Here is a 72,089-nt window from a genome sequence, read left to right as displayed (position 1 = left end):
GGTACCATTCTCTGAACAGAGGAGAGAACTTCCCCTATGAATATGGCCTTGTTTAAGTAAAATCAGAGTTGGTGAACTCAAGAGGGTCTCATACCCTTAGCAGCTCATGACAAGAGCCTCAGGTGATTACTGACATCATAAACAAGAGTGTCAGTTGTTAAATCAGCAACAGGAGTCACTGTGCACCTGCTCCCCATGTAGGACTTCTGTCCTTAATGTGTTGTACTATGTGAATTAATGGTAAAACTACTACTCAAACAGTACTCTATACTTTGTGTGTCTTTGTGGATGCAGTCTGTTGAAATCGTCACATAATATATACTGAGTTGATCCTCTGTATATAAAGATAATTAAAAATGAATCTTAATGAAGAATGAGATGGGAGAGGGAGAGGGAGTAGGAGATGGGATGATTGTGATTGGGAGGAGGTTATGGGGGGAAAAGCCACTATAATCCAGAAGTTTTACTTTGGAAATTTATATTTATTAAATAAAAGTTGAAAAAAATAAATATCCATTATTCTTTCTAGTAATTTATATTTTCACTCATGTTAATGATGGAAGTTATCTTCCTTTGTTTCTAAAGATTTATTGTTTCTTATTCCTTTTTTAAAAGATTTCTTTATTTATTTGAAAGGCAGAGTTACATGTAGAGAGAAAAGAGACAGAGATTTTCCGTTCACTGGTTCACTCCCCAGGTGGCTGTAATGGCCAGAGCTCAGTTGGTCTGAAGCCAGGAGCCAGAAGCTTCTTCGGGACTCACATGGGTGCAGGGGCCAAGCACTTGGGTCAGCCTCCGTTGCTTTCCCAATTCCATTAGCAGGGAGCAGGTTGGAAAGCAGAGCAACTGGGAATTGAATTAGCACCCATATGTGATGCTGGCACTGAAGATGGTAGCTTAACCCACTGCACCACAGTGCCAGCCCCAAGATTTATTGCTTCTAAAGATTTACTTATATTTATTTATTTGAAAGGTAGAGTGACACAGAGAGAAGGAAAGAGGGAGGGAGGGAAGGAGAGAGAGACAGAGACAGAGAGAGAGATTGAGATTTTTATCTATTGGTTCACTTCCCAAATGCCCACAACAATCTGAGGCTGGGCCAGGCTTAAGGTAGGAATGAGGAATTCCATCTGGATCTCCCAGTGGGCGGCAGATACCCAGTGCTTTGGACATGAATTGCTGCCTCCCAAGCTCATTAGCAGGAAGCTGGGTTTTCCCAATCACTCTGACATGGTATGCAGGCATTCCAAGTTTAAGTTGAACCCAACCCACTTTAAGTATTATCTGTAAGGCTGGTCAAATGGTGATGAACTCCACAAGTTTTTGCTTGTTTGGGAAGTCTTTATTTCCCCTCCCTTGATAGCTTTGTTTAGAAACTTCATCTATGGGTTTGTCAAGTATTCTGGGTTAACAGTTTTTTGCTATTGTTGTTCAAAACTTGGAATGTATTTTTTCATTCCTTCCTGAACTTTGAGGTTTCTGTTGAAAAAGTCTGCTGTCATACAATGGGAGTTCCCTTACAAGTAGCCTGGTGTTTTCTTCTTGGAAACTTAAGATTTTTTTGTGTGTTATAAATTGGAAAGTTTCACCAGAATGTGTTGTATGAAGTGTTCTTTTCTGTCTTTGAGGGGATTCTATGGGTTTCCTAATTTTAGATTTCCATATATTCCTGAAGATTAAGGAAATATTCAGCTATTATTTAACTGAATAAATTTTCTAAGCCACTTCTCTTTTCTGTTTCATCAGGGACTCCCAAACTTTCATACTGGCTCATTTAATGGTGTCCCAGAGATTGAATGCTATTTTCATTCTTTCTCATTTGTTTTATCCTATTTTTCTTGTCTGACTGACATTTTCACAGACCCATCTTCAAATTCAGATATTTTTCTTTTGCTTTACTTACCCTGCTATTTTTTTATTTGACTGATGGAGTTCTTCATATCTAATATTTCTGTTAGGTTCTTTTTCAATATCTCAATCTCATTCCTATCATGCCTCAGTTTCCTAATTTCATTTAGTAGTCTGTATGCATTCTCTTGTATCTCTTTGAGTGACATCAGAATTATTCTTTTGATTTTTTTATCAAGCATTCTGTCAGTCTCCATTTCTTCAGAATCTGATACTAAGGCATTATTTTGTTTATTTAGGCCATTGTATGACTCTGCCTTTCCTTTGTGACTCTGTTGAATTTTGTGCAACCAGGGGATCAGTTTTTTCTATATCTTTTTTAAAAAAATTATTTATGTATTGAAAGTCAGAGTTACACACAGAAAGAATGAGAGAGAGAGAGAGAGAGAGAGAGAGAGAGAGGTCTTACATCCATTGGTACACTCCCCAATTGGCCACTATGGCTAGAGCTGTGCCAATCTGAAGCAAGGAGCCAGGAACTTCTTCTGGGTCTCCAATGCAGGTGCAGGGGCCCAAGGACTTGAGCCATCTTCTTCTGCTTTCCCAGGCCATAGAAGAGAGCTGGATTGGAAGTGGAGCAGCTGGGTCTCAACCTGGCACCCATATGGGATGCGGGCACTGCAGGTGGTGGCTTAATCCGCTATACCACAGCACCAGCTCTTCTATATCTTTTAAAGGATAATTTTTATAGATTGAGAGATTCCTTTCCTGAAGATATTTCTTTGACTTTTGACACAACTGACAGAATGGGAGAAAATGTTTACAAACTATGCAACTGATAAAGAGTTAATATCCAGAACATATCAAGAACTCAGGAAACTCAACGACAACCAAAATAAACAATCCAGTCAAGAAATAGGCCAAGAAAATCGACAGGCATTTTTCAAAAGATGAAATTCAAATGGTCAACAGATACATGAAAAGATGCTCAGGATCACTTGCCATCACCACCATGAGGTTTCACCTCAACCCCATGTAAATGGCTTTCATATAGAAATCAAAAAACAGTAAACATTGGCAAGAATGTGGGGGAAAAGGTGCCCTAATCCACTGTTGGTGGGAATGTAAACTGGTACAGCCAGTGTGGAAGACAGTATGGAGACACCTCAGAAATCTGAATATAGACCTACCATATGACCCAGCCATTGCACTCCTGGAAATTTACCCAAAGGAAATGAAATCAGCATGTGAAAGAGTTATCTGTTCCCCAATGTTTATTGCAGCTCAATTTACAATAGCTAAGATATGGAATCAATCCAGTTGCCCATCCACCAACTACTCAACAAAGAAAATGTGATATATATATATATATACACTATGGAATACTACTCAGCCATAAAAAGGAATGAAATCCTGTCTTTTGCAATGAAATGGATGCAACTAGAAACCATTATACTTAGTGTAATGTGCCATTCCCAAAAAAGACAATTACCATAGTTTTCCCTGACCTTTGGTAATTAATAGAGTACATAAAAATGTAATGTATATGAGCAAAATCGATATTTTGAGAATTGATTATTGTTTACAACCATAGTCTCTACTGTGGAAGACCAGAGTTTTTTTCTTCCTACTATTTGTTGAATTTTTACTTAGTAGAGGGTTAATCTTATGATTATAAAATAAACTGAAAGTATGTCATTGCAAAAATAGAAAGAATAAGAGAGGAAGGATGGAGTGTGGGGTCATGGGTGGGAGGAAGGGTAGGGTGGGAAATATCACTATGCCCATATATCTGTATATATGAAATACATGAAATTTGTTCACCTTATATAAATTTAAAAAAGTTGATATTCAATATCCAAGTCCCTTTTGAAAACTCAATTGGATATAGGCAATATTCTGATTCCACATTTTCAAAACATAATAATCAACACCTATATCTATGTGAGATATTTTATACATATTTTCTCTTAGGAAAATTGCCTTGCTGGTGTGTACATAGAAAGATAAATTTGAGAAATATTTTAACATTTTTAACCACACGGAGGTGACATTAAGTTTGGATTAAACGTAGAAAGCTGCAGGTCTTCAGTAATAAGAGTGCTTACACCCTTTGTTAGGTTTCAAGTGCCTCTGAGGCACCTCAAAGGAAGTTTCATATTCTGAAAACTCCAGCTGAGGAAGAGCATACCCAAAATGCAGGTAGGCTCCGCTCTCTGTGTCATGAACACAAATTAAAAAGAAAAGGCTGCAAATGTAGTAAGATATGTCACCCCCCAAGTGGCCACTGCAGCTGCGCATTGTGGCCAGTGGGCTGTGCCAATCCGAAGCCAGGAACCAGGTGCTTACATTGGTCTCCCATGCGGGTGCAGGGCCCAAGGACCTGGGCCATTCTCCACTGCATTCCCAGGCCACAGCAGAGAGCTGGACTGGAAGAGGGGCAACCGGGACAGAATCCGGCGCCCTGACCGGGACTAGAACCCTGGGTGATGGCGCAGCAGGCAGAGGATTAGCCTAGTGAGCCGTGGCACCAGCCTTTTTTTAAAACTGTTATTTAATAAATATAAATTTCCAAAGTACAGTTTTTGGATTACAGTAGCTTCCCCCCCCATAACTTCCCTCCCACCCGTAACCCTCCCATCTCCCGCTTCCTCTTCCATTCCATTCACATCAAGATTCAATTTGCAATTATCTTGATATATACAGAAGATCAATTTAGTATATACTAAGTAAAAATTTCAACAGTTTGCACCCACACAAAAACACAAAGTATAAAGTACTGTTTGAGTACTAGTTATAGCATTAATTCACATTGTACAACACATTAAGGACAGAGATCTTACATGAGAAGTATGTGCACAGTGACTCCTGTTGTTGACTTAACAATTGACACCCTTGTTTATGGCGTCAGTAATCACCCTAGGCTCTTGTCATGAGTTTCCAAGGCTATGGAAGCATTTTGAGTTTGCCAACTCTGATCTTATTTAGACAAGGTAATAGTTAAAGTGGAAGTTCCCTCCACCCTTCAGAGAAAGGTACCTCCTTTGATGGCTCGTTCTTTCCACTGGGATCGCACTCACATAGATCTTTCATTTTTTTTTTTCCAGAATGTCTTGCTTTCCGGGTGCACATTTCTTGACATCTCTCTTCTAAAGAGGTCATTATTTGTTTCCTAACAATATGAATATCTTCCCAATGGATTGGAAATACTACACTGGTACAATGCAGTCATGCGAAAATTTTGAATGCACAAGGAGTATAAATAAAAAGCTGCCCAGAACAGTGAAACAATTCTTCAAAAATGGGTGATAATTACATGAAAATTGATACTATAAGATCCAGAGGAATAACATCAGAAGTAGGATGCTACACATCCACTTGTGGAGAGAAGGAAAAGAAGCCATTAGTGTGCCGATTCCCTACTGAACTACTTCCTGCATGACAGCACTCACTCAGCGTTTTCCTCAGAGCCCTGGTAACATCTTTGTTCCTAAAACTGTAGATTAAAGGGTTCAACACAGGAGTGATTATGGTGTAAAATACAGACACTGCCATGTCCTTCTCGGGGGTGTGGTAGGAGCTGGGGAGCATGTAGTTATAGATGGCAGTCCCGTACAAGAGAACGACCACGGTCATATGGGAGGAGCAGGTGGCAAAGGCCTTCTTCCTGCCCTCTGTTGAGTTCATCCTGTGGACGGTGAAGAGGATGAAGGAATAAGAGCTTGAAATAATTGTCACAGGGATGAGGAGCATGAGGACACAGCACAGGTACATGAGGCTCTCGTACAGGGAAGTGTCCGAGCAGGAGAGCTTGATGACGGCAGGGACCTCACAGAAGTAGTGATGGATCTCATGTGACCTGCAGAAGGGGAAGGTCATGGTGATGGGAGTGAGCATGAAGCCATCCACCGACCCCAGGAACCAGCAGCCAGAAGCCAGGAGGAGACACACCCTGTGGTTCATGAGGACAGGGTACCGGAGAGGATGGCAGATGGCCACAAAGCGGTCGTAGGCCATGGCAGCCAGAAGGAACCATTCTGAACCACCTACAGTCAAGTAGAGGAACATCTGTACCCCACATTCAGGGGCTGAGATCTTGTTCATTCCCATGACCTGGCCCGTGAGCAACCTGGGCACAGTGACGCAGATGTACACCGTGTCCATGAGGGACAACTGGCTGATGAAAAAGTACATGGCCGTGTGAAGGTGGGCATTGGAGTGTATCAGCAGGATGAGCACAGTGTTTCCAGACAAGGCCATCAGGAAAACCACAAAAATGACCATGCAGAGAAGAGCAGGGTGTTGGGATTGATGGAAGAGTCCCACAAAGATGAAATACAGCTGCCCTGGGTGGGCGGCCATCCAGGTGGTGTTATCCATGAGGTCTCACCCCAGGGAAAGCTTCAGGGTTGATGAGATGCAGTCCCCTGCAGTGAATGCATAGGGTATGGCTGGGTGTGAAGGCACCAACCTAAGTGTACTTAACCAGATGACTTCCTCCACACCTGTAGAGCTGCAGAACATAAACTGCCTGTAATTCAACGGTTTCTTTTTAGAAAAGTAACAACTCACAATGATGAGCCAGAAGCATCCTGAATTATGCTGAGGTTGCCTCAGTGTTAGGTCACAGGCATGCTAACAGAAGACAGTGTCGGTGACCAGCAGGTCCTGAAAGTGGGCTGAGCCACTGCCTGTGCTGTCACAAACACAGAATAAACAGAACCAAACTCCCTTTCCTAGGGTTTTTGCCATTGAACTAAGATTCAACCTATCTGGTTTAAAGATCGAACTGGGATCTAAAAATCTCCCAGGTATATATTCCAGATAAGAAGGACTGACAGAGTCACTGAGACAATCTCGGGCAAACCCTGATCCCACATCGGAGCCTCCTCAGTCCAAAGGACTGGGCAGCCCCGGGAGTTTCTGCAGCTGTGGCTAGTGAGGCTCATGGAACCAGGAGCTGGGCCAGTCCTCACATTGGAATCACTCTGAGGACCCAAGGGACAAGGGGCAGCCTTGGACAGGGTAGCCCTCAGCCCACCAACCCCCTGCCTGGGTGTAGACATAATGCCTGACCTCAGTATACTGAGGATTAAGTGAGGTTAAGTGGTGGGAGTCCTTAGCATCATGCTGGTTATGGGTAATTAACACACACCCCATCTGTTTACACGGCAGCCTGTCTACACCACAGAACCTACCTGAGAGGACAGTTAGTGTGTTGTCTTGTGAGACACGTCACTGCAGCCTCCAGTTTTAGTATCTGCTTGGACACATAAGATTTTGTTTTCAGAAATAAGATGGGAAAATATCTGCAAATAAATAAATACAGCATACAACACATTTGAAAAAAGAATTTGGGTTTGTTAATATGTGTCTATGTATATATGTGAATTTACTTACTCCATGTAAATGTAAATTTTAAATGCATGTTTCCAGGACACATACAACTGTTTATAAATACGTTATCACTAGCTTAACTCTGGCTAAGCCCAATTGTATGGAAAATTGCATCTCTTCTTTCCAAATGAGGGGTCCTCTACAAGTTCTTGGAACATGCGTGTTGTGAAAGACTAAGCACGCATTGGAAAACTGCTTTGCACCGAAATAAAGCCATCTTTAAATTCCATTTTCCAGTGAATTTTCCAAGTGCTTGTTCTTCACAGGAGCTGTGACCGTTTGCACTGAGTCTTGGGGGAAGAGCCAGCACTTAGAGGGTCCCTGCTACTCACCACTCTGTGCCTGCAGATGCCACCTGCCGCATCCCTGCCACAGCCCATCACTCCTGGGAGCAGAGATGCAGAGAGGAAACCCAAACCACCCTGGGACGTCTCCAGCCCCGGCTTGCTGCTCCTCCTCCCCGTGCCTGCCTCTATGTTAGATGCTAAAGACAGATCTGGGACAAACTGAAACTCATATCTTTGAAGGAGGCCACCATCATTCTATTCAGGAAAAATTATATAAACTCATTAAAGGTAGAATTTTTAAATAGATACAAAATGAATTTAAAAATAGCAATGGACACATAATGCATTGGGCTGTTCTGAAGAGAATCAATCATAACTTCTTCCACAGTGTCTCTTAAGGAGAGAAAACCTTCTCAAGTTTTTCATTTCTGACAGAGTATATGTTAAATTTGAGTAGCTCCTCTTTCTGGGAAGATCTCAGCCATATTATGATTCAGCTTATTTCAGAAACAACTCTTGTAATAACCAATTCCAGGGGCTAATTATTCCGTTCAGCACAATAGCAGCCCCAGGTTCTGCAGTGCTGGTGACACAGACAGCACTGTTAGTGAATCTGATGCCTTGGCGTGGACTCTGGCACATCTGAGACTCACGGCATCACCGGCACTCATGTATGTGCTGCAGTGATTCCTCTATAAGACTGTTGAGGAGGGCCCAGTGCTGTAGCAAACAAGTGGATCCGCCACCTGCGGTGCCCACATCCCATATGGGTGATGGTTGGAGATCCAGCTGCTCCACTTCCAATCAGGCTATCTGCTGTGGCCTGGGAGGGCAGTAGGAGATGGCCAAAGTCCTTGGGCCCCTGCACAGGTGTGGGAGACCCAGAGGATGCTCCTGGCTCTTGGCTTCAGGTCGACTCAGTTCTGGCCATTGCTGCCTGTTGGGGAGTGAACCAGCAGATGGAGGACCATTCTCTCTGTGTCTCTGCTTCTCCTTCTCTCTCCTTGTAGCTCTGACTTTCAAAAAAATAAATAAACCCTAAAAAAACAAACAAACAAAAAATAAACTGTTGATGAGAAAGGGCTTTTACTCCACAAAAACAGGTGATAGGGAATACACGAGGAAGCACCATCAAGAGCCAGCAGAATGCGGAGCAAGTCAAGAGTGGCAACACCTTGCTCCTGCAGCACTGCCTGCCCATCTGGTTGAGCTCACTTAGAGGGTGTCTTGAGCCTCATCTGCAGCCTCATGGAGCCAGGCTGGACTAAATGCACAACAGAAGTGGGAAAGTGACATCACCTTGTTTGTGCCCGTTGCAGGAGTGGATGAAGGTTTTCTGTTAATAAGCAACCTCTGGGTCTTTGGAGAGCAGTGCAATTAGAAGAGCCAGTGGTGCTCACAGATCCCTGTCTTTCTTCACTTTCTCAGAGTCTTAACTGATTGTAGCAGTAATCTCTAATCTCACCATCACCAACAAGGTCTGACTGATGAAATCTGCAAGTTCCTTAACACATGGCCTTCACCTGCTGTACTTTACAGAAATACTCCCCGTGTGCATGTGTGTATGTGCATGTGTGTATGCACGTGTGCATGTGAATAGCCTCATTTCATCTTCAAGAAGATTTTACAAGATCCTGTTATTTTACTTCTTATCTTTACAAGTACCAAATCTGAATCTCAGCATTCAACTGATGTGTCAAAGACACCTCGTCCGTACCGTGGTCAAGTAGAAACCTGAGGACCTCTCCTCCATGCCATCATTTTTTTGCTCTTAAGGTTGCCGATTATACTCTGCTTCTCTCTGTCACTTGTTTGCCATCTATGTCACTTTAATTTTAAATTTAAAGTATTTGTTTTTATTTTAAATACTGACATGAAATGACTTTTAAAAATCTTGAAAGTACAAACTTATCCAGTGAAAATTTTTAAACCATAATGCAGGGGCTGGTGCTGTGGTGTAGCAGGTAAAGCTGCCACCTGCAATGCAGGCATCCCATATGAATGCTGGCTCAAGGCCTAACTGTTCCACTTTCTATCCATCTCTCTGCCTTGGCTTGGGAAAGCAGTGGAAGATGGTCCAAGTCCTTGGGGTCCTGCACCCACATGGGAGACCTGGAAGAATCTCCAGGATCCTGGCTTTGGATCAGCTCAGTTCTGGCTGTTATGGCCAACTGGGAAGTAAGCCAGTGGATGGAAGACCTTTCTCTCTCTCTGCCTCTCCCTCTCTGCAACTCTGCCTTTCAAATAAATAAATAAAATTTAAAAAAAAAAACAGAAGTTAGAAAAAAAGAAAAAACCATAATGCAATCACCTAGTTAAAAAAAAGTTCTAGAAACCATATTGTGCCTTCAACATACGAATATTTATTGACCATACAGAGTGTACCAGGCAATTAGGACCAGACAGGAAGGCAGACGGAAGCAACCGCTCTCTTGTCCTCACTGCTTTGCCACGTGGTCTCCCACAGGGCTCTGAGGGACACTGGACAGTGGGAAGAAGAAAGGAATTGTGTCTTTTTTTCACTTGTGGTGATGGTGTCTGGCAGCTGTGGCAGTGGTAGGCAATGCTCAAGACTGCAGCCACCACAGCCTGAAGGCAGCTTCCGCAGCACGTTTGGTTCTAGGTGTCGGGGTCACTGGGTCACCACCTGTGACCAGAGCAGGTGGAGCGGCAGCAGCCAGGAGAGCAGAGTGTTCACCAGCTCAGCAGGAAGGGCCTCACGTAGCTCCAGGTAACCATCCTGCTCCTTGGGTGACAGCACTGCTCCATCCCAGGTCCCAGCCTTGCCTCCAGCCCTTGGCTGCCTTTGTAACCACCCACCCTCATCAACCCTCTCCCGTTGAAGCACATAGTGTTTGCATGGGAGAGGACACTCAGAAGGCTAACACTAAACCATCGATTCCACCACAGTTGCAACCCTTCCCTTGGAGAGAACAGTTATGTGTGTTCAAATCTACAATTATGCATTATGAAAAATTATGCATGGATTTCAAAATGTTTTCACCAAAACCTCCATTTTAATTTCTTTTTTCCGTGAACTTTTTGGAGTATCCTTATATTTCCTAAAAGCAAGGCTAGCCCGTGAGGATAACAATGTAACAGCTAACAAATTTGCAGAATTAAAAAATTGTGATGTTACTTTTACTAATCTGCAATTTCTATTCCAGTTTTGTTAAATTCTCAACATTGCCCTTTATATAAGTTTTATTCCCGTTAAGTGATTTCAGCCCAGGATCTTATACCGCATTTAGCTTCATGGATCAGTATCCTTTAATTAAATGGCTGGAAGTGTTTGCTTTTCATGACATTGGTATTTTTGAGGAATAGGGGTCAACAGCTTTCTGGAATCCTCAGTTTTCATGGATTCTCCTCTTGGTTAAATTACCTCTCTGTGGTTGGACCGGAAGGCACCATCAGTGGCATCATAGATGGAGGAAGCTGAATCTTATTTCCCTCCCTGTGGGTGGTAAGTCTGATTCCCTGGCTAAGGTTATACACATTTCCCTACTTTATCATTACTATTTTTCCTCTCCAATTAATAGCAAGTACATGGAGAAACATGGCCACAACGGCTGGAGCTGGGCGGATCTGAAGCCAGGAGCCAGGAGCTTCTTCCGGGTCTCCCACACAGGTACAGGAGCCCAAGCACCTGGGCCATCTTCTGCTTTTCCCAGGCCACAGCAGAGTGCTGGATCAGAAGTGGAGCAGCCGGGACTAAAACCAGCACCAATATGGGATGCAGGTGCCGCAGGCAGAGGATTAACCTGCTGCACCACAGCACTGACCCCGGAGAAACAGTATTGATTACATTTGCATGATAAGCCACCCTATTCCACCACATGAAAAACATTTGATCTTTTAGGTCTATTCTATGTACAGTCATGAGGGAGATTATTAAAAAATCTCCCCTTCCTGCTGTGCCCTTGTTAGGCTTTGTTGTGCTGGATGTGACACCAGGAGCTCAGTGTGTCTCCTCAAAGCTGAACACTGCACTAGTGTGTGGCTTTGCAAGTTTCTTGCCAGAAGCGGCCTATAGTTTCCAGTTGCCTGGAAACTGGTGAGAGGTGTGCTCACCTTGAGGGCCATTCTGACTCAAGCCACTCTTCCATGGGAGGAAGAAGGTCCCTGAGCTCCATTTCAGGACAGCATGGTCTCTGATTGTGCATCTCTGGAAAAGGATGTGTCCTTCTGAAGTCTTGCCTCTCTTGAGCTCCACCAGCAGATGGCACCTGGCTGCCTAGGGGACACTAAGTGACCTCATGTTGGTGCAGAGGGACATGGTGTTTCTGACGTAAGCAGGGACCCTGGATTTCAGAGAGACCCTGCACAGCCAAGTCCACTGCTTGGTGATGAGTCTTCTGGGTGGAGTTCACTGGTGTCCTCTGATGCTCGGGAAATCTGTGAGCACTCACCTGCTGCCACAGATCCCAGCCATCTGTCCCAGGGATGCCCACCTCCCGCCTGGAAGCAGTCCTAGGCAACACCCTGGTGAACACAGCATGTTCCAGAGTGGACACCAAGCTCCTTGATCCCTTACTTCAAGCCTGCTATGTCCTGCATCCTTAAATCAACACAGATTCTATTATGAGCCCCTTAATCTACACCTGACGTATCTGGATCATTCACTAGACATGTCTATATCCTGGGTCTCTCACTTTACACTTGCTGTGTCCTGGGCTTCTCACTCTACACCTGCTGTATCCTGGGTCCCTCACACTGCACCTGCTGTATCCTGGGTCCCTCCCTCTACACCTGCTGTGTCCTGAGCCCCTCACTTTACACCAGCTGTGTCCTGGGTCCCTCACTCTACACCTGCTGTATCCTGGGCCCCTCATTCTACACCTGCTGTGTCCTGGGCACCTCATTTTACACTTGCTGTAGCCTGGGCCCCTCACTCTACACCTGCTGTACCCTGGTCATTCACTCTACACCTACTGTATCCTGGGTCCCTCACTCTATACCTGCTGTATCCTGAGCCCCTCACTCTACACCTGCTGTATCCTGGGCCCCTCTCATGACACCTACTGTATCCTGGTCATTCTCTCTACATTGTCTATATTCTGGGTCCCTCATCCTAGACCTGTTGTATCCTGGATCTTTCACCCTATACCTGCTGTGTCCTTGAACCCTCATTCTGAACCTGCTGTATCATGGTCCCTCACTCTACACCTGCTAAGTTTTGGGCCCCTCACCCTACACCTGAATGTATCTTGTCACTAACTCTACACTTGTTTTGTTCAGGGCCCCTCACTCCACACCTTATGTATCCTGGTCATTCACTCTACACCTGCTGTATCCTGGTCATTCACTCTATACCTGCTATATCCTGGGTCCCTCACTCTACTCCTGCTGTATCCTGTGCTCCTTATTCTACATCTGCTGTGTCCTAGGCCTCTCACTCTACAGCTGCTGTGTCCTGGGCCCCTCACTCTACACCTGCTGTGTCCAGGGCCCCTCACTCTACTCCTGCTGTATCCTGTGCTCCTTATTCTATATCTGCTGTGTCCTGGGCCCCTCACTCTACAGCTGCTGTGTCCTGGGCCCCTCACTCTATGCCTGCTGTAACCTGGGCCCCTCACTCTACACCTGAATGTATCCTGGTCACTAACTCTACACATGATGTATCCTGTTCCCTCACTTTACACCTACTATATCCTGATCATTCACTCTACACCTGCTGTATCCTGGGCCCCTCACTCTACACCTGCTGTATCCAGAGCCCCTCACTCTACACCTGCTGAATCCTGGGCCCCTCACTCTACACCTGCTGTGTCCTTGAATCCTCACTCTACACCTGCTGTATCCTGGGCCCCTCACACTATACCTACTGTATCCTGTTCACTCACTTTACACCTGATATGTCCTGGGTCCCTTACCCTACACCTGAATGCATCCTGCTTACTAACTCTACACCTGCTGTATCCTGGCTCCTTCAGTCTATGCACTATTCTGTACATACTGTATCCTCAGTCCCTCATTCTATACCTGCAGTATCATGGGTCTTTGATTCTACACCAGTTGCTTCCTGGGTCTCTCCGTGTACACCTGCTGTACTCTGGATCACTCACTCTTTACCTGCTGTTCTGCAGCCTGCACTCTACACTTGATGTATCCTGTTTGCTTCACTCTACAACCAGCTGTTTCCTGGGTCTCTTACTCTGCAGAACTGGATGTGTCGTGGCTCCTTCAGTATGGACCTGATATATCCTGGGTCCTGCACTCTACACCTACTCTATCCTGGGTCCTTCATTCTACACCAGTTTTATCCTCTGTCAGTTATCATGGCTCCTTGAGTCTGCATATGATCTCTCCTGGGTCCTGTACTCTATACCCAGCTGGACCATTTCTGCTTCATACTGTACCTGCTCAGTCTTGGGTCCTGTTCTCTATACCTGCAGTATCCTGGATCCCTTACTTTCCTCCTGCAGTGCCCTTGATCCTTCACTCTATACCTACTGAATCCTGGTTTCCTCACTCTACACTCAACTGTGTCTAGGTGTGGGTTGCTAGCTGCAAAATTCTCTGGGTCTGTTTTCACTTCATGAAGTTTCTACCACTCTTTCCTCTAACTGGGTTTCTTTCTGTAGGAAAAAGAGAGACAGGAGACACTGTATCTGACCTATGACACCACTTTCTTCATCTCCCCACTCCTTTGGACAGAAAAAAGGGAGGTTTCCACCTGCTCATGAATGGTGGATACTATGGGTTAAATACTGGCCCACTGAAAGTGCCAAAAGGACCAGGACAGGGCCAGGCTGAACCAGGAGCTGGAAATTCCATCTGAATCTCCCTGGGTGACAGGAAGCCAATTGATTGAGCCATCACCTGCTGCATCCAGAGCTGTGTGTTAGTAGGAAGCTACAACTAGGAACAGAACACTTCAGTATGGGATATAAGCACTGCAAATGGTGTCTTTTACTCCAAGGAAAACACACTCACCACAAGTCAGTTCTTGACAATGTGATCCAATACACTGATGTTGGAATAAGAGATAGAGACCATTAATTTCTGCACAGGTGTTACCTGCAACGTCAACACAAATTCCCCAAAAGCTAATAAGTAACCACAGTCACCACTACGACTCTCAGAGCAACAGCGCACCGACAAGCAAATGCCAGTGTGTGTGAACGCTGATATGCCCCTGCTCCTGCACCATGTTGTGTTTTCATGTGACAAGAACAGCACCTTAGGATTTGAATTGACCACGGATATGCCTAAGACTGAGGATGGGGCATTTCTGAGAGCGACGGTGGGGAGCGAGGACATTTTTCAGTCACAACACCTTCCCATGCACTTCTTTAGGGCTTCCAACACTTCCTTGTTCCTCAGACTGTAGATGAGGGGGTTCAGCATGGGGGTCACAATGGTGCCAAGCACAGCTCCTATCTGGTCTTGCTTAGGTGTGTGGGAAGAATCTGGTGTCAGGTGGACGAACATGGCCTGACCAAAGAAGAGACTCACCACTGTCAGGTGGGAGCAGCAGGTAGTCAGAGCTTTGTGCCTCCCAAGAGGATTGTCACTCTTGCAGCTGAGAGTCACGATGGGCTTTGGGCAATGTGTTGTCCCAGGAGAATTTACTTCCTCAAGCAATTCAGAGCCCCTGGGTGCCTCTGATCCTGGGCTGCCTTCCCTGGGGGTCTCTCCCTTATGGTGCACCTCTGGCCTGATGCCCTTTAGCTATTAAATGCATAGAGACACTAAAAGGTAGCTGTAATTACTCAGCAAGCAAACATAACCCTAGGCGGTGACTGTTTTTCAGAGGAGGTCTCTAAACTCCCTGTGCTATGTCTGGGTCTACACTAATTGAAGCCTGGGGAAGGATTCCCATGAGACACCCCTGCAGTATTCCCAAGGTCTGTGCACATGGTGGCTATGGAAGGATCTGTTCTGATCAGAACTGGGCACGGAGCCCTCCCATGTTCAAATCAGACCTGAACTGGGAGTAGAGCAGAAAGGAGTTCATCCTTGGCATCGGCTGTGAGATGTCGAAAATCAGTTTTCTCAAGACAAAAATTGCCTAATGAAATCTAGAACACCATGTGACATGAGCAGACAGTTTCAACAACCTGTTGCTTACCAGGTAGCAGAAAAACAGGGCCTTCAGGGAGAAGAGGGAGCAGGGGGCCTGACGGCTTCATACAACAATTCCTAGCCAGGCTTTAAGTTCCTTGTCCATTCTTCCAGTTCTCTAACTGCTGGCTTGTGGCAGAACTCATTGAACAGAAGGAGCAGGTAAGTGTGGACCAATGAAAGGGCAGCGAACTCCCCAAAGATGGCCATGGTGGCAGGGGGCCTTGCTTTGAGAAGTGGAACAGGTAGGCAGTGTAAGGAAATGTGCAGTGGTGCAGAGAAATACACACAAGACCAGGAGGGAGAGTGGGGTCCTGAGAGAGGCTGGCTCTGAAGACCATGCCCAGGATTTGTATTTGTTCAGCACTGTCAGGGAGCATGGGGAGGGCACATCATTGTGACCCTCTCTGTTCAGGGTCCTCAAGATTTCACAGAGGCCAAGGCCAGGATCCATGGATGAAGCCTGCAGAGCACTCTGCCTCTTGGTCTGTTCTCTCAGTGTCATTAGTGCTGCTGGAGCCATCACTCTCATTAACATGCTCTCCACCATCTGGCACTGCAGAGACAGCAATGCTGTCCTAGGCTGTACCTGTTTAGGAGAAGAACAGCCCTGACCCCTACGCAAAGGAGCCTTCTCTTCTTATACACTGTCTTCCAGAAGACGTGTTGAAGGCTAAATGGCGAGGGTAGACTTGTGGGTGGGGGCCCTCACTATAGGGTGATAGCGCACACTCACTATAGGGTGGGCCTCCTGTCAATCACATGGAAATGCTTCTGCCAGGACTGGAAACCCTTCATCGCAGAGCCCATGCAGTGGAGAAAGTGGAGTGTGCTGAGTTATTGACAGGAAATGTGACTTTCCCCAGAGAGCCTCTGCTGAGAGTCCCTTGAGGCCCTTTCACAGAATGAATTGAAAAATTTTCATTATCAGCCAAATTATGGTAGCTGCTTATTCCATTTCACATACTAAGTCCATAATTTTTCGTATTCAGTTTCTCCATGTAGTCTTAAACTTTGTCTTTGCACTTGAAAAAGCTCCTTAATAACACAAAGCAGTGGTCTTGTCCCTTTGTAAATCTTTCAGTTATTTTTTTATTGCAAATACAGTACAATACAATTTTGTTAAAATATTTTCAGGCATCTAAATGACTTTAAGACTCTGGGTTGGCAGCAGTTCTATCCAAGGCCAATATTAGCACCGTATTCTTCCATACCCCAGGAAAGCCCTAAAATCCCTGCGTTGATAACCACCGTTAGCTGAGCCCTCCCACAGAGTTAAACTACCTCTTCTTCTATTTCTAGAAAAAACTGAGGTTCTTGTGTAGATTTTTTGAGGAAAAAGACTTACATTTTGGCAGTGACTGTTGTGTAAGAATTGTGTTACTATACTGTCTGTGCACTATTTAGTCAAAACTGAGTCCTTATCTGAATGACTGCATAGTTTGCTACTGGACCACAATTTTGTAAATTATGTGTACAGGGTGTTTATCAGTAAATATTGATCCATCACACTTGCAAGAATGTACAGCGATCTTACAGATCAAATAAGAAACTCGAGTCTGATCATTGATCTACAAGCTCACAAATGTTGACAAAACTGTGCTGTTTCTAACATTAGCATCTGACTCACGGTTTACCACCTATTCCCATAAAATTTTATAATATTTTGAACATAAAGTATTACGTTTGGGTGCCTAATTTCCTATGGCATGATCATTTAACCATTGCAAAGAGCTTGTATGTGGGCACAGAAAGTCAACAGCTAATCACCGAGTGCATGCCACACGTGGTACTCAATGCTGTGCCCTCACAGAGGACTCAGTTACCCTGTGTTTGTCTCTATTTCCCACTGTCTGTCCACAATTCACCACCTCTGCAGTGGTTACTAAGCCTCCCAGATGGTAAGCTGTGAACATCAAGGTCTGGTTTACACAGAAGAGTTGAGACCATGGACCATTATTTAAAAAGCTATTTCACCCATCATTTCATTCCCCGGAGCAGGAAAAGTTTCTACTAAGGGTTGCATTTAAATGCCCAGGCCAGAGGTGCACCATGAGGGAGAGGCCACCAAGGAAGGCAGCCCAGGATCAGAGGCACCCAGGGACTCTGAATTGCTTGAGGAAGTAAATTCTCCTGGGACAACACATTGCCCAAAGTCCATTGTGACTCTCAGCTGCAAGAGTCTGCTTGGGAAAGCTCTGCTTTCCCACTGACTGTCAGACACAAGGCAATGTCTCAGCTCCATTATCTCAAATCAAGGAAGGCTCATGGGTATAATAAGGGGTCTCTAGTACCTTAGGTCAACAACAGCAGTGCCTGATGGCTGTGACTTAAGACAATGAAGGGCATTGTCAAGATACCCATGGGAAATCAACGCAGGGATTTTAGGGCTTTCCTGGGGTATGGAAGAATACGGTGCTAATATTGGCCTTGGATAGAACTGCTGCCAACCCAGAGTCTTAAAGTCATTTAGATGCCTGAAAATATTTTAACAAAATTGTATTGTACTGTATTTGCAATAAAAAAATAACTGAAAGATTTACAAAGGGACAAGACCACTGCTTTGTGTTATTAAGGAGCTTTTTCAAGTGCAAAGACAAAGTTTAAGACTACATGGAGAAACTGAATACGAAAAATTATGGACTTAGTATGTGAAATGGAATAAGCAGCTACCATAATTTGGCTGATAATGAAAATTTTTCAATTCATTCTGTGAAAGGGCCTCAAGGGACTCTCAGCAGAGGCTCTCTGGAGTAGAGGCAGAATAGGATCCTCACAACAGGAACACCCAAGACTTGAGGGAACCAGGGTCTAGCACATGGAAAATTCCAGAATTCAAGGGAAAGAACTGTTGACTTAGAAGTTATTGTCAGTCAAAGGAACTCAACACCAATTCGCCAAGATCATACCAACTGTAGGATGTGCCTTTGGTTATTTCTCATAAGGGTACTTTGATTTGATGGAGTCGTTCTTTTTTTTTTTATTATTGAGAAATAAGGCCTAATGTCAGAAGGATATGCACATGCTGGCAACAGTGAAGTGTATTCAGTGCTCCAATTTAATGACATGAATTTCTTCTTTTTAAAACTTTTATTTAATGAATATAAATTTCCAAAGTACAGCTTATGGATTACAATGGCTTCCACCCCATAACATCCCTCCCACCCGCAACCCTCCCCTTTCCCACTCCCCCTCCCCTTCCATTCACATCAAGATTCATTTTCTATTCTCTTTATATACAGAAGATCAGTTTAGCATACATTAAGTAAAGATTTCAACAGTTTGCTCCCACACAGAAACATAAAGTGAAAAATACTGTTTGAGTACTAGTTATGAAGTTGTTATTAATGTCTCCTTTACTGGAATATTCAGTTGCACAGCCTTGCCATGGGCCATGGGTGATGGAGAAGAGGACGCTGGACAGGAGACAAAAGCTACTTCAGTGAAGCACCACATTCCCTATGATATTATTCTCTTTGTAGATTTTCAGTCAAATAAGAAAATTTCCGAGAAACCATGGACCAGGACAATCAAACCTCAGCTGATTTTATCCTTCTGGGATTCTTTCCTGAGTTCAGGTACCCTGACCTCCTCATCATCCTACTCCTCGTCTTCTACATCCTTGCCTTGGCAGGAAACTCTGTCCTCATCCTGCTCATTGGCCTGGACGCCCGCCTCCACACCCCCATGTACTTCCTGCTCAGCCAGATGTCTGTCATTGATTTGATTTTCATCTCCAGCACAGTCCCCAAGACAGTCGCCAACTACTGCACAGGGAGTAAGAGCATTTCCTTCTTTGCGTGTGCTGCTCAGATGTTTTTCTTCCTCTCCCTTGGCCTTACTGAGTGCATGCTCCTGACCTTCATGGCCTACGACCGTTACGTGGCTGTCTGCAGCCCCCTGAGATATGCAGTCCTCATGCGGCCCAGGGTCTGTCTGCAGGTGACTGCCTTAGCCTGGGTTGGAGGTGCCCTTGGAGCCCTTGTCAACACTTGGTACCCAATGAGTTTTCCTATCTGTGGCCCCAGGGTGATTAATCACTACCTGTGTGAGATCCTGGCTATATTGAGAATGTCTTGTATAGACACATCAGTCTACGAGATGGTGAAATTTGTGTCAACGGTCACGTTTCTCCTGATCCCCTTTAGCCTCATTCTGGCCTCCTACATCCTCATCTTCCTCACTGTTCTCAAGATGAACTCTCCCAAGGGGAGGCACAAAGCTCTGACTACCTGCTGCTCCCACCTGACAGTGGTGAGTCTCTTCTTTGGTCAGGCCATGTTCGTCCACCTGACACCAGATTCTTCCCACACACCTAAGCAAGACCAGATAGGAGCTGTGCTTGGCACCATTGTGACCCCCATGCTGAACCCCCTCATCTACAGTCTGAGGAACAAGGAAGTGTTGGAAGCCCTAAAGAAGTGCATGGGAAGGTGTTGTGACTGAAAAATGTCCTCGCTCCCCACCGTCGCTCTCAGAAATGCCCCATCCTCAGTCTTAGGCATATCCGTGGTCAATTCAAATCCTAAGGTGCTGTTCTTGTCACATGAAAACACAACATGGTGCAGGAGCAGGGGCATATCAGCGTTCACACACACTGGCATTTGCTTGTCGGTGCGCTGTTGCTCTGAGAGTCGTAGTGGTGACTGTGGTTACTTATTAGCTTTTGGGGAATTTGTGTTGACGTTGCAGGTAACACCTGTGCAGAAATTAATGGTCTCTATCTCTTATTCCAACATCAGTGTATTGGATCACATTGTCAAGAACTGACTTGTGGTGAGTGTGTTTTCCTTGGAGTAAAAGACACCATTTGCAGTGCTTATATCCCATACTGAAGTGTTCTGTTCCTAGTTGTAGCTTCCTACTAACGCACAGCTCTGGATGCAGCAGGTGATGGCTCAATCAATTGGCTTCCTGTCACCCAGGGAGATTCAGATGGAATTTCCAGCTCCTGTTTCTGCGGTCCAGTCTTGGTCTTTGAAGACACTTAGGGAATGCACCAGTGAGTGGGCTCTTTCTCTCTCTCTTTCTCTCCATCTCATTTTTTTCAATAAAAAATTGTTTTGCATTCTAGAATAAATGACTAAGTGATTTTTCTCACTTCAGAATCCCTCTCCTCCTTACTCTTCTTATTCCACCCACTCACAAAACATCAAAGACCACTTATTCCATGAACTCTTCCTCTCTCTAAAGTCCTGTTTTCATATGTGCATTTCTCTAATGTAATACATAGAGTTTGTAATTCAAATCTTTTTCTTCTTTTATTTCTGATGTTTTATTACTTTTATTACTATGTTATTCTCAGGTTACAACCAGAGACAAACTGTATATGATCCAGTCAACTTAAATATTACTGAATGTTATGTCCCTGTGTCTTAAAAAGTTCAGTGCCTTATCAGTGCTTTCACAACTCCTGCTCTGTGCAGGAGTACTAATAGTCAACATGAAACAGACTCTGTTTTCAGACCAACAATGTACTCTTGGATCAGAGTACACATAGGACATTGCTTCCTAATCCCTCAATTTACAGAGAAAGATGTTTTCAGAGATAGGTATTGTGAAACTGGTGGGAAGCTAAACCAAATTCCTAAGGCAAATGGCTGTGGAATATAGAATGAAGCATCTAGTTTTTCATCTTCCAAAAGCAGCTTCACAAGTTACTTGGACAATCAGCACAGAGATAAACAGGAAACACATTCTCTCCCATTCTTGAAGCCAGTCATTGCAAAGAAATGACTAGATGGCACCTGTTGTTGAAGGTGGCAGTGAGGTCTGAACCCGATTCTCAAGACTTGGTTTTGGATCAGTTTTCTGGCTTGGACTGGTCAGGTGCCACTTCCTTCAGAATCTTTCTTAGTGAATATAAGTGACTGTTCATTAGCATTCTCTTCTTTTTCCTCTCTGCAGCCTTTTCTGGTAAGGGAACATAGTGAGTATCTATCTCAGATGAATTTCATATGGCTTGTGTTTTCAAGAGATAGCTGAATTTGAGAGAACTGTCCATGTCAACTAGGAAGGGCTCTTTCAAATCGAAGTTATTTGTGACTCTGGGGAAGACCCCAACCCGAGGCACTGCGATAGGTCCCAAGCAAGGTGCACCCAGTCTGTGAGCACCACGTAGCCCTGCACACATTGGAACACAGTGCACCCCTTGGGATGCAGCAACCATGGCCGGTGGCTGCTGTTCTGCTCCCTGTCCCATGGGGCCAAGCTGCGATGACCCCTCTACCACCTGCATGTCACACTCCAAAGAGGCTGCAAAAGAAGGTTTGCTGGTTGCCTCCTTGGCGCTATCACAGAAGTCACTGAGGAAGTCAACAATGTAAGCACCCTCATGTAAACAGAAAGCACAGGGAGTGAATTCTGGAGATGTTTAAGGGAGTGGCTAGGAATTACTTTTTCTCTTTCTTTTTTGTAATACATTTCACCATTTAAAAATTTTTCATTCATATGTTAGCATTGTTATTTGTAAAGCTAAGAAGAGAGCCTAACTTCATGATTCTATGAACATATTCTGTGTGTTATCTGAGGCTGCAGCTTGAAACAGTTATAGTTGGCCAGATTTTCACAGGGGTGTGAGATCTTCATGAAGCAGGAGGAGCAATAATAAAAATATAACATCACAAAATCATAACTCAACTTTAAGGATGACCTTTCAAGTTCCCTATTAGTACCCCGTCATTATTATCATCAGATCATGACTTCCAGAAATATTTATTAGAAGTTTACAAATCATGTGATATTTTATCCATAAATATAAAAATATTGAAAGTCAATTTATCAGGGCCAGCTTTGTGGCATAGTAGGTTAGGCCTCCACCTGCAGTGCTGGCATCCCATACGGGCTCCTTTTCAAGTCCCAGATGCTCCACTTCTGATCCAGCTCCCTACTGATGGCCTGAGAAAGCAGTGAAAGATGGCCCAAGTGCTTGGGCCCCTGCACCCAGGTGGGAGACCCAGAGGAGGCTCCTGGCTCCTGGCTTCAGATTGGCCCAACTCTAGTTGTGAACATCTGGGAGTGAACCAATGGATAGAAGGCCTCTTTATCTCTCTGTCTCTTTCTGTAATTCTGCCTCTCAAATGAATAAACAAATCTTTAAAAAAGAAATAGCTAAAGCCTCAGTTTCAAATAGTATAGTTTTCCATTGTAACACCCATTTGTTCTCCATAGAATTCCATTCTCTGGTGAAATTATCTCTCTTCCTATCCATTTTTCCATTTTCTTGAACATATTCTTTTTAAATTTTATCTAGTTTTATTTGGATATGACTGAAAAATTAAAAGTTTTATTTAGGATATGCAATGTCTTTTTTGGTATAAATATGATGTGTATAATGATTTGCACAATCAACATAATTATCACCCAACAACTAACACAATTAGACTTTGGGGTTAAGAATACATGAGATTGGGAACGGCGCTGTGGCGTAGTGGGTAAAGCCGCCGCCTACAGTGCCAGCATCCCAGTTTGAGTCCCAGCTGCTCCACTTCTGATCCAGCTCTCTGCTATGGCATGAGAAAGTAGTAGAAGATGGCCCAAGTCATTGGGCCCCTACACCCAAATGGGAGACCTGGAGGAAGTTCCTGGCTCCTGTCTTCAAATCGGTGCAGCTCTGGCCATTGCAGCCAATTGGAGAGTGAACCATCGGATGGAAGACCTCTCTCTCTCTCTCTCTGCCTCTCATATCTTTGTGTAAATCTGGCTTTCAAATAAATAAATAAATCTTTGAAAGAAAAAAGAATACATGAGGCCAGCGCCACAGCTCAATAGGCTAATCCTCCGCCCAGCGGCACCGGCACACAGGGTTCTAGTCCCGGTCAGGGCACCAGATTCTGTCCCGGTTGCCCCTCTTCCAGGCCAGCTCTCTGCTGTGGCCCAGGAGTGCAGTGGAGGATGGCCCAAGTGCTTGGGCCCTGCACACCATGGGAAACCAGGAGAAGCACCTGGCTCCTGCCTTCAGATCAGCGCGATGGCCACAGCGGCCATTGGAGGGTGAACCAATGGCAAAAGGAAGACCTTTCTCTCTGTTTCTCTCTCTCACTGTCCACTCTGCCTGTCAAAAAAAATATATACATGATATCTACTATCTCAGCATACTTTAAACATACTTTAAATATACAATTATTATTTTCCTACTCTAATATCTGCATCAATTTTTAATTTTGATTTTTAACAGATTCAATGTGCTTTGTAGGTATAATTCTAATAAAATAATGATATTCCCTTGCTTCCTCCCTTTTTCTCTCTCTCTCTGCCACCCTCTTTCCTTCTCCATTTCTTTTTTTTTTAGTTTTTGAGAGAGCATACTTTAAATTTACAGAACAGTAAAACAGTTTAACAGTTTACTGAATAAGAGGTTTAACAAGTAAAATGCAAAAAGACCTTAGTTTAGTGGTGATATTGACAGTGGCTATAGAAAATAATTGAAAGTAAAGATGAACATTTCACCCATGTACAGTGAATTTTAAAGTAATCGCAGATCACTTAAACTATAGTAGATTAATATTTTTTAAGATTTATTTATTTATTTGAGTGGCAGAGTTACAGAAAGAGAGAGAGAAAGAGAGAACTTCTAACCATTGGTTCACTCCCCAAATGTCTGCTACTGGTACTGGGCCAATCCAAATCCATGAACCTGGAGCTTCCTCCAGGTCCCCTACATGGGTGCAGGGGCCCAAGGACTTGGGCCATTTTCTGTTGCCCTCCCAGGCATACCAGCGAGGAGCCAGATCAGAAGTGGAGCAAGATGGTGGAATAGGAAGGGAGCACACTGATACTCCGGGAAGAGACAGTTTAATAAAAGTGGAGATACTGTAGGTTCAAGGAAGAGTAGGGGAAGAAACAGCAGAGGAAACTCTTCCTAAACTAGTGAGTATTTCAGTAATCAATACTTAGGAAGTAAGAGTTAGACAACAATATTTGTGATGTTTGTTCTACTAGTTGTATTCATGCTTAGTGCTTTGTTTTGAAAGGTAGAAGGCATGACCTTTTTTATTCTGCACTTAAATCCTCTGTGTGGTAGTTGTTACAGCCTTTCTCAAATCAGATTTGTTACATGTATTTACTTAGAAGTAAATTAAGTGGAGAGAAGCAAGATGGAGGAATAGGAAGGGAGCACACTGATAGTCTGGGAATAGACAGCTTAATAAAAGTGGAGATACTGCAGGTTCAAGGAAGTGTAGGGGAAGAAACAGCAGAGGAAACTCTTCTGGAACTAGTGATTCACGGTGGACCTGCCTGGAGGGTGTGGGAGCCCATGGCTCGGAACACCAACAGCAGAATCAATGCACCAGCGTTGGAACACGAGGTGAGCCAAACCTCAATAGCACGAGACACTGGCGGGAAAGTGGATAGAGGAGACTAGAGGGAACGAGCCATGAAACCCCATGGGAAAAAGTTCACCAGCCTAACAAGAAGATAGAGGGGAAAAAAAAGTGACCAGTATGGACATGAGTTTCTCTCCGATCACCTCTCAAAGGTGAGCAAGACAAAGAGCAGGCGCCATTTTGGACATACATCATAAGTGCCATAAGCAACTCCAGGAGAATTTGAGACCACACTGAGGGCAGAACAGATTCCCTGTGTGGTCCTTGGGAAAGAGCTTCAGCTCTCTGGCTCCTGTGGGTATATCATTCACCTGCTAACTACCTTTAATTCCGCTCAGCTGTGCAGAATTACTTCCCTTCTGAATCAAAAAAAAAAAAAAAAAAAGAAAGAGAGAGAGAGAGAGAGAGTGAGAGAAAGAGAGAGATTGACCATGCCTAACCTGGGAGTATCACCTTTGGCACACCCTTAACCCTGAGGAACCAAACAGAGCTCTGAGGCCACACCTATCTCAAGCCTCCAAGGCTCAATCAAAAGCAGACAGTCCATTTAATACAGTCATAGTTTAACAAGAAAAAAACACCACAGTGAGGGAAGAAGAATCCAAAGAATATCTCCACAATGCCAAGCAACAAATGCAGAAACCAAGGAAACAAGAACAAGGAAGACATTATGACACCCCCAAACGAACAAGACACACCAAGCCAAGATTATGAAGATGATGAGATAGTAGAAATACAAGATATGTATTTCAGAAAATTTAGGATAAGAACATAAAGAAGTTTTCAAAAACAAATGTTCGAGCTATGGCAATCCTTACTAGACAGGATAGAAAATCTCCTTCAAGAAAATGAAATCTTAAGGAGGAATCAGTAGAACAGGAAAGTGTGATAGTGAAGAGACATCAAAATGAAATGAAGAACTCAATAGATCAAATGACAAACACATTAGAGAGCCTTAAAAACAGAGTCAGTGAGACAGAAGAGAGAATATTGGACTTAGAAGACAGAGCACAGGAAAGTATACACTCAAACCAAAGAAAAGAAGAGGAAATTAGAAATCTAAAAAAATAGTGTTGGGAATCTACAGCATACTATAAAAAAAAAAAAAAAAAAAAAAAACAACATTCGGGTTCTAGGAGTTCCTGAAGGCATGGAGAGGAAGAAAGGATTCGAAGGCCTTTTTAGTGAGATACTAGCACAGAACTTCCCAGGTTTGGAGAAGGACAGAGATATCCTAGTACAGGAAGCTCATAGAACCCCTAGTAAACATGACCAAAAGAGATCCTCTCCACGACACGTTGTAATCAAAGTCACCACAGTGAAACATAAAGAAAAGATTCTAAAATCTGCAAGAGAGAAACGTCAGGTTACTCTCAAGGATCTCCAATTAGACTCACAGCAGACTTCTCATCAGAAATCCTACAGGCTAGAAGGGAATGGTGAGATATAGCCCAGGTACTAAGAGAGAAAAACTGCCAGCCCAGAATATTATATCCTGCAAAGCTATCATTTGTGAATGAAGGTGAAATAAAGACTTTTCATAGCAAACAGAAATTGAAAGAATTTGTTGCCACTCGTCCAGCCCTGTAAAAGATGCTTAAAGATGTGTTACACACAGAAACACAGAAACACGGTCATCAATATGAAAGAAGGTAAAGGAAGAAAACCTCACAGCAAAAGATCACAGGAAGTTCAAAGCATACATTAGAAAATATCTTTGGCTGATCAAGTCACCGTTTCCCATAGTGTCCATTTCACTTCAACAGGTTTCCTTTTTGGTGTTCAGTCAGTTGTCAGCGATCAGGGAGAACATATGGTATTTGTCCCTTTGGGACTGGCTTATTTCACTCAGCATGATGTGTTCCAGATTCCTCCATTTTGTTGCAAATGACTGGATTTTGTTGTTTCTTACTGCAGTATAGTATTCTAAAGAGTACATATCCCATAATTTCTTTATCCAGTCTTAGCTATTGTGAATTGAGCTGCAATAAACATTAGGCTGCAGACCGCTTTTTTTTTTGCCAATTTAAATTCCTTTGGGTAAATCCCAAGGAGTGGGATGGCTGGGTCGAATGGTAGGGTTATATTCAGGTTTCTGAGGAATCTCCAGACTGACTTCCATAGTGGCTTGACCAGTTTGCATTCCCACCAACAGTGGGTTAGTGTCCCTTTTTCCCCACATCCTCGCCAGCATCTGTTGTTGGTAGATTTCTGAATGTGAGCCATTCTAACTGGGGTGAGGTGAAACCTCATTGTGGTTTTGATTTGCATTTCCCTGATTGCTAATGACCTTGAACATTTTTTCATGTGCCTGTTGGCCATTTGGATTCCTCTTTTGAAAAATGTCTATTGAGGTCCTTGGCCCATCTCTTAAGTGGGTTGCTTGTTTTGATCCTGTGGAGTTTCTTGATTTCTTTGTAGATTCTGGTTATCAACCCTTTATCAGTTGCATAGTTTGCAAATATTTTTTCCCATTCTGTCGGTTGTCTCTTCACTCTCCTGACTGCTTCTTTTGCAGTACAGAAACTTCTCAATTTGATGCAATCCCAATAGTTGATTTTGGCTTTGACTGCCTGTGCCTCCCGGGTCTTTTCCAGAAATTCTTTGCCTGTGCCAATATCTTGAAGGGTTTCTCCAATGTTCTCTAGTATCTTGATGGTGTCAGGTCATAGATTTAAGTCTTTAATCCATGTTGAGTGGATTTTTGTGTAAGGTGTAAGGTAGGGGTCTTGCTTCATGATTCTGCATGTGGAAATCCAATTTTCCCAGCACCATTTATTGAATAGACTGTCCTTGCTCCAGGAATTAGTTTTAGATCCTTGATCAAATATAAGTTGGCTGTGTATGTTTGGATTGATTTCTGGTGTTTCAATTCTGTTCCATTGGTCTATCCATCTGTTTCTGTACCAGTACCATGCTGTTTTGATTACAACTGCCCTGTAGTATGTCCTGAAATCTGGTATTGTGATGCCTCCAGCTTTGTTTTTGTTGTACAAGATTGCTTTAGCTATTCGAGGTCTCTTGTGCCTCCATATAAATTTCAGCACCATTTTTTCCAGATCTGAGAAGAAGGTCTTCGGTATCTTGATTGGCATTGCATTGAATCTATAAATTGCTTTTGGGAGAATGGACATTTTGATGATGTTGATTCTTCCAATCCATGAGCATGGAAGATTTTTCCATTTCTTGGTATCCTCTTCTATTTCTTTCTTTAAGGTTTTGTAATTTTCATCGTAGAGATCTTTAACATCCTTGGTTAAGTTTATTCCAAGGTATTTGATTGTTTTTGTAGCTATTGTGAATGGGATTGATCTTAGAAGTTCTTCCTCAGCCATGGCATTGTCTGTGTATACAAAGGCTGTTGATTTTTGTGCATTGATTTTATACCCTGCTACTTTGCCAAAGTCTTCTATGAGTTCCAATAGTCTCTTAGTAGAGTTCTTTGGGTCCCCTAAATAAAGAATCATGTCATCTGCAAAGAGGGATAGTTTGAGTTCTTCCTTCTCAATTAGTATCCCTTTAATTTCTTTTTCTTGCCTAATAGCTCTGGCTAAAACTTCCAGAACTATATTGAATAGCAGTGGTGAGAGTGGACATCCCTGTCTGGTACCAGATCTCAGTGGAAATGCTTCCAACTTTTCCCCATTCAATAGGATGTTGGCCGTGGGTTTTTCATAGATTGCTTTGATTGTATTGAGGAATGTTCCTTCCAAACCCAGTTTGCTTAGAGTTTTCATCATGAACGGGTGTTGTATTTTATCAAATGCTTTCTCGGCATCTATTGAGATAATCATATGGTTTTTCTTCTGCAGTCTGTTAATGTGGTGTATCACATTGATTGTCTTGCGCACAGTAAACCATCCCTGCATACCAGGGATAAATCCCACTTGGTCTGGGTGGATGATCTTTCTGATGTGTTGTTGCATTCTATTGGCGAGAATTTTATTGAGGATTTTTGCATCTATGTTCATCAGGGATATTGGTCTGTAATTCTCTTTCAGTGCTGCATCTTTTTCCGGCTTAGGAATTAAGGTGATGCTGGCTTCATAGAAAGAATTTGGGAGGATTCCCTCTTCTTCGATTGTTCTGAATAGTTTGAGAAGAATTGGAGTTAGTTCTTCTTTAAATGTCTGGAAGAATTCAGCAGTGAATCCATCTGGTCCTGGGCTTTTCTTTGTTGGGAGGGCCTTTATTACTGTTTCACTTTCTGTCTCAGTTATGGGTCTGTTTAGATTTTCGATGTCTTCCTGGTTCAATTTAGGTAGGTTGCATGTGTCCAGGAATCTATGCATTTCTGATAGGTTTCCCTGTTTGCTGGCATACAAGTCCTTGTAGTAATTTCTGATGATTCTTTTTGTTTTTGTGGTGTCTGTTGTTACATTTCCTTTTTAATCTCTGATTTTATTGATTTGGGTCTTTTCTCTCCTTTTTTCAGTTTGTTGGGCCAATGGGGTGTCAATTTTGTTTATTTTTTCAAAAAACCAGCTTCTCGTTTGGCTGATTTTTTGGAATGTTTTTCTGGATTCAATCCTGTTGATTTCTTCTCTGATTTTAATTATTTCTCTTCTCCTACTAGATTTGGGTCTGGTTTGCTGTAGGTTTTCTAGATCCTTGAGGTGAACTGAAAGCTCATTTATTTGGTGCCTTTCCAATTTCTTGATGTAGGCACCTATTGATATAAACTTTCCTCTTAACACTGCTTTTGCTGTGTCCCATAAGTTTTGGTATGTTCTACTGTTATCCTCATTTACTTCCAGACAATTTTTGATTTCTCTTTAGATTTCTTCTATAACACATTGTTCATTCAGGAGCATGTTGTTCAATCTCCTTGTGTTTGCGTATGCTCTAGGGATTCCTGAGTTGCTAATTTCCAACTTCATTCCTTTATGGTCTGAGAAGCTGCATGGTATGATTCTAATTCTTTTGAATTTGCTGAGACTTGCTTTATGGCCTAGTATGTGGTCAATCCTAGAGTAGGTTCCATGTACTGCTGAGAAGAATGTAAAATCTTTAGCTGTAGGATTGAAAGTTCTGTATATATCTGTTAGATCCATTTGGGCTATAGTGTCATTTAAATCTACTGTCTCCTTGTTGATGTTCTGTCCTGTTGATCTGTCTATTTCTGAGAGTGGAGTATTGAAGTCCCCCAGTACTATTGTATTGGGGTCTAAGTCTCCCTTTAAGTCCGTTAACAAATGTTTTAAATAGACCGGTGCCCTGTAGTTAGGTGCATATACATTGATAATTGTTATATCTTCTCGTTGTATTGATCCCTTAATCATGATATAGTGCCCCTCTTTGTCTCTCTTAACAGTTTTTGTGGTAAAGTTTATTTTGTCTGATATTAAGATGGCTACGCCCGCTCTTTTTTCATTTCTGTTGGCATGGTATATCTTATTCCAGCCTTTCACTTTCAGTCTGTATGGATCTTTGTTGGAAAGATGAGTTTCTTGTAAGCAGCAAATAGATGGGTTTTGTTCCTTAACCCAATCAGCCAATCAGTGTCTTTTAACTGGACAGTTAAGGCCATTCACGTTCAATGTGACTAATGAAAAGTGGTAACTTTGTCCTGCCATTTGCCAAAGATAAGTTCTAATATATGCCTTGAATTCCCTGTGATCTTTTGCTGTGAGGTTTCCTTCCTTGGTTTCCTTCCTTTACCTTCTTTCATATTGATGACCGTGTTTCTGTGTTTCTGTGTGTAACACATCTTTAAGCATCTTTTGCAGGGCTGGACGAGTGGCAACAAATTCTTTCAATTTCTGTTTGCTATGAAAAGTCTTTATTTCACCTTCATTCACAAATGATAGCTTTGCAGGATATAATATTCTGGGCTGGCAGTTTTTCTCTCTTAGTACCTGGGCTATATCTCGCCATTCCCTCCTAGCTTGTAGAGTTTCTGATGAGAAGTCAGCTGTGAGTCTGATTGGAGATCCTCTGAGAGTAATCTGACGTTTCTCTCTTGCACATTTTAGGATCTTTTCTTTATGGTTCACTGTGGAGAGTTTAATTACAATGTGTCATGGTGAGGATCTCTTTTGGTCGTGTTTCTTAGGGGTTCTGTGAGCTTCCTATACTAGGATTTCTCTGTCCTTCTCCAAACCTGGGAAATTTTCTGTAAATATCTCACTAAAAAGGCCTTCTAATCCTTTCTTCCTCTCCATGCCTTCAGGAACTCCTAGAACCCGAATGTTGGGTTTTTTAATAGTATCCTGAAGATTCCCAACAATATGTTTTAGATTTCTAATTTCCTCTTCTTTTCTTTGGTCTGACTGTATCCTTTCCTGTTCTCTGTCTTCTAAGTCCGATATTCTCTCTTCTGCTTCACCCATTCTGTTTGTAAGGCTCTCTATTGTGTTTTTCATTTGATCTATTGAATTCTTCACTTCAGTCACTATCACAGTTTCCTGTTGTACTAGTTGTTTCGTTTCATTTTGATTCCTCCTTAATATTTCATTTTCACGAGAGAGATTTTCTATCTTGTCCATTAAGGATTTCTGTAGTTCAAGAATTTGTTTTTGAGAACTTCTTAATGTTCTTATCAATTTTTTGAGATCTGCTTCTTGCATTTCTTCTATGTCATCATCTTCATAATCTTGAATTGGGGTGTCTTTTTCATTTGAGGGCGTCAAGGTGACTTCCTTGTTTTTATTACCTTGGTTTTTGCGTTTGTTATTTGGCATATTGGAGATATTTGGTTTCTTCACTGTGGTGCTTTTTCTTGTTATACTATGACTCTAGATTAAGTGGACTATCTGTTTTTGATGGAGCCTTAGGGCTTGAGATGGGTGTGGCCTGAGAGCTCTGTTTGGTGCGCCAAAGGTGACACTCCTAGGTTAGGCGTGGTAAATCTCTCTCTCTCTCTCTTTTTTTTTTTTTTGATTCAAAAGGGAAGTAATTCTGCACAGCTGAACGAAGTTGGAGGTAGTTAGCAGGCAAATGATATACCCACAGGAGCCAGAGATCAGAAGCTCTTTCCCAAGGACCACACAGGGAATCTGTTCTGACCTCAGAGTGGGCTCAAATTCTCCTTCAGTCTCCCACTGGGTTGCCAAAGTTACGGAATTGTAGCGTCTCTAGAGAGTGCTCATGTGAATTCCATGAGTTCTCTCCCCCACCGTCTCTTTTTTCACAGTCTCAGTTCAGTAGCACCACAAATTTACTAGGTCCTAATCTCCTGTTAATTCGCCCCACCCAGAGTCAGGTTTTTCTGCTAGGCTCATGGCCGGTGCAGACCTGAGGTCGCTCTGCTTATGACGTATGTCCAAGATGGCGCCTGCTCTTTGTCTTGCTCGCCCTTGAGGGTGAATGGAGAGAGAGAAACCCGTGTCCATACCAGTCACTTTTTTTTTCTCTCTCTCTCTCTCTTCCAGTTAGCCTGGTGAACTTCCCCCTGCCCGGGGGTCGTTCCCTCTAGTCTCCTCTCTCTGCTTGCCTGCCAGTGTCTCGGGCTATTGAGGTTCGACTCACCTTGCGTTCCAGCGCTGGTGTGTTGAGTCTGCCGCTGGTGTCCCGAACTGTGGGTTCCCACAGTTAACTGAAATGATCCCTGTTAAACATAAGAGTGGGAATAAGAGAGGGAAGAGATGTATAATTTGGGACATGCTCAAGCTGACTTGCCCCAAATGGTAGAGTTAGAAACATACCAGGGGATTCCAATTCAATCCCATCAAAGTGTAATGTACCAATGCCATCTCACTATCCAAGTGAACAATTTCAGTTCACAATTGATCATAATGAAAGGACTAAGAGTCAAAGGGAGCACATAAACAAGTCTAGTACCTGCTAACACTGACCGATAGAATAAAGGGGAGAGTGATCCAACATGGGAAGTGAGACACTCAGCAGACTCATAGAATGGCAGATGTCCTAAATAGCACTCTGGCCTCAGAATCAGCCCTAAAGGCATTCCGATCTGGCTGAAAAGCCCATGAGAGTATTTCAGGCATGGAAAGCCAAGACACTCTGGCAAAAGATCTCTGTGAGTGAGATCCCAGTGGAAAGAACAGGTCATCAAAGAAGGAGGTACCTTTCTCTGAAGGGAGGAGAGAACCTCCACTTTGACTATGACCCTGTCTAAACAAGATAACAGTTGGAGAACTCAGAGGGCTTCCATAGCCTTGGAAACTCATGACTGGAGCATAGGGAGATTACTGATGCCATAGACAGGAGTGTCAATTGGTAAAGTCAACAACAGGAGTCACTGTGCACTTACTCCTCATGTAGGATCTCTGTCCTTAATGTGCTGTGCATTGAGATTTAATGCTATAACGAGTACTCAAACAGTATATTTCACTTTGTGTTTCTATGGGGGTGCAAACTGTTGAAATCTTTACTTAATGCATACTAAACTGATCTTCTGTAAAAAAAAAAATAAAGAAATTATCAAGTCCCAACTTGACTCTCACTGGGATTAAACATGACAATAGGTCTGATCTGATTTCATCATCATTTAAAAAAAATCATCTATTATTTTTCACTTTATGTTTCTGTGTGGGAGCAAACTGTTGAAATCCTTACTTAATGTATACTAAGCTGATCTTCTGTATATTAAGATAATCGAAAATGAATCTTGATGTGAATGGAAGGGAGAGGGAGTGGGAAAGCGGAGGGTTGTGGGTGGGAGGGACAGTATGGGGGGGAAGCCATTGTAATCCATAAGTCGTACTTTGGAAATTTATATTCATTAAATAAAATTTAAAAAAAATATCTTTGGCAAATGGCAGGGCAAATGTACTACATATCAATAGTCACATTGAACTATTCAGGTTAATGACCTGAACTGTCCAGTTAAAAAGACACCGATTGGCTGATTGGGTTAAGGAACAAAACCCATCTATTTGCTGCTTACAAGAAACTCATCTTTCCAACAAAGATCCATACAGACTGAAAGTGAAAGGCTGGAAAAAGATATACCATGCCAACAGAAATGAAAAAAGAGCGGGTGTAACCATCTTATTATCAGACAAAATAAACTTTACCACAAAAACTGTTAAGAGAGACAAAGAGGGGCACTATAGAATGATTAAGGGTTCAATTCAACAGGAAGATGTAACTATTATAAATATATTTGCACCTAATTACAGGGCACCGGTCTATTTAAAAGATTTGTTAACGGACTTAAAGGGAGACTTAGACTCCAATACAATAGTACTGGGGGACTTCAATACTCCACTCTCAGAAATAGACAGATCAATAGGACAGAACATCAACAAGGAGACAGTAGATTTAAATGACACTATAGCCCAAATGGATCTAACAGATATCTACAGAACTTTTCATCCTACACAGAAAGCATTTACATTCTTCTCAGCAGTACATGGAACCTACTCTAGGATTGACCACATACTAGGCCATAAAGCAAGTCTCAGCAAATTCAAAAGAATTAGAATCATACCATGCAGCTTCTCAAACCATAGAGGAATGAAGTTGGAAATTAGCAACTCAGGAATCCCTAGAGCATATGCAAACACATGGAGATTGAACAACATGCTCCTGAACGAACAATGTGTTATAGAAGAAATCTAAAGAGAAATCAAAACCTTTCTGGAAGTAAATGAGGATAACAGCACAACATTCGAAAACTTATGGGACGCAGCAAAAGCAGTGTTAAGAGGAAAGTTTATATCAATAGGTGCCTACATCAAGAAAATGCAAAGGCACCAAATAAATGAGCTTTCAGTTCACCTCAAGGATCTAGAAAACCTACAGCAAACCAGACCCAAATCTAGTAGGAGAAGAGAAATAATTAAAATCAGAGAAGAAATCAACAGGATTGAATCCAGAAAAACATTCCAAAAAATCAGCCAAACGAGAAGCTGGTTTTTTGAAAAAAAAAAAAAAAAACAAAACAAAATTGACACCCCATTGGCCCAACAAACTGAAAAAAGGAGAGAAAAGACCCAAATCAATAAAATCAGAGATGAAAAAGGAAATGTAACAACAGACACCACAGAAATAAAAAGAATCATCAGAAATTACTACAAGGACTTGTATGCCAGCAAACAGGGAAACCTATCAGAAATGCATAGATTCCTGGACACATGCAACCTACCTAAATTGAACCAGGAAGACATCGAAAACCTAAACAGACCCATAACTGAGACAGAAAGTGAAACAGTAATAAAGGCCCTCCCAACAAAGAAAAGCCCAGGACCAGATGGATTCACTGCTGAATTCTTCCAGACATTTAAAGAAGAAATAACTCCAATTCTTCTCAAACTATTCAGAACAATCAAAAAAGAGGGAGTCCTCCCAAATTCTTTCTATGAAGCCAGCATCACCTTAATTCCTAAGCCGGAAAAAGATGCAGCACTGAAAGAGAATTACAGACCAATATCCCTGATGAACATAGATGCAAAAATCCTCAATAAAATTCTCACCAATAGAATGCAACAACACATCAGAAACATCATCTACCCAGACCAAGTGGGATTTATCCCTGGTATGCAGGGATAGCGCAATGTTCGCAAAGCAATCAATAAGATACACCACATTAACAGACTGCAGAAGAAAAGCCATATGATTATCTCAATAGATGCCGAGAAAGCATTTGATAAAATACAACACCCGTTCATGATGAAAACTCTAAGCAAACTGGGTTTGGAAGGAACATTCCTCAATACAATCAAAGCAATCTATGAAAAACCTACGGCCAACATCCTATTGAATGGGGAAAAGTTGGAAGCATTTCCACTAGGTCTGGTACCAGACAGGGGTGCCCATTCTCATCACTGCTATTCAATAGTTCTGGAAGTTTTAGCCAGAGCTATTAGGCAAGAAAAGAAATTAAAGGGATACAAATTGGGAAGGAAGAACTCAAACTATCCCTCTTTGCAGATGACATGATTCTTTATTTAGGGGACCCAAAGAACTCTACTAAGAGACTATTGGAACTCATAGAAGATATTGGCAAAGTAGTAGGGTATAAAATCAATACATAAAAATCAACAGCCTTTGTATACACAGGCAATGCCATGGCTGAGGAAGAACTTCTAAGATCAATCCCGTTCACAATAGCTACAAAAACAATCAAATACCTTGGAATAAACTTAACCAAGGACATTAATGATCTCTACGATGAGAATTACAAAACTTTAAAGAAAGAAATAGAAGAAAGAAATAGAAGAGGATACCAAGAAATGGAAAAATCTTCCATGCTCTTGGATTGGAAGAATCAATATCATCAAAATGTCCATTCTCCCAAAAGCAATTTATAGATTCAATGCAATGCCAATCAAGATACCGAAGACCTTCTTCTCAGATCTGGAAAAAATGATGCTGAAATAAATATGGAGACACAGGAGACCTCGAATAGCTAAAGCAATCTTGTACAACAAAACCAAAGCCAGAGGCCTCACAATACCAGATTTCAGGACATACTACAGGGCGGTTGTTATCAAAACAGCATGATACTGGTACCGAAACTGATGGATAGACCAATGGAACAGAATTGAAACACCAGAAATCAATCCAAACATCTACAGCCAACTTATATTTGATCAAGGGTCCAAAACCAATACCTGGAGTAAGGACAGTCTATTCAATAAATGGTGCTGGGAAAATTGGATTTCCACACGCAAAATCATGAAGCAAGACCCCTACCTTTCACCTTACACAAAAATCCACTCAACATGGATTAAAGACTTAAATCTATGACCTGACACCATCAAATTATTAGAGAGCATTGCAAAAATCCTGCAAGATATAGGTACCGGCAATGACTTCTTGGAAAAGACCCCAGAAGCACAGGCAGTCAAAGCCAAAATCAACTATTGGGATTGCATCAAATTGACAAGTTTCTGTACTGCAAAAGAACCAGTCAGGAGAGTGAAGAGACAACCGACAGAATGGGAAAAAATATTTGCAAACTATGCAACTGATAAAGGGTTGATAACCAGAATCTACAAAGAAATCAAGAAACTCCACAGGATCAAAACAAGCAACCCACTTAAGAGATGGGCCAACGACCTCAATAGACATTTTTCAAAAGAGGAAATCCAAATGGCCAACAGACACATGAAAAAATGTTCAAGATCACTAGCAATCAGGGAAATGCAAATCAAAACCACAATGAGGTTTCACCTCACCCCAGTTAGAATGGCTCACATTCAGAAACCTACCAACAATAGATGCTGGCGAGGATGTGGGGAAAAAGGGACACTAACCCACTGTTGGTGGGAATGCAAACTCGTTAAGACACGGTGGAAGTCAGTCTGAGATTCCTCAGAAACCTGAATATAACCCTACCATTCGACCCAGCCATCCCACTCCTTGGAATTTACCCAAAGGAAATTAAATTGGCAAACAAAAAGCAGTCTGCACATTAATGTTTATTGCAGCTCAATTCACAATAGCTAAGACCTGGAACCAACCCAAATGCTCATCAACAGTAGACTGGATAAAGAAATTATGGGACATGTACTCTATAGAATATTATACAGCAGTCAAAAACAATGAAACCCAGTCATTTGCAGCAAGATGGAGGAATTTGGAAAACATGCTGAGTGAATTAAGCCAGTCCCAAAGGGACAAATATCATATGTTCTCCCTGATTGGCGACAACTAACTGAGCACCAAAAAGGAAACCTGTTGAAGTGAAATGGACACTGTGAGAAACAGTGACTTGATCAGCTCTTGTCCTGATGGTTGATGTACAATGTAATACTTTATCCATTTTAGTATTTTTTTTGTTCTAGTACCATTGGTTGAACTCTGTAATTAACACGCATTTATTCTTAGGTGTTTAAATTTTAACTGAAAAGTGATCCCTGTTAGGAATTTGGAAAACATTGTGTTGAGTGAAATAAGCCAATCCCAAAGGGACAAATACCACTTGTTCTCCTTGATAGGTGACAACTAACTGAGCACCAAAAAGGAAACCTGTTAAAGTGAAATGAACACTATGAGAAACTTTGACTTGATCAGCCTTCAACCTGACTGTTGATGAGCAGCTTAATATGTTATCCCTCTTAGTATTTTTTTTGTTTGTTCTACTTAATACTTTTGGTTGAATACTGTAATCAATACACAATTCTTCTTAAGTGCTGAAACTTAACTGAAAAGTGATCGCTGTTAAATATAAGAGTGGGAATAAGAGAGGGAAGAGATGTGCAATTCGGGACATGCTCAAGCTGACTTACCTCAAACAGTAGAGTTAGAAACATACCAGGGGATTCGAATTCAATCCCATCGAGGTGGCATGTACCAATGCCATCTCACTAGTCCCAGTGATCAATTTCTGTTCACAATTGATCGTAATGATAGGACTAAGAACCAAAGGGATCACATAAACAAGACTAGTGTCTGCAAATACTAGCTGATAGAATGAAAAAGGGAGAGAATGGTCCAACATGGGAATTGAGATACCCAGCAGACCCATAGAATGGCAAATGTCCTAACAGCACTCTGGCCTCATAATCAGCCCTTAAGGCATGCGGATCCAGCTGAAATGCCCATGAGAGTATTTCAGGCATGGAAAACCAAGACACTCTGGGGGAAAAAAAACCCTAAATGAAAGATCTCCACGAGTGAGATCCCAGTGGAAAGAATGGGTCATCAAAGAAGGAGGTACCTTTCTCTGAAGGGAGGAGAGAACTTCCACTTTGACCATGGCCTTGTATAAAAGTGATCTGAGTCAGTGAACTCAGGGGGCTTCCATAGCCTTGGCAGCTCATGACAAGTGCCTAGGGTGATTACAGATGCCATAAACAAGAGTGTCAATTTGTTAAGTCAACAACAGGAGTCACTGTGCACTTACTCCTCATGTAGGATCTTTGTCCTTAGTGTGCTGTACATTGAGATTTAATGCTATAACTAGTACTCAAACAGTATTTTTCACTTTATGTTTCTGTGTGGGAGCAAACTGTTGAAATCTTAATATATGCTAAACTGATCTTCTGTATATAAACAGAATCAAAAATGAATCTTGATATGAATGGAAGGGGAGAGGGAGTGGATAAGGGGAGGGTTGCGGGTTGGAGGGACATTATGGGGGGGAGCCATTGTAATCCATAAGCTGTACTTTGGAAATTTATATTCATTAAATAAAAGTTAAAAAAAATGAAATCCGGTCATTTGCAACAAGATGGAGGAATCTGGAAAACATTATACTGAGTGAATTAAGCCAGTCCCAAAGGGACAAATATCATATGTTCTCCCTGATTGGCGACAACTAACTGAGCACCAAAGGGGAAACCTGTTGAAGTGAAATGGACACTATGAGAAACAGTGACTTGATCAGCCCTTGTCCTGACTGTTGATATACAATGTAATACCTTATCCCTTTTAGTATTTTTTTTTGTTTTAGTAATATTGGTTGAACTCTGTAATTAACACACAATTATTCTTAGGTGTTTGAATTTAACTGAAAAGTGATCCCTGTTAAATATAAGAGTGGGAATAAGAGAGGGAGGAGATGTACAATTTGGGACAGGCTCAATCAGACTTGCTCCAAAGGGTGGAGTTAGAAACATGCCAGGGGATTCCAATACAATCCCATCAAGGTGGCATGTACCAATGCCATTTCACTAGTCCAAGTGATCAATTTCAGGTCACGATTGATCACACTGATAGGTCTAAGAGTCAAAGGGATCACACAAACAAGTCTAGTGTCTGCTAATACTAGCTGATAGAATCAAAAAGGGAGAGAACGATCCATCATGGGAAGAGGGATACACAGCAGACTCATAGAATGGCAGATGTCCTCAATAGCACTCTGGCCTCAGAATCAGCCCTTAAGGCAGTTGCATCTGGCTGAAGAGCCCGTGAGAGTATTTTAGGCATGGAAAGCCAAGACACTCTGGAAAAAAAAAGAAGACCTAAAAACAAGATCTCTGCAAGTGAGATCCCAGTGGAAAGAACGGGGCCATCAAAGAAGGAGGTACCTTTCTCTGAAGGGAGGAGAGAACTTCCAATTTGACTATGACCCTTTCAGAATAAGATCGAAGTCGGCAAACTCAAAAGGCTTCCATAGCCTTGGCAACTCATGACTGGAGCCTAGGGAGATTACTGACACCATAAACAAGAGTGTCAAATTGTTAAGTCAACAACAGGAGTCACTCTGTACTTACTCCTCGTAGGATCTGTCCTTAATGTGTTGTCCAATGTGAAGTAATGCTATAACTAGTACTGAAACAGTATTTTACACTTTGTGTTTCTGTGTGGGTGCAAACTGATGAAATCTTTGCTTAATATATACTAAATCGATCTTCTGTATATAAAGATAATTGAAAATGAAACTTGATGTGATGGAATGGGAGAGGGAGCGGGAGTTGGGAGGGGTGTGAGTGGGAGGGAAGTTAGTGGGGGGAAAGCCATTGTAATCCATAAACTGTACTTTGGACATTTATATTTACTAAATAGAAGTTAAAAAAATGAAGTGCAGCAGCTGGTAGTTGATCCAGTGTCCATATGGGATGCTAGCAATGATGGGCAGCAGCTTTACCCACTAAACCACGGTACCAGGCCCAAGTGAGATTCTTAACCATTAATCTCATAAAACTGTAAAACAAAATTTTATAAAACTATTTGCAGCAATGTTGATACACATAGACATCTCTTTCTTGTTTCTTTGTTCTTTTTTGTTCTGTTTTGTTTTTCAATTTTTAGCTCTCACATATAAGGGAGAACATGTGGTATTTGTCTTTCTGGGTCTGGCTTATTTTGCTCAACATGATGTGCTCCACTTGTGTCCATTTTGCCACAAATGGTAGAATTTCATTCTTTTTTATACCTGAATAATTTCTATTGTGTATGTATACCATATTTCCTTTATCCACTTATCTGATGATGGACACATTGATTGATTCCAAATTTTGGCTATTGTGAACAGTGCTGCTGTGAAGATGGTGGTACACATATCTCTTTGGTACATTATGTTTCAGTCTTTTGGGTTTTTACTCAATAGTGGGATTGCTGGATCATATGGCAAATCTATTTCTAGTTTTTTAAAGAAATCCTAGTTTTCAAAAGTGGCTGCATTAATTCATTCCCACTGAATGTGTGTAAGTGTTCCCCTTAGTCCACATCCTCACCAGCATTTGTTACTATCTGTGTTTTAGCTGTTAGCCATTCTGACAGAGGTAAGGTGATACCTTATTTTGGTTTTGATTTGCCTTTCCCTAATGGCTGCTGATGTTGAACATTTTATCATAAATTTGTTGGCCATTTGTATTTCTTCTTTTAAAAAATGTCTATTGAAGTCCTGCAGCCATTTCTCAACTAGATTGTTTGTTTTTTGTTGTTGTTGTTGTTGTTGTTGAGTTTTCAAAGTTGCTAGCATATTTGAGAATATTAATCCTTTATCAGATAGGAGGTTTGCAAATATTTTTCCCATTCTGCTGAATGTCTGTTCACTCTATTGAACATTTACCTTCTTGTGCAAAAGCTTGCTATAGTCTCATTTATTTAGTTTTTATATAAAATTTTTATTTAATAAATATAAATTTTGAAAGCACAACTTTTGGATTATGCCAGTTTTTCCCACATAACCACCCTCCCACCCTCAAACCATCCCATCTCCTATGCCCGCTCCTATCCCATTCTTCATTAAGATTCATTTTTAATTATCTTTATATACAAAGAACAACCTAATGTATACTAAGTAAAGATTTCAGCAGTTTGCACCCACAGGCACAGAAAGAATAAAGTACTGTTTGAAGACTAATTTTACTGTTAATTCTCATAGTACAACACACTAAGGACAGAGATCCTACATGGGGAGCAAGTGCACAGTGACTCCTGTTGTTGATTTAACAATTGACACTTTTATTTATGACATCGGTAATCACCCAAGGCTCTTGTCATGAGCTGCCAAGGCTATGGAAGCCTCTTGAGTTCACAAGCTCTGACTTTATTTAGACAGGGCCATAAGCAAAGTGCAAGTTCTCTCCACCCTTCAGAGAAAGGCACCTCCTTTGATGGCCCCTTCTTTCCACCAGGATCTCACTCACAGAGATCTTTCATTTAGGTCATTTTTTGCTACAGTGTCTTGGCTGGCTTTCCATGCCTGAAATACTCTCATGGGCTTGTTAGCCAGATTCAAATGCCTTAAGGGCTGATTCTGAGGCCAGAGTGCTGTTTAGGGGATTTGTCATTCTATGAGTCTGCTGTCTGTCCTGCTTCCTGTGTTGGACCATTCTCTCCTTTTTAATTCTATCAATTATTATTAGCGGACACTGGTCTTATTTATGTGATTCCTTTGGAACTATATGAAGTTATAAACTTAAACTGATCACTTTAACTAGTGAGATGGCATTGGTACCTGCCAACTTAATGGGATTTGGAGTCCCGTGGCAAGTTTTTAGCTTGACTCTTATGGTAAGTCAGAGGGAGTGTGTGCCAAACTGCACAACTCCTTCCTCTCTTATTCACACTCTTATTTTTAATAGGGATCAATTTTTGATTGTATTTAAACACCTAAGAATAAAGTGTGTTAAGTAAAGTGTTCAACCAATGGTATTAAGTAGAAAAAGAAGGGGCTGGGGCCATGGCACAGTAGGTTAATCCTCTGCCTGTGGTACTGGCTACCCATATGGGTGTCGGTTCTAGTCCCGGCTGCTCCTCTTCCAATCTTGCTCTCTGCTATGGCCTGGGAAAGCAGTGGAGGATGGCCCAAGTCCTTGGGACCCTGCACCCATGTGGGAGACCAGGAAAAAGCACCTGGCTCCTGGATTCGGATCAGCACAGGTCTGGCCATTGCAGCCATTTGGGGAGTAAACCAACAGAAGAAAGACCATTCTCTCTGTCTCTCCCTCTCACTGTCTGTAACACTACGTCTCAAATAAATAAAAAATATTTTTTTAAAAAAGTAGAAAAAGAAAATACTAAAAAGAACAGTGAGGACAAGGACTGATCAAGACAGCGCTTCACATAGTTTCAGTTTTACTTCTACAGGTTTCCTTTTAGGTGCTCAGTTAGTTGTCACCAATCAAGGAGAACATATGATATTTGTCCCTTTGGCACTGGCTTATTTCATTCAGCATGATGTTTTCCAGATTCCTCCATTTTGTTGCAAATGACTGATTTCATTTTTAACTGCTATATAGTATTCTATAGAGTACATATCCCATAATTTCTTTATCCAGTCTTCTGTTGATGGGTTGCTTACAGGTCTTAGCTATTGTACATTGAGCTACAATAAACATTGAGGTGCAGACAGCTCTTTTATTTGCCAATTTAATTTATTTTGAGTAAATTCCAAGGAGTGGAATGGCTGGGTCATGTGATAGGGCTATATTCAAGTTTCTGAGGAATCTCCAGACTGACTTCCATAGTGGCTCTACCAGTTTGCATTCCCACTAATAGTGGATCAGTGCCCCCTTTTCCCCACATCCTTGCCAGCATCTGTTTTTTGTTGATTACTATATGCAAGCCATTCTAACCAAGGTAGGTGAAGCCTCATTGATGTTTTGATTTGCATTTCCCTGATGGCTAGTGATCCTGAATATTTTTCATCTGTCTCTTGGCCATTTGGATTTCATATTTTGAAAAATATCTATTGGGGTCCTTGGCCCATCTCTTAATTGGGTTGGTTGTTTTGTTGTTGTGGAGTTTCTCCATTTTTTTTTGTAGATTCTGCTTATCAACCCTTTATCTGTTGCATACTTTGCAAATATTTTTTCCCATTCTGTCAGTTGCCTCTTCACTTTCCTGACTGTTTCTTTTGCAGTACAGAAACTTCTCAAATGGATGTAATCCCAATTTTTAATTTTGGCTTTGACTGCCAGTGCCTCCGGGGTATTTTCCAAGAAGTCTTTGCCTGTGCCTGTATCTTGCAGGGTTTCTCCAATGTTCTCTAATAATTCGATGGTGTCAGGTCATAGATTTAGTCCTTAATCCATGTTGAGTAGATTTTTTGATAGGTGTAAGGTGTGGGTCTTCCTTCACGCTTCTGCATGTGGAAATCCAATTTTCCCAGCACCATTTATTGAATAGACTGTCCTGGCTCCAGGAATTGGTTTTAGATCCTTGATCAAATATAAGTTGGCTGTAGATGTTTGGATTGATTTCTGGTGTTTCTATTCTGTTCCATTGGTCTATCCATCTGTTTCTGTACCGGTACCATGCTGTTTTGATTACAACTGTCCTGTAGTATGTCTTGAAATCTGGTATTGCGATGCCTCTGGCTCTGTTTTTGTTGTATAAGATTGCTTTAGCTATTTGAGGTCTCATGTGCCTCCATATTTATTTCAGCATCATTTTTCCCAGATCTGAGAAGAAGGTCTTTGGAAATTTGATGTAATAATGTTTTTTTTTATTTGTAAGGTAGAGTGATAGACAGTGAGAGAGAGAGAGAGAGAGACAGAGAGAAAGGTCTTCCTTCCATTGGTTCACACCCAAAATGGCCACTATGGCTGGTGCTGTGCCGATCTGAAGCCAAGAGCCAGGTACTTCTTCCTGGTCTCATGCTGGTGCAGAGTTCCAAACACTTGGGCCATCCTCCACTGCACTCCTTGGCCACAGCAGAGAGCCGGATTGGAAGAGGGCAGCCGAGACTTGAACCCAACACCCATATGGCATGCCTATGCCACAGGCAGAGGATTAACCAAGTAAGCTTTGGTGCCATCCCCTTATCTCTTGTTATCTTATTGAATCTGTAAGTTGCTTTTAGGAGAATGGACATTTTCATGATATTGATTCTTCCAATCCAAGAGCATGGAAGATTTTTCCAGTTTTTGGTATCCTCTTCTATTTGTTTAAAGTTTTGTAATTGTCATTGTAGAGGTCTTTGAAATCCTTGGTTCAGGTTATTCCAAGGTATTTGATTTTTTTATAGCATTTGTGAATGGGATTGATTTAGAAGTTCTTTCTCAGCTGTGGAATTGACTGTGTATTCAAAGGCTGCTGATTTTTGTGTACTGATTTTATATCCTGCTACTTTACCAAACTCTTCTATGAGTTCCAGTAGTTTCTTAGTAGAGTTCTTTGGATCCCCTAAAATAAAGAATCATCTTGTCTGCAAAGAGGGATAGTTAGACTTCTTCCCTCCCAATTTGTATCCCTTTGATTTTTTTTTTCCTAATGCCTCTGGCTAAAACTTCCAGTGCTATATTGAATAGCAACAGTGAGAGTGGGCATCTCTGTTTGCTACCATATCACAGTGGAAATGCTTCCAACTTTTCCCCATTCAATAGCATGCTGACCATGGGTGTGTAATAAATTGTCTTGATTGTGTTGAGGAATGTTCCTTCTATACCCAGTTTGCTTAGAGTTTTCATCATGAAAGGGTATTGTATTTTATTGAATGCTTTCTCTGCATCTGTTGAGATAATCGTATGGTTTTTCTTCTGCAGTTTGTCAATGTGGTGAGTAACATTGATTGATTTGCAAACATTTAACCATCCCTGCATACAAGGGATAAATTCCACTTGGTCTGGGTGGATGATCTTTCTGATGTGTTGTTGGATTCTGTTGGCTAGAATTTTATTGAGGATTTTTGCATCTATGTTCATCAGGGAATTGGTCTGTAATTTTATTTCTCTGCTGCATCTTTTTCAGGTTTAGGAATTAAGGTGATGCTGGCTTCATAGAAAGAATTTGGGAAGATTCCCTTTCTTTCAATTATTTTGAATAACTTGAGAAGAATTAGAGTTAGGTCTTCTTTAAATGTCTGGAAGAATTCAGCAGTGAATCCATCTGGTCCTGGGCTTTTCTTTGTTGGGAGGGCCTTTATTACTGATTCAATCTGAGTTGGTTACAGGTCGTTTAGTTGTTCTATGTATTCCTGGTTCAATTTAGGTACGTTGCATGTGTCTAGGAATCTATCCATTTCTGCTCGATTTCCCAGTTTGTTGGCATACAAGTCTTTGTAGTAATTTCTGATGACTCTTTTTATTTCTGTGGTGTCTATTTGCTACATTTCCTTTTTCACCTCTAACTTTATTGATTTGGCTCTTCTCTCTCCTTTTTTGATTAGTTGGGCTAATGGTGTGTCAATTTTTTATTTTTTAAAAAAAAAAACAGCTTTTAGTTTTGCTGATCTTATGCGATTTTTATTTATTCCATTTTGTTATTTTCTTGTCATTTGAATTATTTCTTTTCTCATACTAGTTTTGGGTTGGTTTGCTGTACTTTTTCTAGGTTCTTGAGTTGCATTGATAGCTAATTTATTTGGTGCTTTTCCAAATTCTTGGAACTGAAGGAAGATCTCTCTCTTTGTCTAGTTCTGTCTCCCTCTCTCTTTCTATCTCTGTCTCTTTGTGTGTCTCTGTATGTATGTGGGTGTTATTCTGCCTTTGAAATAAATACAAATAGGGGGCTGGCACTGTGGCACAGTGGGTTAATGCCCTGGCCTGAAGCACCAGCATCCGATATGGGTAACGGTTCAAGATCTGGCTGCTCCACTTCTGATCCAGCTCTCTGCTATGGCCTGGGAAAGCAGTACATGATGGCCTAAGTTCTTGGGCCCCTGCACCCATGTGGGAGACCTGGAAGAAGCTCCTGGCTCCTGGCTTTTGATTGGGGCAGTGCTGACCATTGTGGCCAGCTGGGGAGTGAACCAGATGATAGAAGATTTCTCTCTCTCTCTCTGTGTCCATCTCTCTGCCTCTCTTTTCTCTTTGTAACTCTGACTTTCCAAATAAATAAATAAATCTTTTTGAAAAAAAGAAATAAATACACAAAATAAAGAAATAGAAGAAGAACAAACTAAAACTTATGAGAAAAGAGAAATAATAAAGATCATAGCAGAAATAAGATGGAGACTAGAAAAACTACAGGAAAGACTAACAAAACTAAAAGTTAGTCTTTTGAAAAAGTAAGCAAAATTGACCAACACTTAGCTAGACTGAGAAAGGAAAGGGAAAGAAGAACCAGGTAAACAAACCACAGATGAAAGGGAGAGGAGGGAGGATCGGGCAAAATTGCAGAATAGGTTCTCCAGCAGCCATCCTTCTGCAGAAATGTCAATCTGAACAACTATCTGTCAATGAAATACAATCACAAGAGCTATGGTAACTAAATGAGAGATAAACAACAAGTGAGAGTGTTTGGCACACTGGTTACGATGTCACATGGGATGCCGACATCCCATATCGAAGTACCTGTAATCAATTTCCAATTCCGCTTTCAACTCCAAGTTCCTGGTAATGTCTGTGGTGGGAGGCAGCAGTGATAGCTAAGTGCTTGGGTCCCCACCACCCACATGTGAAGTCTAGAATGAGTTCTTGGCTCCTGGCTTTGGCTTAACCCAGCCCCAGCTGCTGTGGACATTAGGGGAGTAAAACATTGGTGGGGGATTTCTCCAGCCTTAAAGCACACAAGGCCCAACCTCCAGAGAGGCCACCTTGCCCAGAAAGGATCCATGCTGCACACTTCAACTTAGCAATAGCCTTTGATAAGGATTGCATGGTTCACACATTTGCAGTGAGCTCTGCCCTAGACAACAGTGCTATTTTCCCAGAAGTGTCCTATAAATAGCAATCATGTTTTTAAGACAAATACAGCAAGTAAACCAGAGATGACTTAATCACAAAGTGTCTGTGTGGTTTCCCAGAAAAAAATAAGCATGACTGTCAGGGCATTCTGGCATGCCAAGGATTAGAGCTTGGTATTAATAAATTCGTTGGGAGCACCTGGTGGATAAATATATGCATGCATGTGCACACATACGCGAACATAGTTGACAGGCACATAGATGACAGGTAGGTAGGTGGATGGCTGATTTTTCTAGGTAAATGTAAATCATAAGTTGTTCTTGAGCTAAAATGTATGTGTTTTAGACCTTCTGTGACATTCTTTGTTTCATGATTTTAGGTTATTGCTTTGTTTTATTATAAACACTATATCTAATGAGACCCAGCACAATTATCCCCATTTGATATCTCTACAACCTTCCTTCCACACATTTCTTTCTGTTTGAAAATTACATTGATGTACACTCTTTTTAGTTTGCTATTGCTGTTTGATGTCAGTTTTTAATTGGATAGCTTCTAGTGAAATAGGTAAAATCCACCTGTTTTGAATTTTTCAGGAATGTGGGATCAACCCTTAAGTGGCCACTTTTTTTTGGTGGCTGTATAGGCTTAGGCATATCCCTTGTTTTTTTTCTCCCTTTCTCTAGATGGACACAGATTTACAACATTTTTTTTTGGAAGAGCATGAAGAGGATGGTGTGCAGCCAAGGGAAAACATGGAAAATACAAAAATAGAGTAGCTGCAGGAGATTTTATGAATAGAGTTCGAAAAGCAGCTAAAAGAAATTCATTCTATAGCTTGGTGATTATCTTTATATTGTCATGATTTTTCTTTAATGTACCTTAGAAACGAGTGAAGATGTCAGAAATGTAAGTATCCTCCTCTGCAATATTAAGGGCAGATAAAGAAAAGGCTGCACTATAAATGCTTTAACTCCCCAAGGATCTCTTTCTGTAACAACACTTTCCTTTCCATCCTAGAGAACGTTTGTCCAGTCACATATCCGTGGCAGCATTCCAGCTCATGAGACTGTCTGTGGTCTGATGGCAGCAAATTACTTGTGGTATGACATTTTTACTAACTCTTCTGGTGGCTCTTGTTGGCAACCTCCTTATTATTACAGTGTCCTCTTTGGACCAGCACCTCCACCAGCCCATGTACTTCTTCCTCAAGCACTTGTCCTCTTGGACCTCTGCTATATCCTGGTCACCCTTCCCAAGGCCATCAGAGACAGCCTGACAAGCAGCACCTCTATCTCCTTCTGGGGATGCATGCTTCAGGTCTTCCTCATGGAAGACCTCATGGCCAGTGCAAAGATGGCCTTGCTCACCGTGATGTCCTGTGACCGCTATGTGGCCATCTGCCTTCCTCTGCACTATGAGGTCATCATGAAGAGGAGCACCTGCATCAAGATGCCTCTATTTCCTGGCTCAGCGGTGGACTCTCTGGAGTCCTGCACATGGCCACCACCTTCTCCATGCCCCTTGTGGTGTCCAGCATGGTTCCCCAGTTCTTCTGTGAGATCCCTCAGCTGCTCAGCCTCTCTTGTTCAGAAGACTACTGGGCTGAGGTTGGGGCAGTCGCCATCACATCCTCACTGGGTTTTGTCTGCTTTCTCTCCATTGCTCTCTTCTACACTCACATCTTCTCTACCGTGTTGAGGATCCCCTCCACCGAGGGTCAGTCCAGGGCTTTCTCCACCTGTGTCCCTCACCTTGCCATGGTAACTCTTTTCCTCAGTGGTGCTGCGATGGCCTACCTGAAGCCAGCAGGAGATGCATCTTTGACTTTTGACGTGTTGGTGTCTGTGTTCTATACAGTAGTCCCCCCAACCCTTAATCCCATCATCTACAGCCTAAGGAATCAAGACAGGAAGGTTGCTGTGAAATACTTAAAGATCCTGTCGTTTGATTCTATCACCTGCTGAAGGGTGTCAAGTATAGGGTAGCCAATTGAAATTATTGGTGTAGCACCTGTTAACTCCATTGGGTGATATTAATAGCCTACCTTCTTCTTTTTTTAATTCTTTTTTAAATTTTTTTATTTATTTTTTATTTAGTAAATATAAATTTTCAAAGTACAGTTTATGGATTACAAAGGCTTCCCCCCAATAACTTCCCTCCCACTCACACCCCTCCCATCTCCCGCTCCCTCTCCCATTCCATTCACATCAAGATTCATTTTCAATTATCTTTATATACAGAAGATCCAATTCAGTATATATTAAGCAAAGATTTCATTAGTTTGCACCCACAAAGAAACACAAAGTGTAAAATATTGTTTCAGTTCAAGTTATAGCATTACTTCACATTGGACAACACATTAAGGACAGATCCTACATGAGGAGTAAGTACACAGTGACTCCTGTGTTCACTTAACAATTTGACACTCTTGTTTATGGCGTCAGTAATCTCCCTAGGCTCTAGTCATGAGTTGCCAAGGCTATGGAAGCCTTTTGAGTTCACCAACTTCGATCTTATTCTGAAAGGGTCATAGTCAAATTGGAAGTTCTCTCCTCCCTTCAGAGAAAGGTACCCTTCTGGAGCACACTGATAGTTCGGGGAGAGATAGTTTAATAAAAGTGGAGATACTGCAGGTTCAAGGAAGAGTAGGGGAGGAAACAGCAGAAGAAACTCTTCCGGAATACGTGATTCACAGCAGACCTGCGTGGAGAGCATGGGAGCCCACAGATCGGGACACCAGCGGCATACTCAACACACCAGCGCTGGAACGCGAGGTGAGCCAAACCTCAATAGCCCAAGACACCGGCAGGCAAGCGGAGAGAGGAGACTAGAGGGAACGACCCCCGGGCAGGGGGAAGTTCACCAGGCTAACTGGAAGAGAGAGAGAGAGAGAAAAAAAAAGGTGACTGGTATGGACACGGGTTTCTCTCTCTCTGCTCACCTCTCAAGGGCGAGCAAGACAAAGAGCAGGCGTCATAAGCAGAGCGACCTCAGGTCTGCACCGGCCCTGAGCCTAGCAGAAAAACCTGACTCTGGGTGGGGCGAATTAACAGGAGATTAGGACCTAGTAAATTTGTGGTGCTACTGAACTGAGACTGTGAAAAAAGAGACGCTGGGGGAGAGAACTCACGGAATTCACGTGAGTACTCTCCAGAGACGCTACAATTCCATAACTTTGGCAACCCAGTGGGAGACTGAAGGAGAATTTGAGCCCACTCTGAGGTCAGAACAGATTCCCTGTGTGGTCCTTGGGAAAGAGCTTCTGATCTCTGGCTCCTGTGGGTATATCATTTGCCTGCTAACTACCTCCAACTTCGTTCAGCTGTGCAGAATTACTTCCCTTTTGAATCAAAAAAAAAAGAAAGAGAGAGAGAGAGAGAGGTTTACCACGCCTAACCTAGGAGTGTCACCTTTGGCGCACCAAACAGAGCTCTCAGGCCACACCCATCTCAAGCCCTAAGGCTCCATCAAAAACAGATAGTCCACTTAATCTAGAGTCATAGTATAACAAGAAAAAGCACCACAGTGAAGAAACCAAATATCTCCAATATGCCAAATAACAAATGCAAAAACTGAGGTAATAAAAACAAGGAAGTCACCTTGACGCCCTCAAATGAAAAAGACACCCCAATTCAAGATTATGAAGATGATGACATAGAAGAAATGCAAGAAGCAGATCTCAAAAAATTGATAAGAACATTAAGAAGTTCTCAAAAACAAATTCTTGAACTACAGAAATCCTTAATGGACAAGATAGAAAATCTCTCTCGTGAAAATGAAATATTAAGGAGGAATCAAAATGAAACGAAACAACTAGTACAACAGGAAACTGTGATAGTGACTGAAGTGAAGAATTCAATAGATCAAATGAAAAACACAATAGAGAGCCTTACAAACAGAATGGGTGAAGCAGAAGAGAGAATATCGGACTTAGAAGACAGAGAACAGGAAAGGATACAGTCAGACCAAAGAAAAGAAGAGGAAATTAGAAATCTAAAACATATTGTTGGGAATCTTCAGGATACTATTAAAAAACCCAACATTCGGGTTCTAGGAGTTCCTGAAGGCATGGAGAGGAAGAAAGGATTAGAAGGCCTTTTTAGTGAGATATTTACAGAAAATTTCCCAGGTTTGGAGAAGGACAGAGAAATCCTAGTACAGGAAGCTCACAGAACCCCTAAGAAACACGACCAAAAGAGATCCTCACCATGACACATTGTAATTAAACTCTCCACAGTGAACCATAAAGAAAAGATCCTAAAATGTGCAAGAGAGAAACGTCAGATTACTCTCAGAGGATCTCCAATCAGACTCACAGCTGACTTCTCATCAGAAACTCTACAAGCTAGGAGGGAATGGCGAGATATAGCCCAGGTACTAAGAGAGAAAAACTGCCAGCCCAGAATATTATATCCTGCAAAGCTATCATTCATCAATGAAGGTGAAATAAAGACTTTTCATAGCAAACAGGAATTGAAAGAATTTGTTGCCACTCGTCCAGCCCTGTAAAAGATGCTTAAAGATGTGTTACACACAGAAACACAGAAACACGGTCATCAATATGAAAGAAGGTAAAGGAAGGAAACCAAGGAAGGAAACCTCACAGCAAAAGATCACAGGGAATTCAAGGCATATATTAGAACTTATCTTTGGCAAATGGCAGGGCAAAGTTACCACTTATCATTAGTTACATTGAACGTGAATGGCCTGAACTGTCCAGTTAAAAGACACCGATTGGCTGATTGGGTTAAGGAACAAAACCCATCTATTTGCTGCTTACAAGAAACTCATCTTTCCAACAAAGATGCATACAGACTGAAAGTGAAAGGCTGGAATAAGATATACCATGCCAACAGAAATGAAAAAAGAGCAGGCGTAGCCATCTTAATATCGGACAACATAAACTTTACCACAAAAACTGTTAAGAGAGACAAAGAGGGGCACTATATCATGATTAAGTGATCAATACAACAAGAAGATATAACAATTATCAATGTATATGCACCTAACTACAGGGCACCGGTTTATCTAAAAGATTTGTTAACAGACTTAAAGGGAGACTTAGACCCCAATACAATAGTACTGGGGGACTTCAATACTCCACTCTCAGAAATAGACAGATCAATAGGACAGAAGATCAACAAGGATACAGTAGATTTAAACGACACTATAGCCCAAATGGATCTAACAGATATATACAGAACTTTCAATCCTACAGCTAAAGATTTTACATTCTTCTCAACAGTACATGGAACCTTCTCTAGGATTGACCACATACTAGGCCATAAAGCAAGTCTCAGCAAATTCAAAAGAATTAGAATCATACCATGCAGCTTCTCAGACCATAAAGGAATGAAGTTGGAAATTAGCAACTCAGGAATCCCTAGAGCATATGCAAACACATGGAGATTGAACAACATGCTCCTGAATGAACAATGGGTCATAGAAGAAATCAAAAGAGAAATCAAAAATTGTCTGGAAGTAAATGAGGATAACAGCACAACATACCAAAACTTATGGGACACAGCAAAAGCAGTGTTAAGAGGAAAGTTTATATCAATAGGTGCCTACATCAAGAAATTGGAAAGGCACCAAATAAATGAGCTTTCAGTTCACCTCAAGGATCTAGAAAACCTACAGCAAACCAGACCCAAATCTAGTAGGAGAAGAGAAATAATTAAAATCAGAGAAGAAATCAACAGGATTGAATCCAGAAAAACATTCCAAAAAATCAGCCAAACGAGGAGCTGCTTTTTTGAAAAAAAAAAAAACAAAAAGCAAAATTGACACCCCATTGGCCCAACAAACTGAAAAAAAGGAGAGAAAAGACCCAAATCAATAAAATCAGAGATGAAAAAGGAAATGTAACAACAGACACCACAGAAATAAAAAAGAATCATCAGAAATTACTACAAGGACTTGTATGCCAGCAAACAGGGAAACCTATCAGAAATGCATAGATTCCTGGACACATGCAACCTACCTAAATTGAACCAGGAAGACATCGAAAACCTAAACAGACCCATAACTGAGACAGAAAGTGAAACAGTAATAAAGGCCCTCCCAACAAAGAAAAGCCCAGGACCAGATGGATTCACTGCTGAATTCTTCCAGACATTTAAAGAAGAAATAACTCCAATTCTTCTCAAACTATTCAGAACAATCAAAAAAGAGGGAGTCCTCCCAAATTCTTTCTATGAAGCCAGCATCACCTTAATTCCCAAGCCGGAAAAAGATGCAGCATTTAAAGAGAATTACAGACCAATATCCCTGATGAACATAGATGCAAAAATCCTCAATAAAATTCTCGCCAATAGAATGCAACAACACATCAGAAAGATCATCCACCCAGACCAAGTGGGATTTATCCCTGGTATGCAGGGATGGTTTAATGTGTGCAAGACAATCAATGTGATTCACCACATTAACAGACTGCAGAAGAAAAGCCATATGATTATCTCAATAGATGCCGAGAAAGCATTTGATAAAATACAACACCCGTTCATGATGAAAACTCTAAGCAAACTGGGTTTGGAAGGAACATTCCTCAATACAATCAAAGCAATCTATGAAAAACCCACAGCCAACATCCTATTGAAATGGAAAAAGTTGGAAGCATTTCCACTGAGATCTGGTACCAGACAGGGATGCCCACTCTCACCACTGCTAATCAATATAGTTCTGGAAGTTCTAGCCAGAGCTATTAGGCAAGAAAAGAAATTAAAGGGATACAAATTGGGAAGGAAGAACTCAAACTATCCCTCTTTGCAGATGACATGATTCTTTATTTAGGGGACCCAAAGAACTCTACTAAGAGACTATTGGAACTCATAGAAGATTTTGGCAAAGTAGCAGGGTATAAAATCAATGCACAAAAATCAACAGCCTTTGTATACACAGACAATGCCATGGCTGAGGAAGAACTTCTAAGATCAATCCCATTCACAATAGCTACAAAAACAATCAAATACCTTGGAATAAACTTAACCAAGGACGTTAAAGATCTCTACGATGAAAATTACAAAACCTTAAAGAAAGAAATAGAAGAGGATACCAAGAAATGGAAAAATCTTCCATGCTCATGGATTGGAAGAATCAATATCATCAAAATGTCCATTCTCCCAAAAGCAATTTAGACATTCAATGCAATGCCAATCAAGATACCGAAGACCTTCTTCTCAGATCTGGAAAAAATGGTGCTGAAATTTATATGGAGGCACAAGAGACCTCGAATAGCTAAAGCAATCTTGTACAACAAAAACAAAGCTGGAGGCATCACAATACCAGATTTCAGGACATACTACAGGGCAGTTGTAATCAAAACAGCATGGTACTGGTACAGAAACAGATGGATAGACCAATGGAACAGAATAGAAACACCAGAAATCAACCCAAACATCTACAGCCAACTTATATTTGATCAAGGATCTAAAACTAATTCCTGGAGCAAGGGCAGTCTATTCAATAAATGGTGCTGGGAAAACTGGATTTCCACGTGCAGAATCATGAAGCAAGACCCCTACCTTACACCTTACACAAAAATCCACTCAACATGGATTAAAGACCTAAATCTATGACCTGACACCATCAAGATACTAGAGAACATTGGAGAAACCCTTCAAGATATTGGCACAGGCAAAGAATTTCTGGAAAAGACCCGGGAGGCACAGGCAGTCAAAGCCAAAATCAACTATTGGGATTGCATCAAATTGAGAAGTTTCTGTACTGCAAAAGAACCAGTCAGGAGAGTGAAGAGACAACCGACAGAATGGGAAAAAATATTTGCAAACTATGCAACAGATAAAGGGTTAATAACCAGAATCTACAAAGAGATCAAGAAACTCCACAAAAACAAAACCAACAACCCACTTAAGAGATGGGCCAACGACCTCAATAGACATTTTTCAAAAGAGGAAATCCAAATGGCCAACAGGCACATGAAAAAATGTTCAAGGTCGCTAGCAATCAGGGAAATGCAAATCAAAACCACAATGAGGTTTCACCTCACCACGGTTAGAATGGCTCACATGCAGAAATCTACCAACAACAGATGCTGGTGAGGATGTGGGGAAAAAGGGACACTAACCCACTGTTGGTGGGAATGCAAACTGGTCAAGCCACTATGGAAGTCAGTCTGGAGATTCCTCAGAAACCTGAAGATAACCCTACCATTCTACCCAGCCATCCCACTCCTTGGAATTTACCCAAAGGAGTTTAAATTGGCAAACAAAAAAGCGGTCTGCACCCTAATGTTTATTGCAGCTCAGTTCACAATAGCTAAGACCTGGAACCAACCTAAATGCCCATCAACGGTAGACTGGATAAAGAAATTATGGGATATGTACACTTTAGAATACTATACCGCAGTAAGAAACAACGAAATCCAGTCATTTGCAACAAAATGGAGGAATCTGGAACACATCATGCTGAGTGAAATAAGCCAGTCCCAAAGGGACAAATACCATATGTTCTCCCTGATCGCTGACAACTGACTGAACACCAAAAAGGAAACCTGTTGAAGTGAAATGGACACTATGGGAAACGGTGACTTGATCAACATAGCCCTGCCTGTTAATGAACAACTTAATACATTATCCCTCTTAGTAGTTTTTTTGTCTGTTCTACTTAATATGACTGGTTTAATTCTGTAATTAATACACAGTTATTCTTAAGTGTTGAAAATTAACTGAAATGTGATCCCTGTTAAACATAAGAGTGGGAAAAAGAGAGGGAAGAAATGTATAATTTGGGACATGCTCAAGCTGACTTGCCCCAAATGGTAGAGTTAGAAACATACCAGGGGATTCCAATTCAATCCCATCAAGGTGGCATGTACCAATGCCATCTCACTAGTCCCAGGGATCAATTTCAATTCACAATTGATCATTATGAAAGGACTAAGAGTCAAAGGGAGCACATAAACATGTCTAGTACCTGCTAACACTAACCGATAGAATAAATAAAAGGGAGAGTGATCCAACATGGGAAGTGAGATACTCAGCAGACTCATAGAATGGCAGATGTCCTAAATAGCACTCTGGCCTCAGAATCAGCCCTAAAGGCATTCTGATCTGGCTGAAAAGCCCATGAGAGTATTTCAGGCATGGAAAGCCAAGACACTCTGGCAAAAGATCTCTGTGAGTGAGATCCCAGTGGAAAGAACAGGTCTTCAAAGAAGGAGGTACCTTTCTCTGAAGGGAGGAGAGAACCTCCACTTTGACTATGACCCTGTCTAAACAAGATAAGAGTCAGAGAACTCAAAAGGCTTCCGTAGCCTTGGAAACTCATGACTGGAGCATAGGGAGATTACTGATGCCATAAACAGGAGTGTCAATTTGTAAAGTCAACAACAGGAGTCACTGTGCACTTACTCCTCATGTAGGATCTCTGTCCTTAATGTGATGTGCATTGAGATTTAATGCTATAACGAGTACTCAAACAATATATTTCACTTTGTGTTTCTATGGGGGTGCAAACTGTTGAAATCTTTACTTAATGCATACTAAACTGATCTTCTGTAAAAAAAAAAAAAAAAAGAAATTATCAACTCCCAACTTGACTCTCACTGGGATTAAACATGACAATAGGTCTGATCTGATTTCATCATCATTTAAAAAAATCATCTATTATTTTTCACTTTATGTTTCTGTGTGGGAGCAAACTGTTGAAATCCTTACTTAATGTATACTAAGCTGATCTTCTGTATATTAAGATAATCGAAAATGAATCTTGATGTAAATGGAAGGGGAGAGGGAGTGGGAAAGGGTAGGGTTGTGGGTGGGAGGGATGGTATGGGGGGGAAGCCATTTTAATCCATAAATCATACTTTGGAAATTTATATTCATTAAATAAAAGTTAAAAAAAAGAAAGGTACCCTTCTTTGATGGCCCCGTTCTATCCAATGGGATCTCACTCAAAGAGATCTTCCATTTAGGTCTTGCTTTTTTTTTTCCAGAGTGTCTTGGCTTTCCATGCCTCAAATACTCTCATGAGCTCTTCAGCCAGATCTGAATGCCTTAAGGGCTAATTCTGAGGCCAGAGTGCTATTGAGGACATCTGCCATTCTATGAGTCTACTGTGCATCCCGCTTCCCATGATGGATCGTTCTCTCCCTTTTTGATTCTATCAGCTAGTATTAGCAGACACTAGACTTGTTTGTGTGATCCCTTTGACTCTTAGACCTATCAGTGTGATCAATTGTGACCTGAAAATCATCACTTGGACTAGTGAGATGGCATTGGTACATGCCACCTTGCTGGGATTGAATTGGAGTCCCCTGGCATGTTTCTAACTCCACCCTTTGGAGCAAGTCTGATTGAGCCTGTCCCAAATTGTACATCTCCTCCCTCTCTTATTCCCACTCTTGTATTTAACAGGGATCACTTTTCAGTTAAATTCAAACACCTAAGAATAATTGTGTGTTAATCACAGAGTTCAACCAATAATACTAAAACAAAACAAAGAGAAAACACTAAAATGGATAAAGTATTACATTGTACATCTACAGTCAGTACAAGAGCTTATCAAGTCACTGTTTCTCATAGTGTCCATTTCACTTCAACAGGTTTCCCCTTTGGTGCTCAGTTAGTTGTTGCCAATCAGGGAGAACATATGATATTTGTCCCTTTGGGATTGGCTTAATTCACTCAGCATAATGTTTTCCAGATTCCTCCATCTTGTTGCAAATGACTGGATTTCATTGTTTTTGACTGCTGTATAGTATTCTATAGAGTACATGTCCCATAATTTCTTTATCCAGTCTACTGTTGATGGGCATTTGGGTTGATTCCAGGTCTTAGCTATTGTGAATTGAGCTGCAATAAACATTAATGTGCAGACAGCTTGTTTGTTTACCAATTTAATTTCCTTTGGGTAAATTCAAAGGAGTGGGATGGCTGGGTTGAATGGTAGGGTTATATTCAGGTTTCTGAGGAATCTCAGACTGACTTCCATAGTGGATTAACCAATTTGCATTCTCACCAACAGTGGGTTAGTGTCCTTTTTTCCCCACATCCTTGCCAGCATCTGTTGTTGGTAGGTTTCTGAATGTGAGCCATTCTAACTGGGGTGAGGTGAAACCTCATTGTGGTTTTGATTTGCATTTCCCTGATTGCTAGTGATCTTGAACATTTTTTCATGTGTCTGTAAATAGCCTACCTTTTTCTAGAATTCTCTCTGCTTGTAATCCAGTTGCCTCAATTTCCTCCAGCTCCGTATTATCTCTGATTTTCATCCAACTCCATCTTTCTCTCCAGTTTTACATTTTTGATTTCTCCCTTTTAAGAGCAAATAGAAAACATGTGTAAGTAGCTTTCAAAGTTAGGAAAATTTGTGTGTGGTCCTAAATGACCTGTTTTATGCCACGACATTCACTGGTATATGCCTTGGTTATTCAAGGTCTTGGGACACTTCACTGAACAGGATGGGGAGCTGATCTCCCACCAGGGAAGGCTGAAGTAAACTGAGTTCTGTGACTTCAGGGATGTTACAGAATAAACAGAAAACCCACAAGGTACAGTGCTACGGGGGCTCTTAGGGGGCTGTACTTTTAAAGTGGGGCCTCCAGAGCAAGTGATGTTTCAGCAGAAAGTTGGAGGTGGGGATGTGGCCCCTGCACAGACGTGTGTGGGGAGGGTATCCTGGCAGGGAGAACATTCAGATGGAAGGGACGGTGTAACATCTGCTCTGCTTGAGGACAGCAAGGCAGGCAGAGAAAAGATGTGGCCTGATCCAGAGAGTAGGAGATCAAAGGCAAGACACCACGAACACAGCAGGTTAGCCATGTCCTGCCTGTGTAGACTGTTGTGAGGGCTGTGAGGAACAAGGGGGTGTCTGGAGCACAGTGAGCAGAGGGTGAGTCCTGCCTGGGTGTGAACAGAGGGGGCACTGACTGCATTTTTTCAATAGATGGGAGTGGAGCAAGGATCTAGGAGGTGAGAGGCTGCAGTGACCGCCCCAGGGGATGTTTGTAGGATAATGGGACAAGGATCCCCGTCTTAGTAGACAGGCATGTTATTAGAAACTTCAAATTGGGCTGTTGTGTAACAAAGCTGGACTTCAAAAGTGATACCCAGAAAAAGAGACTTAAATTGAGGGTATGTGGCCTAGTGATGGTAAGAAAGAGCCAGCTTATGAGCTAAGCAAAAGTAAGCCTGGAAAAAAATAACAATAAAATAATTTTAAAAAAAAAGAAAGAAAGCCATCCCCCCAAAAAGAAAGCCTGGCCGTGAAGGAAGAAAATACCAAGTTCTGGGATGTTAAGAAGCTGGAAGAGGAGGAGGAATTTGCAATAGGAAAAATGAGCCCACATGGAAGAAATCATAAAAAAACAAACCTCGAAAGTTAAGTGGAATGTGGAGTAGTCAGATTGAAAAAAGGGTAATAGATTTATTAAGAGTAGAATGGAAAAAAGTAGTCATCCCTGGGCTTAAAAACCTGGTGTTTTATTAAATGTGGGTAGAAAGATATTCTTTTTTTTTATCTTTTATTTAATGAATATAAATTTCCAAAGTACGACTCATGGGTTACAATGGCTTTCCCCCCCATACCGTCCCTCCCACCCACAACCCTACCCTTTCCCACTCCCTCTCCCATTCCATTCACATCAAGATTCATTTTCGATTATCTTAATATACAGAAGATCAGCTTAGTATACCTTAAGTAAGGATTTCAACAGTTTGTTCCCACACAGAAACATAAAGTGAAAAATAATAGATGATTTTTTTTAAATCATGATGAAATCAGATCAGACCTATTGTCATGTTTAATCCCAGTGAGAGTCAAGTTGGGAATTGATAATTTCTTTTTTTTTTTTTTTTTTTTACAGAAGATCTGTTTAGTGTACATTAAGTAAAGATTTCAATCGTTTGCACCCCCATAGAAACACAAAGTGAAATATACTGTTTGAGTACTCGTTATAGCATTAAGCCTCAGTGTACAGCACATTAAGGACAGAGATCCTACATGAGGAGTAAGTGCACAGTGACTCCTGTTGTTGACTTTACAAATTGACACTCCTGTTAATGGCATCAATAATCTCCCTATGCACCAGTCATGAGTTTCCAAGGCTATGGAAGCCCCTTGAGTTCTCCGACTCTTATCTTGTTTAGACAAGGTCATAGACAAAGTGGAGGTTCTCTCCTCCCTTCAGAGAAAGGCACCTCCCTCTTTGAAGACCTGTTCTTTCCACTGGGATCTCACTCACAGAGATCTTTTTGCCAGAGTGTCTTGGCTTTCCATGCCTGAAATACTCTCATGGGCTTTTCAGCCAGATCCGAGTGCCTTTAGGGCTGATTCTGAGGCCAGAGTGCTATTTAGGACATCTGCCATTCTATGAGTCTGCTGAGTATCTCACTTCCCATGTTGGATCACTCTCCCCTTTATTTATTCTATCGGTTAGTGTTAGCAGATACTAACTTGTTTATGTGCTCCCTTTGACTCTTAGTCCTTTCATTATGATCAATTGTGAACTGAAATTGATGACTTGGAATAGTGAGATGGCATTGGCACATGCCACCTTGATGGGATTGAATTGGAATCCCCTGGTATGTTTCCAGCTCTACCAATTGGGGCAAGTCAGCCCGAGCATGCCCCAAATTATACATCTCTTCCCTCTCTTATTCCCACTTTTATGTTTAACAGGGATCATATTTCAGTTAATTTTCAACACTTAAGAATAACTGTGTGATAATTACAGAATTAAACCAGTCATATTAAGTAGAACAGACAAAAAAAAATACTATGAGGGATAATATATTAAGTTGTCCATTAGCAGTCAGGGCTATGCTGATCAAGTCACCATTTCCCATAGTGTCCATTTCACTTCAGGAGGTTTCCTTTTTGGTGTTCATTCAGTTGTCACCGATCAGTGAGAACATATGGTATTTGTCCCTTTGGGACTGGCTTACTTCACTCAGCATGATGTGTTCCAGATTCCTCCATTTTGTTGCAAATGACTGGATTTCGTTGTTTCTTACTGCGGTATAGTATTCTAAAGAATACATATCCCATAATTTCTTTATCCAGTCTACCATTGATGGGCATTTAGGTTGGTTCCAGGTCTTGGCTATTGTGAACTGAGCTGCAATAAACATTAGGGTGCAGACCGCTTTTTTCTTTATCAATTTAAACTCCTTTGGGTAAATTCCAAGGAGTGGGATGGCTGGGTAGAACGGTAGGGTTATCTTCAGGTTTCTGAGGAATCTCCAGACTGATTTCCATAGTGGCTTGACCAGTTTGCATTCCCACCAACAGTGGGTTAGTGTCCCTTTTTCCCCACATCCTCGCCAGCATCTATTGTTGGTAGATTTCTGTATGTGAGCCATTCTAACCGGGGTGAGGTGAAACCTCATTGTGCTTTTGATTTGCATTTCCCTGATTGCTAGTGACCTTGAACATTTTTTCATGTGCCTGTTGGCCATTTGGATTTCCTCTTTTGAAAAATGTCTATTGAAGTCCTTGGCCCATCTCTTAAGTGGGTTGTTGGTTTTGTTTTTGTGGAGTTTCTTGATCTCTTTGTAGATTCTGGTTATTAACCCTTTATCTGTTGCATAGTTTGCAAATATTTTTTCCCATTCTGTTGGTTTTCTCTTCACTCTCCTGACTGGTTCTTTTGCAGTACAGAAACTTCTCAATTTGATGCAATCCCAATAGTTGATTTTGGCTTTGACTGCCTGTGCCTCCCGGGTCTTTTCCAGAATTCTTTGCCTGTGCCAATATCTTGAAGGGTTTCTCCAATGTTCTCTAATAACTTAATGGTGTCAGGACGTAGATTTAGGTCTTTAATCCATGTTGAGTGGATTTTTGTGTAAGGTGTAAGGTAGGGGTCTTGCTTCATGATTCTGCACGTGGAAATCCAGTTTTCCCAGCACCATTTATTGAATAGACTGCCCTTGCTCCAGGAATTAGTTTTAGATCCTTGATCAAATATAAGTTGGCTGTAGATGTTTGGGTTGATTTCTGGTGTTTCAATTCTGTTCCATTGGTCTATCCATCTGTTTCTGTACCAGTACCATGCTGTTTTGATTACAACTGCCCTGTAGTATGTCCTGAAGTCTGGTATTGTGATGCCTCCGGCTTTGTTTTTGTTGTACAAGATTGCTTTAGCTATTCGAGGTCTCTTGTGCCTCCATATGAATTTCAGCATCATTTTTTCTAGATCTGCGAAGAATGTCTTTGGTATCTTGATTGGGATTGCATTGAATCTATAAATTGCTTTTGGGAGAATGGACATTTTGATGATGTTGATTCTTCCAATCCATGAGCATGGAAGATTTTTCCATTTTTTGGTATCCTCTTCTATTTCTTTCTTTAAGGTTTTGTAATTTTCATCGTAGAGATCTTTAACGTCCTTGGTTAAGTTTATTCCAAGGTATTTGATTGTTTTTGTAGCTATTGTGAATGGGATTGATCTTAGCAGTTCTTTCTCAGTCATGGCATTGCTTGTGTATACAAAGGCTGTTGATTTTTGTGCATTGATTTTATATCCTGCCACTTTGCCAAACTCCTCTATGAGTTCCAATAGTCTCTTAGTAGAGTTTTTGGATCCTCTAAGTACAGAATCATATCGTCTGCAAAGAGGGATAGTTTGACTTCTTCCTTCTTGATTTGTATTCCTTTGATTTCTTTTTCTTGTCTGATGGCTCTGGCTAAAACTTCCAGAACTATGTTAAATAGCAGTGGTGAGAGTGGGCATCCCTGCCTGGTACCAGATTTCAGTGGAAATGATTCCAACTTTTCCCCATTCAATAGGATGCTGGCTGTGGGTTTTTTATAAATTGCTTTGATTATATTGAGGAATTTTCCTTCTATACCCAATTTGCTTAGAGTTTTCATCATGAAAGGGTGTTGAATTTTATCAAATGCTTTCTCTGCATCAATTGAGATAACCATATGGTTTTTCTTCTGCAGTCTGTTAATGTGGTGAATCACATTGATTGATTTGCGAATGTTGAACCATCCCTGCATACCAGGGATGAATCCCACTTGGTCTGGGTGGATGATTTTCCTGATGTGTTGTTGTATTCTATTGGCCAGAATTTTATTGAGGATTTTTGCATCTATGTTCATCAGGGATATTGGTCTGTAATTCTCTTTCAGTGCTGCATCTTTCTCTGGCTTAGGGATTAAGGTGATGCTGGCTTCATAGAAAGAATTTGGGAGGATTCCCTCTTCTTCGATTGTTCTGAATAGTTTGAGAAGAAATGGGATTAGTTCTTCTTTAAATGTCTGGTAGAATTCAGCAGTGAATCCATCTGGTCCTGGGCTTTTCTTTGTTGGGAGGGCCTTTATTACTGTTTCAATTTCTGTTTCAGTTATGGGTCTATTTAGGTTTTCGATGTCTTCATGGTTCAATTTAGGTAGGTTGCATGTGTCCAGGAATCTATCCATTTCTGATAGGTTTTCCTGTTTGCTGGCATACAGGTCCTTGTAGTAATTTCTGATGATTCTTTTTATTTCTGTGGTGTCTGTTGTTACGTTTCCTTTTTCATCTCTGATTTTATTGATTTGGGTCTTTTCTCTTCTTTTTTTAGTTAGTTGGGCCAATGGGGTGTCAATTTTGTTTATTTTTTCAAAAAACCAGCTTCTCGCTTGGCTGATTTTTTGTAATGTTTTTCTGGATTCAATCCTGTTAATTTCTTCTCTGGTTTTAATTGTTTCTCTTCTCCTACTAGATTTGGGTTTGGTTTGCTGTAGGTTTTCTAGGTCCTTGAGGTGCGCTGAAAGCTCATTTATTTGGTACCTTTCCAATTTCTTGATATAGGCACCTATTGCTATAAATTTGCCTCTCAATACTGCTTTTGCTGTATCCCATAAGTTTTGATATGTTGTGTTGTTGTCTTCATTTACTTCCAGAAAGTTTTTGATTTCTCTTTAGATTTCTTGAATGACCCAGTGTTCATTCAGGAGCATGTTGTTCAGTCTCCATGTGTTTGCATACTTTCTGGGGTTTCCTGAGTTGCTAATTTCCAGCTTCATCCCGCTGTGGTCTGAGAAGCTGCATGGTATGATTCTAATTCTTTTAAATTTGCTGAGACTTGCTTTATGGCTTAGTATGTGGTCAATCCTAGAGAAGGTTCCATGCGCTGCTGAGAAGAATGTGAAGTCTGTAGATGTAGGGTTGAAAGTTCTGTAGATATCTGTTAGATCCATTTGGGCAATAGTGTCAATGAAATCTGCTGTTTCCTTGTTGATCTTCTGTCCGGATGATCTGTCTATTTCTGAGAGTGGAGTATTGAAGTCCCCCAGTACTATTGTATTGGAATCTAAATCTCCCTTTAAGTCCCTTAACATATCTTTTAAATAGACCGGTGCCCTGTAATTAGGTGCATATACATTTATAATAGTTACATCTTCCTGTTGAATTGAACCCTTAATCATTATATAGTGTCCCTCTTTGTCTCTCTTAACAGTTTTTGTATTAAAGTTTATTTTGTCTGATATTAATATGGCTACACCTGCTTTTTTTTGGTTTCTGTTGGCATGGAATATCTTATTCCAGCCTTTCACTTTCAGTCTGCATGCCTCTTTGTTAGAGAGATGTGTTTCTTGTAGGCAACAAATAGTTGGGTTGTGTTCTGTGAGCCAGTCAGCCAAACGGTGTCTTTTAACTGAAGTATTCAGACCATTAATGTTCAATGTGACAATTGATACGTAGTGACTTTGCCCTGCCATTTTCCCGGAAATATTTTCTAGTATATGCTTTGAGCTTCCCATGCTCTTTTACTGGTAGGTGTTCTTCCTTTCCCTTCTTTCATATTGATGGCCGTGTTTCTGTGTTTCTGAGTGTAGCACATCTTTAAGTATCTTTTGCAGGGCCGGACGAGTGGCCACAAAGTCCTTCAATTTCTGTTTGCTATGAAAGGTCTTTATTTCACCTTCATTCACAAATGAGAGCTTGGCAGGATATAATATTCTGGGCTGGCAATTTTTCTCTCTTAGCACCTGTGCTATGTCTCGCCATTCCCTCTTGGCTTGTAGGGTTTCTGATGAGAAGTCAGCTGTGAGTCTGATTGGAGATCCTCTGAGAGTAATCTGACGTTTCTCTCTTGCACATTTTAGGATCTTTTCTTTATGTTTCACTGTGGTAAGTTTAATTACCACGTGTCGTGGTGAGGATCTCTTTTGGTCATGTTTATTGGGGGTTCTATGAGCTTCCTGTACTAGGATATCTCTGTCTTTCTCCAAACCTGGAAAGTTCTCTGCTAGTATCTCACTAAAAAGGCCTTCCAATCCTTTCTCTCTCTCCATGCCTTCAGGAACTCCTAGAACTCGAATGTTGGTTTTTTTAATAGTATCCTGTAGATTCCCAACAATATTTTTTAGGTTTCTAATTTCCTCTTCTTTTCTTTGGTTTGACTGTATGTTTTCCTGTGCTCTATCTTCTAAGTCCGATATTCTCTCTTCTGCTTCACCCATTCTGTTTTTAAGGCTTTCTAATGTGTTTGTCATTTGATCTATTGAGCTCTTCATTTCATTTTGATTTCTCTTGACTATTACACTTTCCTGTTCTACTAGTTTCTGAGTTTCATTTTGACTCTTCCTTAAAATTTCATTTTCACGAGAGAGATTTTCAATCTTGTCCATTAAGGATTTCTGTAGTTCAAGGATTTGCTTTTGAAAACTTCTAAATGTTCTTATCATAAATTTTTTGAAATCCGTATCTTGCATTTCTTCTATCTCATCATCTTCATACTCTTGGCTTGGGGTGTTTTGCTTATTTGGAGGCATCATAGTGTCATCGTTGATCTTGCTCCCTCTATTTCTGTGTTTGTTACTCGGCATAGTTAATTCTTCTTGCGTCACTGTGCATTTTTTTTTCTTTTCTTTTTTTTTTTTTTTATACTGTGTCCTTGTTAAGTGGACTGCCTGCTGTTGGAGGAGCCTTGGAGGCTTGAGATGGGTGCGGCCTGAGAGCTCTGCCTGGTTCTTCCTGGTTAAGGGTGTGCAAAGGTGACACCCTCAGGTTATGCGTGGTAAATCTCTCTCTTTTTATTTATTTATTTATTTTATTTATTCAAGGGGTAAGTAACACTGCAGGGCAGGGCTGTGCAGCATTGATGGTATTTAGCTTCCAGTCTTTGGCTCCTCTGGACTCCCACTGGGTTGCCTAGGCTACTGAATTGTAGTGACTCAGTTCCTTAACTCTCCCCCATTGATATGTAAATCCAAAGAGGAGGCCTGCTCTTTGTCTCTTGGGAATTCTTCAAGTGTTGCAGCCTTGTAACCTTTGCAAGGTTGGGGGGAAGAGAAACCCCGAAGCTTTTTTTTTTCCTTCTTTCCGGTAGTGAGTTTGCTGCACTTTCCGGCCCCCCTCTAGATTCTGACCCCCGTTTCCCCACCAATGTCTCGGGTTATTGAGCTCACCTCCCCTTCCAGCGCCGATGTGTGGACCCCAAGCCCTGAGCGTCCCAAGTCTCCCCGCTGTTGTCTGTGTGGCATGCACTCCCCTTGGAGCACTGTCGCGTAGACCCTGGGGCTTCTGTGGCTGGGTCCCGCAATTTGGCTTCCGCGTGGTGGGCGACCTTGTTCTCCCAGTAGGTCCTCCAATTCACGCCTGCTCCATCCAGAAGGGTTTCCCCTGCAATTTTTTGGTTCTATTTTCTGCGGCTACCGTAACTCCCCTTTTATTAAACTAAATTTTCCCGGACTATCGGTGCGCGCCCTCACTATTCCGCCATCTTGGCTCCGCCCCTCCTAGAAAGATATTCTAATCAAATAAAAAGTTAAATGAAAATTATATCCGGTAGATGTATATTAGAGGCCAGCGGAAGAAACTCTGTATTAAGTAGCAGATGCCAGAATTACTTTCATATATTGTCAAGGAGAACAAAATAGTTCATGTCAAGTGCACAAATTTACTCACCAATCACTTCCCTGAATGCACTCTGAAGACATAGGGCCTCAGCGTGAATTACACACGCCATAATCTCCTAAAGAAGTCTGAGCACCCATCCAGAGGAGAGGCTGCGTACCACTCTGATGAAAGCTGTGCAGATGGAAGGAAGAATGAGCACAATCCTAATTTAATTCTCAAGTGCACGACCAATATGACAGGTGACATATTTACTTTTCATAGGAGCTAAAGAAAATATGAGCTAAAAATAATAAGTTTGCAATTAATGAATCTACTCACACTTCGTTTTCAAAACACTTTCTATTATAAAGAAAAGTACATGTGTAAACTCTAACAGTTAAAATGGCAAAAATCTGAGACATTATTGCAGCTAATTAGAAGCTGGAAATCTTACTTTCCTCAGAAACTGAGTTCTTAGAATTATATCTCCAAATCACACTGAACATGTTAAAAGTAATTAAAAATCAAAATAAAAATTATATAGACATATATATGAAAAAAGAAAGAAATTGAGGAACACAGTGGGATCTAGCACCCTCCAGAGGACAGTGGGATAAATAACAAAGTCAAGAACTCATAAATCTCAATTTTAAGATGCAGTAAAGATCTTCACAATCCATTCAATGGGTTATTCGTAAATGGATAGACAAGCAAATAAGCAGAACGGAATTGAGACTCCTGAGGAAAAACATCCTAGAGTTATAGCCAATAGATTTTCAACAAGGGTGCTTAGGCATTTCAACAAGAAAAGAGTGCTTGGGGCTGTCACTGTGGTTTAGCAGGTAAAGCCACCACCTGCGATGGCAGTATCCCCTATGGACACTGGTTTGAGTCCTGGCTGCCCCACTTCCTATCCAGCTCTCTGATAATGCACATGGGAAGGCAGTGGAAGATGGCCCAAGTCTTTGGATCCCTGCACCCATGTGGTAGACCCAGGAAAAGCTCTTGACTCCTGGCTTCCACCTGGTCCAGCCTGTCCATTGCAGCCAACTGATGGAAGACCAGCAGATGGAAGATCTTCCTCTCTCTCTGTCTTCCCATCTCTCTCTCTAACTCTGACTTTCAAATAAATACATAGACTTTAAAATAAAAGGCTGAAATGCTATTGGAAATTTATTCCACCCTAGGTACTTTAGAAAAATTAACAAATTCATTCTCAACTGGAACAACAGAACTCCAAGGCTGGACATAATGGAGGAGAGGGGGTGTACTGTAGGTCATACCTAGCCCATTGCGGGTGTGAATCTTTCTGAGTGCCTTTGTTGCTGTCTGCTCCGGCTCCCCTGCTCTGACAGCTTCAGCAGTGGGCTCTTACTTCTGCTCTCCATCGTGCTGGTTGGTGGCAGCTGAATCCTGTTGTCTACCATCTTCCAAACCAATAGATAAAGCAAATTGTAAGGAAAACAAAACTAGGAAAGTTTTATTCAGGAATGTTTTAAAGACACGTTATACCACTACCCAAATTTTCTTTGGAGAAATTCAGTTATCCAAAATGCAGTTCCTTGCTGGATTTACAAAATGGTCTTTCTACTGCAATATCATCATATTGAGACTTGGGAAATTAGCCCGAGAAATAGCTTTGTGTCTCATTTTATCCTTTATTCTTATCCTCCACAAGATGTGTAAGAAATTTTCAGACCTGCATGATTTAATGAATGGTTGAACACTTCAAGATAATTTCTTAGACTCATTCCAGATTGGATGTTTCTGGCTCATCAAATATTTAGAAAATATCAATGTAAATAATGTCTTGGAGGAGACCCTAATGGTCAAATGCAGAAATAATTTTTAGGTCACATTATCTGGTCATGTCCAATAACATGTGAAATTGGTATTCAAATATTAAAATATAAAATTAAGTGGATTAAATTACCTTACAATTAAACAATAATTAAATCTGTAAGAGCTTATAAATATAACCCATAATTATTCAAAAACTGCACGGAATAAGAGGAGTTCAGGACCAGGACAAGGAGACCTGGGTTCGAGCAGGGTGTGCTTCAGAAGCCTCAGTCTTTGCTCTTCTCCAAAATCAGAGTCTGTGTCTTCCACAACGTACAGACGACACCAGCAGCACAAAAGACTCAGTGGTCCTGGTCCTACTGATTTTTCTCCACTGTCTCACACAATTACATGGCACATTTCAGAAGGGCTGAGGCTTACCAGTAGACCAGTAGACACAGACCCTGCAAATTTCCTTGAACCAGAAAACAGATAACTTCATGGTGGATTGACTTGAATCACATTCAAAACAAATTTCCTTGAGTTTGGTAGGATATTTGAATGCTTTTGTTTGTGTACATTTAACTATGTCATCACATATGTACTATACGTAATGTTCTGCTTTGTCTCTGTATTTCTAATAAAGATATATGCTTCAAAAGTCTAAACTATCTCATTATATTCTTTAAACTTTTTCATTGTTTTTTATTGTTAGTCCATTTCAATACCATTGGGCATGGAATTCATTTCAATGTATTTTATAATTTGATTTTGCTTTTTCATTGCTTCATTACTTTTATACCACTCGTCATTTTGTTTTACTCTTTCAAAAAACATCTAAGTCATAAAATTCTTGAGCATAAGATTAAGAAAATTCTACAATTCTGATTAACTAAATGATTTTCCTATACCACATTAAATTTTAAAGTCACTTTAAATGTTTCTCTAAGAGTATAGCTACTGTACATGTTATGAGTTATTTTTCTGATCTTTATATTTTACCTACATAATCTTAAGCACAATTTTATTTTATTTTTGTAAGTTTCTTTATTTTTCACTGACACAGAGTTTGGGCATACCCATCTTATAATACAAGGTATTGAAAGTAAGACTGTGCACCAACATGTAACACCAGCTCCTTGGTGGAGTGTCGTGGTTTTGATAGTTTTAATTACTTTCACTTACTCTAAATTTAGAAAGTCACGAGAAAAGTTCATTCCAGACCTGTGAGTCTGATTTTCCTGGAGAGAAATTGAGCACAGTGAAGCTTTCTGATTGACAATATTAATTTTTACTTCTTTGAGGTAGAGTCTTTGCATAAGGATTTTCCATACCTCTCAATTTCTCTAAAATGCATTGTTGCCTTAGAAATAAAGCAGAAGCTTATTTTCCCAAATGGAAGTGATGTGTTCCTCACGTAATAAGAATCCTCAACCCGGGTACTTTTCAACGTGTTGATCTCTGATCATGTGTTCAGAAGGGTTTGATAGCAATTATTTAACAGTTTCCATAAACTGGATCTCTGCAGTTATCAATCAATCTGTGCAGCCGATACATGCCTAAATATAGTTTCTTAGCAGATTCTTTGATATATTTACTAAATTGGTGATTACATTTACTCAATGCCATTTAGTTAATGACTGTTTATTGGAAAGTTGTGCCAAGGCGGGAGGCTGGTGCTGTGGTATAGCAGATAAAGCCTCTGCATGCAGTGCTGACATCGCCTCTGGGTGCCAGTTCGATTACCCGCTGCTCCACTTCCCATCCAGCTCCGTACTGATGCATCTGGGAAGGCAGTAGGAGACGGCCCACATGCCTGGACCCTGCACCCACGTGGGAGACCCGGAAGAAGCTCCTGGCTTCAGATCAGCCCAGCTCTGGCTGTTGTGGCCATTTGAGGAGTGAACCAGCAGGTGGAAGACCTCTCTCGCTCGCTCGCTCGCTTGCTCTCTCTCTGCCTCTGCCTCTCCCTCTCTATAACTCTGACTTACAAATAAATAAATGAATCTTAAAAAACAGAAGGCAAGGAGGCGGATGGGAATTGAGCTCACACTTGTTGCTGCAGTGAGGAATTAAAGACCACACGAAGAACGGCTCTTCCCTTCCTTTGGCTGTGTTCCTGATTTTACTAATTTGCCCCCTTGGGGCAAGAGGGACATAAGGAGTGTGGCCATGGAACATCCATTCAACAGTTGTTCTCAAATCATTAATTAAAACCAGACCTGGGGAGGAGATTGCGCAGCCCTGGTTGGAGCCTGTTCGGTGCTTGCCACCCAGAGGTGGGGAGCAAGGCTGTCACAGCCGCCTGGGGACAGCTTCACTGCCTGCCGGCTCAGGGAGGGGCCTCTTCTGTCACTCACCAGGGCTTTAAACTTGGCTGTGTTCTGCTGTGTGCCCCAGTGTGCAGTGTTGCAGTGTGAATCCCAGGCCTGCATTTCAGTGGTCATCTTGGAACACTTCTAACACTCTCTTTTTTTAAGTTTTGTGCCTTTCCTCGTGAATGTCCTTTTTTTCAGGGAAAAAAAGAGACTAAAATGGAGACATGAAACAGGAAGACGAGGAGGTCGGCTTTTCTCTCCAGTTCCTAAGATCTGCCCTCGGGTGAAAATTTCTGTGAACAACTTCGCCTCTGACCAGCATTCCTCCTCCTGGAGAGACACTGTACACCGTGAGGGGTCCACTGTCATCAGCTGCCATCTCCAGTCTCAGGGTAAGGGAAATGCTTGTTCTCTTGTGTGCCGGGTTTGGGTGAGAGGAAAACGGGCAAGGAAGGGTAATGCTTTCAGATAACTCACGTTTTGTGCATGTTCAGTTCCCACACGCCTAACGTGAGCTAGACGTGCAGGGACTTGGGGGAGAGGAGAAAATCAGTTGGAAAGCTGGTTGGCCATGGAGATGTGAGTAGCGAGGACACTGCCCTGAGAAGACAAGGTTGGAAACGATGAAGCACAAACCAGCTGTGACCGCAGAGTGAGCTAAACTTGGACAGGACTGAAGCGTCGGTTACTAGAGTACTCATTTAGCACATTTCAGGATGCGTGTCAGGTGAGAGTGAAATGTTGGCAAGTTAGTGGAGTGGAGCAGCAAGAGTCATGGAAACACTTGGTGAAGTTGGCTGTATTTCTGGCTTTTGTGTACAAAACTTCCACTCATTGACGAGGGTCATCACTTCCTGGGCCTGGTGTCCAGATCAGAGATGACCAAA

At 41.5% G+C, this 72,089-nt stretch overlaps 2 protein-coding genes and 1 pseudogene across 2 annotated transcripts; 2 read left to right on the top strand and 1 right to left on the bottom strand.

Moving 5' to 3' along the window:
- Positions 1-5,267: 5,267 nt before the first annotated feature.
- LOC149125883 (olfactory receptor 2T29-like) lies at positions 5,268-6,228 on the bottom strand. The gene is given in 2 exon segments (XM_089334703.1): positions 5,268-5,301; positions 5,303-6,228. Coding segments are annotated over 2 exon segments (960 nt in total).
- A 12,890-nt stretch (positions 6,229-19,118) lies between these two features.
- Positions 19,119-20,048, top strand: LOC100347877 (olfactory receptor 2T27-like). The gene has a single exon (XM_089334611.1). The coding sequence runs from the start codon at positions 19,119-19,121 to the stop codon at positions 20,046-20,048; it is 930 nt and encodes a 309-aa protein (XP_089190737.1).
- Positions 20,049-48,409: 28,361 nt separating this feature from the next.
- LOC149125882 (olfactory receptor 14A16-like) lies at positions 48,410-49,271 on the top strand (annotated as a pseudogene).
- Positions 49,272-72,089: the final 22,818 nt, after the last annotated feature.

Source organism: Oryctolagus cuniculus, chromosome 6, assembly GCF_051225735.1.
Source record: "Oryctolagus cuniculus isolate XC-2025 breed Fujian yellow rabbit chromosome 6, ASM5122573v1, whole genome shotgun sequence".
Taxonomy (NCBI): domain Eukaryota; kingdom Metazoa; phylum Chordata; class Mammalia; order Lagomorpha; family Leporidae; genus Oryctolagus; species Oryctolagus cuniculus.
This window is presented reverse-complemented; position numbering and strand designations above follow the sequence as displayed.

What these genes read in the sequence shown, in the direction of transcription:
- LOC100347877 (XM_089334611.1), top strand. Translation starts at nt 19,119, where the DNA reads ATGGACCAGGACAATCAAACCTCAGCTGATTTTATCCTTCTGGGATTC.